General features: G+C 32.8%; 4 protein-coding genes across 4 annotated transcripts; 2 read left to right on the top strand and 2 right to left on the bottom strand.

The window, feature by feature from the left end:
• Nucleotides 1-22,125: 22,125 nt before the first annotated feature.
• LOC133321423 (glycoprotein-N-acetylgalactosamine 3-beta-galactosyltransferase 1-like) lies at nucleotides 22,126-26,891 on the top strand. The gene is made up of 5 exons (XM_061530513.1): nucleotides 22,126-22,361; nucleotides 22,839-22,935; nucleotides 26,365-26,637; nucleotides 26,697-26,699; nucleotides 26,832-26,891. The coding sequence occupies exons 1-5, from the start codon at nucleotides 22,126-22,128 to the stop codon at nucleotides 26,889-26,891; spliced, it is 669 nt and encodes a 222-aa protein (XP_061386497.1).
• Nucleotides 26,892-29,150: 2,259 nt separating this feature from the next.
• On the bottom strand, nucleotides 29,151-33,498 carry LOC133321412 (glycoprotein-N-acetylgalactosamine 3-beta-galactosyltransferase 1-like). The gene is made up of 4 exons (XM_061530502.1): nucleotides 33,089-33,498; nucleotides 29,662-29,758; nucleotides 29,330-29,602; nucleotides 29,151-29,264 (listed from the first exon to the last, which is right to left on the bottom strand). Exons 1-4 carry the CDS (start codon nucleotides 33,496-33,498, stop codon nucleotides 29,151-29,153), a joined length of 894 nt encoding a protein of 297 aa, XP_061386486.1.
• A 6,475-nt stretch (nucleotides 33,499-39,973) lies between these two features.
• Nucleotides 39,974-49,067, top strand: LOC133321401 (glycoprotein-N-acetylgalactosamine 3-beta-galactosyltransferase 1-like). Its single transcript, XM_061530492.1, has 4 exons — nucleotides 39,974-40,254; nucleotides 48,362-48,458; nucleotides 48,519-48,791; nucleotides 48,852-49,067. Exons 1-4 carry the CDS (start codon nucleotides 39,974-39,976, stop codon nucleotides 49,065-49,067), a joined length of 867 nt encoding a protein of 288 aa, XP_061386476.1.
• Nucleotides 49,068-65,212: 16,145 nt separating this feature from the next.
• On the bottom strand, nucleotides 65,213-71,848 carry LOC133321389 (ubiquitin carboxyl-terminal hydrolase 10-like). Its single transcript, XM_061530480.1, has 6 exons — nucleotides 70,601-71,848; nucleotides 69,864-70,107; nucleotides 69,713-69,796; nucleotides 69,481-69,648; nucleotides 66,191-66,419; nucleotides 65,213-65,548 (listed from the first exon to the last, which is right to left on the bottom strand). Exons 1-6 carry the CDS (start codon nucleotides 71,788-71,790, stop codon nucleotides 65,214-65,216), a joined length of 2,250 nt encoding a protein of 749 aa, XP_061386464.1. The 5' UTR covers nucleotides 71,791-71,848; the 3' UTR covers nucleotide 65,213.
• Nucleotides 71,849-72,089: the final 241 nt, after the last annotated feature.

The following is a 72,089-nucleotide window of genomic DNA, read 5'->3' as shown; positions in this document are numbered from 1 at the left end:
ACACTATATTCAAAGACCTGATGAACTAGAAGATTTATGTTTGGCAGACTTTGCAGCCAATTATAAATATTCCCGAACCCGCAGAAACAATGCCAGTGCAGGGGACTACGAAGAGCATGAAGACCACGAAGAAAATTCTGAGCAAACTTTACGCATTTTCCAATTGAAGGATAATAGTGGATTCATCCAAGAAAAAGTCAAGCCTCATGTTATTCGTTACAGACGATATAACGTTAACACTCACAGAAGTGAATATTTTAGAGAGCTCATGATGCTGTTCTATCCTTGGAGAAATGAGGATGTTGACTTACTTCAAAATGATAACGAAGCTTCTTGTAATGCTTTAAAAGAAAGTATTGAGTTTAACAGAAAAAAATACGATGTATTTGAGGATCGAGAACTTGAAAATGTTCTTCAGCGGCTAAGAGATGAAGAGAGAATAGAAGATATTACCGAGGAAGAAGAAATAGGAAATATTGATGACGAATTCAGAGTTCTTGGGGTGCCAGACATAGATCCGAATGTAAATATATTACATAAGGTGTTGGGAAAAGTAGATTAATATCGGCTATCTATCAAACCGTTAATAGAAGGCTCAATACTATCCCAGGTTCCGACCCAACTTCAATAAAAGTGTTATTGACAGCTCCTACAGGTAAAGCTGCATTTGGTATTGGTGGTGCAACATTGCATTCAATGTTTTCCCTTCCCGTTAATCAGTCAAATTCAGAACTGAGGCCGTTAAGTCCTGATGCTTTAAATTCAATTTACACCAAACTTATGAATTTGAGGTTACTGATTATAGACGAAGTATCAATGGTAGGGGCAAAAATGTTTTCCTACTTAGATGCTCGATTAAAGCAAATATTCAAAAGGACTTAATGCAACTTTCGCCTGTTGGTGATCGGTGGATATTTGCAGCACCAACGACTGATCCATACGGTACAATATATGGAACCAGTACGTGGGACAAATTCAAGTATTTTGAACTCACAGAAATAATGCGTCAAAGAGAAGATCGATCGTTTGCTATTGCTCTAAATAATATGGCTTCTGGACAAATGACAAATGATGACGTTTCCCTTTTGCGACAGCGCATTGTATCACCGGCTGCTGTTCCTGATGAAGCCATTCATCTGTTTTGCTCCAATGATGAAGTCAATATATTCAATACTTTGAAGTTGAGCTCTATTCCTACAGAAGAGGTCCTGTCTACTGCATCTGATTTTGTAAAATCCACTGGATTAACAGACGAAAATAGGAACCGAATCATGGAATCTGTTAAAACATTTAAGGTATCGGAAACGCAGGGTTTACCATATCAGTTGATATTAAAAACTACAGCCAAATATATGGTAACTGTTAATATTGACACCAGTGATGGTTTGGTGAATGGAGCTACTGGCCAACTAATGGAAATAGATTTCATCGGCACAACGAGAAAACCGTCTACTCTTTGGATGAAATTTCCTCAGGAAAATACAGGAGTTTTAGCCCGTTCCAAAAAAAGACATCCGAGTGAATCATTATGGACACCAATTGATGTTTGCGTAAAAACGTTTCAATATAAACGTAATGAACACGTAAATATTGATCGTAAGCAGTTTCCTATTGTACCGGCAGAGGGCATAACTATTCATAAAAGCCAAGGAGCGACATATGAAAAAGTTGCAGTCCATTTGAAGTCTCGCATGAGTAGATCAGCACTATATGTAGCTTGTAGTAGAGCGACTACTGCTGCTGGACTTTTTCTGTTGGGTTCATTTGTACCACCAAAGCCATTTAAGGAAAATGATCATGTACAGTTGGAAATGACAAACCTACGGACCAACAAGTACCTTAACAGTCATTACGATTTTATGCATGAGATTAATGCTTTGAAAATTGTATACCATAATGTTCAAAGCCTTCATGCTCATATTGAAGACATTCGCAATGATTCGTTAATGTTGAAAGCTGACATAATATGCTTGGTTGAAACGTGGACACTACATCATGAATCATATGATATTCCAGGGTTCACAGTATTGCCAAGAATGAGACTGGATTCCACTGATCAGAGCTGTCGTAGATGTAAGCGCGGCCTAATTGTTTTTGTAAAAAACGAAATATCTGAATTTACCCAATATAAATACCACAAGCAGGTCCATGTGCATAATAAAACATTGGAACTGTTAGTATTTCAAATAAGGGATATATGTGTAATGACCTTATATCGAAACAACAATTTCGGGGTGACTTCAGTACATGATGAGCTAAACTATGTTCTGAACAACTGCATAAGTACAAGCTCTCAAAAGGTTGTCATATTAGGAGATTTCAATATATGCCGACAACGAACATCATCGGAAACTGAAATACTCCTAAATAATAATAATCTTCATTATATTCTGAATACGCCAACAACGAAAGGTTTAACACAAATTGATTGGTGTTTCAGTAATATTGACAATAGCATAATAAATGCTGTAACATACGAAACGGTACATAGTTACCATGACGCGATATGTGTTAGCATATCAAATTAAATTGCCTTTCTCTTATTTTATTATTATATGCTTTTCTCTTATTTTATTATTTTATGTTTTTCTCTTATTTTATTATTATATGCCTTTCTCTTATTTTATTAATTATTATTTTAGTAATTATTATTATTTATTAATTATTATTAATTATTTTATTAATTATTTATTTAGTACCATAACGTGATATGTGTTAACATATTCAATTAACCTGCAACAAATTCTTATTTTATTTATTATTATTTTAACAAGAAATGAAATGCAATTGTACATTTGATATATTATTTGTATATCAAAATGAATACATATAAAGTGTCTTAAATTGTTAACTTATGTTAACAGTTTTAAGACGATCATATTTGCTTGAATTGATTGTTTTTCTTACAATTATATTACAAGTAATAATACAACCAAAACATGTCGAAGGATAAGCCATTCAGCGTAGTAGCTTTATATCATTCGACTGTTTACTCCTCCTTGGAATAAGCCTTGACGTGGCGGTGGAGCTAAGTACTTTCAAACTAGAAGGGAAACTAATTATTCCATGTGTTTGTCTCCAATTCTTAACACCTGTTAAAAATTTAGTCAGACAATGACGATATATTATTTCCACCATCATTACATGATGGCTATATTAACAATTGAAACATGTTGAATGGCCGCTACTTTAGTAGTGTTTTAGTATTCGACTGTTTTACTCCTCCAAGGAATAAGCCTTGACGTGGCGGTGGAGCTAAGTACTTTCATAAAAGAAAGGAAACCAATTATTCCGTGTTTAGTGTTGTAGTTTATAATATAGTCGGCAACGCCAGATATTCAAGTCATCTTTTTGCTTAAAGAGAGATTTACATATAGCTTTTATACATAATTTTGTTTTGAGTTTATACAAAGGTCCGATTTCATGTCCCCCAAAGATGATACATTTATTCTATCTTCTGGTTTTTTTCTTGAGAACTTAGATATATCTTATATCCTTTCAGATTCAAAAATCCACGATCCATTTTTGAATCAATTTTTATTAACCACCATTTTTATTTAACCACCATTCCCAAATGGTCGCCTGTGCCTCCATCAGCAATAGTCCTCTTTCCTGAAACTTCACGTATCGTTATCCATTAATTTTTCTCGAAGTTTTTAAACCAATTTTAATCCACTATTCAATAGTGCTGAAGTATTTTATTGTCTGACGAAACAACGAATAACGAACTAATTTTTTAATGCTACTTTGGAACAAAAACAACTAACTTATTTTTTTATACCCTTCACCACACCGTGGTACTGGGTATTATGTCTTTGTGCATATGTTTGTAACAGGCAAAAGGAAACGAGATAGACACATGGTTCCTTTTCAGAATATGCATAGAATCACTTTCCATGTTAAATTGTAAACAAAGTACAGGTCGCATTTATGATCCGAATTGGATGAAGTTTGGCATAGGTCACTTATTCGGCCCAATGACGAACCCTATTGAAATTGGGAAAAATCGGTTCAGATTTAGATATAGCTCCCATATATATATTTAACCGATTTAATGTAAACGGCCCCTAAATATCTTTCGATTTGCACGAAATTTGGTACAGCTTAATCATTTAGGTCTAGAATGATGTATGCCAAGTTTCGTGAAAATCGGTCCAGATATAGATATAGCTCCCAGATATAGATATAGCTCCCATATATACTTTCGTCCAATTTCATGTAAATGGTGCCCCAAATTCCCTATATATCTTTTGATTTGCACGATATTTGGCATAACGTACTGAATTGAGCCTAGAATGATGTCTGCCAAGTTTCGAGAAAATCGGTCCAGATTTAGATATAGCTCCAATATATAGTTTCGTCCGATTTAAGGTAAATGGGTCTCCAAAGTCCTTATATATCGTTCGATTTGCACGAAGTTTGGTATAATGTACTGAATTAGGTCAAGAATGACGTGTGCCAAGTTTCGAGGAAATTGGTTCAGATTTATATATAGCTCCCATCAGGGACGTACGCAGGGGGGCAGCCCTTGGGGCCCGGGCCCCCCCAGTCAGATTGACATCAAATTTTGCACAACGTACAAAATTGAGCATAGAATTACGTTGTTGCGTTTTCTAGAAGTACCGACATAGCCCAACGGATGACCTATTTATACTTGTTTTAAGTCGATTGACATACTTTATGGATAGATCTAGGTAGATTCACATTTAGATAAATATCACATATTTTTTATCCAATCTTATGTTAATAGTCCTGTTTAATATACCCATAGTGGTGAAGGGTATCATATAGTCGGCCCCGTCCGACTTTACTACTTTCCTTACTGGTTTCGTTTGATTTTATGTAAAGGAGCAACAAAGACCCTAGGTTTATTCGATTTACATTAAATTTTGAATAGCTTATTGAACTGAGTCTTGAATGACGAAATTTTGCAAAACGTGCCGTATTGAATCTAGAATGTAGTGTTACGTTTTGGTAAAATTGGTTAAGATTTAGATATATTTGTCATATATATTTTCGATCGATTTGTGATTAATGAGGAACCAAGCTTTCAATATTTTTCCGAAACATTGCATAGCATACTGATGTAAGTGTAAAATAACGTAGAATATGTTTTGTTGATTCAAATTGCTATATTATACACCCAAGTTAGGGTAGGTCTCCGGGACTGTCACGTTTGACTTTTGTCATAAATATGTTATGGAGCTATTTAAAACCTAGGATTGGTTGAAAATATTTACAATTATTTAAAGTATTTAGAAACGTGTAAAAATAATTACATAAATCGTTAAGTTCGTTTGGGAAAAAAAAGAGGAAAAAGTTATATCTTTCAAATCAGTAGGTTTATTCCGTAACTTATAACAACTATCAATATTGTTTTTTTTTTTTTTTTGTTATTGTAAAAAAAGGATTTTGAAATTTAATGCAAGTTCACGAATAAACGATTTCATTGCTTTATTGATATTATATACTTCTAAGGAATTAAATAGAGTATGCAAAATCCGCATTCGTACACCCATTAAAAGTTAAGAATTTACGAAGTATTCAATAATTAAGCAGATTTTTCTAAATTTCATATAATTTGTTTATACCCTCCACCATAGTATGGAGGGTATATTAGTTTTGTTTTCCGTTTGTAACCCAGCGAAATAATAATTTCCGACCCTATAAAGTATATATATTCTAGATCAGAGTAAAGTTCTATGACGATTTAAGCATGTTTTGAGTTCTTATTGGGTAGCAAATCTCCCCACCAAAAATTATAAATATAGGTTCATTTTTTCCGATAGCCCCCATATAAGAGTACCCCCCAATTTTTGGTATTTTGGAGTTCTTGAGCGCGATTTTCAACCGAATTCGCTGAAATTTGGTACTTTGTGTTCTTATTTGGTGCCAAATATCTAAACTAAAAATTATAAACATCGGTCCACTTTTTCTGATAGCCCCCCATATAAGAGTACCTTCCCAATTTTCGGTATTTTGGGGTTCTTGAGAGCGTTTTTCAAACGAATCTGCTGTAATTTGGTATTTTGTAGTCGTATATGGTAACAAATCTCCCTACTAAAAATTATTAATATTCACCCCATTTTAGGGGTAGTCCCTATATAACCCCCTTTTTTAAATTAAAATAGTTAGCAAATTTGTTCCGTGTGTTGGGGTTATCCCCATATAGCTGTATTTCACCATAGAATGGGGGATATTCTGTAGACGAAATTTTCAGTGCATACCCTGCAAAGCGATTTACTCGATTTGGCCATATGTTGTAATAATTTTTCTACGGGGTATATCGACATAAAAACTAGAACGTGAGGTTTGAGAATGATCTATATCGACCCGCATTTAGGCCCAGGTCCTATATATAACATCATACATATTTAATATTTAGCATGATGCACGGTATTGAGATTCAAAACTAAATTATTAGCTTGGAACTTTAGCTATATCGGTCCTTAATTAAGCATAACCTCTTATATAATGAAAAAAAAACCCAGCATTCGCTAATTCCTACACAATGTTATCAATATTGGTCCCGCCTTAGTATGCTTCATATAAATTTGCCCTCTAAATTTAAGTATTTTCAAGATTTTATACACTATTATGGATTTTATACAAATTTTTTCAGCATTTTATACACGCCCTACTATGTAAACATTTTGGGGTTTTGAGATTTTAGGGAAAACCCCCATTGAATTTGCTGAAATGTCTATTTGGTTTACAGCAATCGATTGGTAGAATTGTAGATTGGTATTATTTTGTTGAATATCATTTTCGTTTTATGACCGCACGCATGTATTCGAATTCTTTGGAGGTTAACGCTTGTAATATTTGATCCCATTCCGCTTTAAAGCTATTTTCAGGCCCTTCATATTTCTGATGCCTAAAATTTTACTTCAAAATTGACCACAAATTCCCAATAGGATAATTAATTTTGAGGGGGTGTTTTGAAGTATTTTGGACAGTTATAAAGGATACAAAGTCTGTATATTATGGAAAGAAAGTCTCGCGAGATTCCCTTCTGAATGCACCTGTTTCAAGTTTGGCTTGAAAATGTGTATATAATCCTTTGTCGATGTCCGTCCTAATCGACATAGAATTTTATTCTGATCAGGAATATATATACTTTATGGAGTCACCGGTGAATATTTCGAGGCGTTGCAAACATAATGACTGATTTAATATACACTCCACCTTATGGTGGTCTAGTCTTTAGTATTAAAAATCAAATGCCAATAATTAAAAATCAAATGCCTTTTGATAGTCTTAGAAAAATATTAAAAATAACTACGGTTGTAGTATTAGTAGAAAAGGATCCACCTTAGATTTTTTCCTAACGACTTAAATAAAAACTATGATGATAACAAAGATTACTTGTCTAATTTATATCGATGCAGTAGAGAAGTAATAAAGTAAGATATGATCCATTTTTTGCTGTCATTTCTCATTATTAAAGCAAAACTAAAACAAGAAACATAAAAGATAATTTAAAACAAAACACAAAGAACACAATAACCTAGGAGGCCAACAAAATGGGTTATATTCTCTTCAAACTTGAGCAGCTTAAACAAAGCAGAAGAATTTTCTAAATGACATGCAGAGTTTACAATAACAGTCAAAGGTTATTTGATATGATGTCTTCTTTAATGACATACACACACAGAGTCACTCACTCACATACACAAAGAAATGAGTCCTTCTATTGTTTTCGTAAATTTCTATCAAAAAAGAGCAAGATAATGCCAGAGATAGTGTTACGCATTTCGTTATGCTTTTTTGTGTCATGTGGCAACTTTGGAATGTCATTGTCCAGGCAGAAATTCTTAATTTATGCAGCAAAAGGACAAAGACAAATCATTTTATGAAGTAGACCAGTACACTAAGCACACACACACATTCTCACATTGTAAAAAAAATAAATTCAATTGAAATCTGATATATACGTATGTATGTGTTAGTATACAAGCCAAAAGCATTACTAACACTATTACGAATACGAATAAATAGCAAAGGCGCACACACATATCGCAGCGTCAAATTATGTTTGACATAATTTATCATTTGCAGAAGCAACCCCCAAAGGAGCCCTTGAATAATGCACACGTTCACATACACATGCATTCGAGACAAAGGACTCTATGAATCCTTACAATTTTCTGTTTTACTCAAAAACGAAAAAATAACTTGAACTCTGGGTTAGCTGTATTATTGTGATGTGATGAGATGGTTGGCCGCTTTGTTGGTTGGTTCGATGGATGGTTGTTCGCTTGCTTCGAGCTCTAATGAAATGAAATATTTGCCAAAAATTTATCACTGGCACTGATGGCACGCGTTCAATTTGCAGTACCGGTTTACTACTGGGGTGTGTTTTTTTTCGCTTGGCTTTTGTTTTCGATTTGGCCCAAGAGTAATGAGGACGACAAAACGCCATAAAATAGAAGCAGAGGCACGAAGGCAAAAATACACAGAATAAGAAGTAGAAAACATAACAACAACAAGAATAGCAATAAAATGAAATTTGCCTGAAACGTGTCATGCACGTGAAAAATACCAAGGGATCACAGCAGCAGCAGGATGAAAAGACGAAGGCGTAACGGACACAGCGTCGAACACACATAAACACACCCGTTTTAGAGTTCGACAATGATATATGAATTGTAGTTCCTGTTCGACGAGTTCGGGTTCATTATGATGAATTCAAAGTTAACAGCATGATTTGTGTATAAGTATGTGCATGGGATTTTCTATGTATGTGTAAGTATGAATAATATTACAGCTATCAAGGGTCACAGTAAAGCATTCGTGTTATCGTTGAATTAAATCTGTGAAGTTCGATTTTTTAGATGTTTGCTACAGAATGAACAAAAATTACTCACCCGAAAAAAAGTCGAAGACAAAACAAATTTTTAATTCACGACATAACGGCTAATTGGAAAGTTCTCAAACTATTATAACAAACCCTATTTTTGGACAAAATTCTGTTCTTGCATACAATACAAATTAAATTCATCGAACCGAGTCTCGGAGATCGCCTCATCTTTCGACAACGTCGCATTTTTTTGAACTGAAATATATGATCTTTACCATCCCATTCTGCAACCTACACAAAATTTTTAATTTGGACAGATATAGGAGCCGTTTGTTTACAGTAGGACAAAATTATGTAAAAACGCAATTACGTCATTCTATGATCAATTTTTTATGTTGTGGCAAATTTCGTGTCAATCTGTCAAAAATGAGAAGTTTGGTGCTCCATTTACTTTAAATCGGACGAAATTATATATAAAAACTATATCCAAATCTGAACCGATTTCAATATAACTTAACACGTTGTGCAAAATTTTGCGGCAATCGGCCCAAATTTGGGGTTTTGGTGCACCATCTACTTAAAATCGGACGAAACTATATATAAAAGCTTTATCTAAATCTAGACCGATTTCAACGAAACATGACACCCATTATGTTATAGCAACTTCAGTTCGTTGTGCAAAATTTGGTGTCAATCGACCTAAATTTGAGTCTTTGGTGCGCCATTTACTTAAAATCGGACGAAACTATATATTGGAGCTATATCTAAATCTGAACCGATTTCAACAAAACTTGACACACGTTATACTAGTAACATTATCAACTATCATCAATCCGGACCTACGCGAGTACTCTGTGCAAATGTTCGTATCAATCGGGAGTTTGGTGCACCATTTACATAAAATCGGACGAATCTATATATGGGAGCTATATCTAATTCTAAACCGATTTCAACAAAACTTGGCATACATAAATCTGGACTTAGTTCAGTACACTATGCAAAATTTTGCGTCAATCGGAAAATGTTGGGAGTTTGGTGCATCATTTACATAAAATCGGATGAATCTATATAGGGGAGCTATATCTAAATCTGAACCGATTTCAACAAATTTCGCATACATAAATCTGGACTTAGTTCAGTACGCTATGCAAAATGTTGCGTCAATCGGACAAATGTTGGGAGTTTGGTGCACCATTTACATAAAATCGGACTAATCTATATATGGGAGCTTAGTTCAGTACGCTATGCAAAATTTTGCGTCAATCGGAAAATGTTGGGAGTTTGGTGCACCATTTACAGAAAATCGGATGAATCTATATAGGGGAGCTATATCTAAATCTGGACAGATTTCAACAAAACTTGGCATACATAAATCCGGACCTATGCCAGTACTCTGTGCAAAATGTTGACTCAATCGGACCAATATTGGGAGTTTGGTGCACCATTTACATAAAATCGGACGAAACTATATATGGTAGCTATATCTAAATCTGAACCGATTCTCTCAAATTATAATAGCGTTCGTCCTTGGACCAAATAAGTGACATGTGCAAATTTCATCCAAATCGGATCATAAATGCGACCTGCACTTTGTACACAAAATACATGGACGGACGGACAGACGGACATGCATAAATCTACTCAGAAAGTGATTCTATGCATATTCTCAAAAGAAACCATGGGTCTATCTCAATTCGTTTTGCAAACATAGATATAATACCCTGTATAACAAGTCATAACAATTTTGAAGCGAGAATAGGGGGCCCCCTTAATTGAAAGATTTTTATCTTCGTTTTTTTTTTACTTTTCACCATATGGCGAAGGTGTATTAAATTTTCATTCCGTTTGTAATATTTCAAAATATTATTTTAGGAGACATCCGAATTCTTTGTAGGTTTCTTGGCGGATAACAAGTGATCTTCACAGAAAATTGTCAGTATTGGCCCATGTTGTTTATTTTCAGGGTCCTAGGCACATTCTCCAAACGAATAGGTTGTAATTTCTCATGTACGGTTCTTGGTGGGCGAAAAACTTCTTCCATAATTTGGCTTTATGCAATCTATAAGAAATTTTGACACGATAATAATAAACTACATATTGGTTCTGCCTTAGTTTACGTATTTTGTTCTTCCACACACTTCGGCATGTTTGCCATAGGTCCATATTTTTATATAGTCCTCACTTAAAGGTCCCGCCATGTTTTACGTATTTTTAGGGTCATAGGCGCATTTTTATACCCTCCACCATAAGGTGGACTGTAGTAAATTTGATAATCCGTTTGCAAAACATAGAAATATTCACCGGAGACCCCACAAAGTATATATCGCTCATTTGCTGCAAGATTGGCATATCTCAAAAAAAAAAGATTTTGCAGAAAATGCGTTTTAAGTTTTTAATTTACACGGACATTACATAGAAAAGTGGAAATTCTATAGCGTCTCAATCAGAGTGTGTAAGAGATATTCATATAAATTTTTACACAACATGAGATCTATTATAGCGAACAATCCTTGATCAGAATAAAATTCTACGTCGATGTATGCGTTGAAATCACGCAATATTTAAGATAGAGCTCTGAAATTTTGCACAGACTCCTAGGATGTTTGATATTGCATATGGAATATAACGGTCTGCGTATAGCGGTACCTCCCAATATTCGGTATTATGCGGATTTTGGTCAGGCCTTTCAGCCAAGTTGAGTGTAGTTTAGTATTATTGGTTCTCAGTGTATAGTACATGTCTGTACCAAAAGTTATTAAAATTGGCCCACGTTTCAGGGTAGCCCTCATATAAAGGCACACCCCAATATTCGGTATTTTTTGGATTGTGGACACGTTATCAATCAAAATGAGCAAATATTGTAATATTGGAGGGCTATAACCGTATCCCCACAGCTCACTACTAAAAATGGGAATTTTTTGACACATTTTTCAACCGAATTGGCTGTAATTTGTATTATCATTATCTGTCAAATTCCACTACCCAAAATGATCAATATTGATCGCCGTTTTGGTATAGCCCCCTATTAGGTGATCATATTTTTCTCACATATTTTTTGGTATATTCACAATCCTATCCTAACATGAGTTTTCTTCTAGCAGCCCTCCATTAATTTTGCATATTTTGAATGTAACCCTCATGGTGGAGAATATAAGAAGTTCGGCAGGGCTGGGAACTAAAATTCGTTTTAATTTATTTGATATTTTAAGTTTTCATATATTTAAGTTTTCCTATTAAAAATTACCTATATCAGTCCATGACCAGTTATAGTCCCATGTTTATTTATAGCCCTCATCCAAACATCACGAGTTAATTTGGGTATCTTAAACAAAATAATCCCAATTTCCCATCTGAGATCTGTAGCTTTCTATTTAATGCTCTCTTGACTGTAATTTACCGTCCATATGAATGTCGCGATGAATTGGTGTAATATATAAATTTTGAATACCACTATGATGAAATTTAGCTACATTAGACACATCTTGCAATCGAATTATTAGGACTACAATTGTGGATCTTTGGTTTCGAAATTGATTTAAAATTTAATTTATTATTGCCTTTTAACAGAATTGTCAAAGTGACGTTCTAGAATCTTATTGGGGTAGTTTTTCCGATTTTAACGCGTCGGAAAATATTTTCCATATTTTTATGGTAAACATTTTCCAACCGAATGACAGAAATTTAGCATTTTGAATTTTTTTCACAGAAAATTGCCAATATTATTCCATATTTTGACATAGTCCCAATATAAAGGCCTCATCCGCATATTAGCCGAATTTTCCAATTGGAACATGGTTCTATATTTATTTTTCCCAGAGGATATATTTTACACCTGCCAGTTTTGACGACAGATAGATCCTAGATCTTGACCTATAGATCTTAACCTTTTCATTTTTTGAAGTTGTGGCAGTTTGTGTTGAAAATTTAAGAAAGTTGCGACCCTACATTCGGATTTGGTAAAAATATTGCGATGTGCAATCAATGGATCAAATCGGATACTTTATACGCCCCGTATGAAATTTACAAGTTTATTTTCTAATTTCGACCCTCTGTTCGGAGAGATACCACAAGGAGTGGAACGATATTTTCCCATCTTCGAACATGATCTATGTTGTAAAGAAATATTACAATGTGTAAAAGTTACGCTTATCCTTGAGAATTATTATCCGCAAATTGTGTGAAACTGATTTTTTCCAAAGAATCATGGAATATAAAATCAATATTTTGATGACGGACATTTTTGTCGCAGCCACACCTCCATTAGCCATAATGTTGGTATTGCTATATGGGGGCTTTAGGAAACGGCGAACTTAAATTTATCTTTATACATTATTATTTTTATTATACCAAATATAATTAATCTTAATTGGAAATAATTATCAGGACTTTTCAAAAACTCTAAAATCAGAGCTTATCTTAAAATTACTCTGTCAGAATGAACTACATTTGCCAAATGTTAGTGTCAAATTGCTGTTTTATTTTCAAATTTCTAAATTATAACCACAGCTGTGGCCAAAATCGTCAGAACATCAATCCGATTTTACTGTCATGTGACCTATCAACATCAAATAAAATGTATAGATCTAGGATGCAAATTTTTACAAAAGCGGACATATTCCAGATGGGCCTCGTTAAATTGCTTAGAATTTTATTCGGATTACGAATGTTGGGCGGGATTAAACATAACCTCCATAATATGACGGCAGGTAAATAATTATTTGCCTACAAAAATATATTCTGTAAAGTATATGGAAAATATTACGAAAATCTATATAGACCCTAATCGAATACTTTTTTTAAATGCTATGATATGATAATGCAATGAACCAAAATAGTCCATGGTCTTATTTCCTTATTTGCAAAGGCCTAACACCCTGCTATATATACCACAGTGTGATGTAAACTACAACAACAAAACTAGAACAAATAACAACGAAATGCTGCTTTAATAAAAGACTATAAAAATTGAAAATATTTTTACAGCCACAACAACGAAACAAAACCAGAAATAAAAAAGGGAGTGGAATGTAAAAATAAAATCCAGCTGACATTACAGCTTTGGCAGAATGCCCAGATGTAATATTTTCTTGTTTGGGGTTTTTTTGTTTCATTCCCTTACAAAAGGTGGAATGTTGGAAATGTAAACCCATAAAGACACGGCGCTGATAATCCCTTTAGTAACCATGGCGCATGATCCTGCAGATAAAGCAGCCCCCTTTTTTTCTACACTAAAAGCAGGCAGGCAATAAAATAGTGAAACAAAGCGATAACAATAACACCCTAAGGGTATGGGGAGGAAGTTGTCACGAGCCGTGGAACGTGTCAAACGGGTCCTGTTATGTTTTTTTTTTATAATTTTATCACATTCCAAATTCTTATCACTGAGCATGCGTAGCGTGACACTTGGCTGGTAGGTAACCCAGGCTCTATCGGGGGGTTGGTTAGAACGTGACTTAATAAAGTGTCGACTAATGTTATGAACCTGATTTACATATATTTTTTCCAAAAACCTTTTTTTCACTAATGAATAGCTGATAATGCAGCACAATGTAAAGAAATTCTAATTTGAGTTTTTCTGAATTCGAATGAAACCAAAAAAATTTAAAGTTTTACGCTTGATCCTTTCGGAAATGGCTGTTGAAACAATACCAGCCACATGGACATTTCACGCACGTGTGCCAAGCTATATTGCATTAAGAAAAATACACATGCCAAAGTGGTAAGCTGTAGCTTTTCATTCCGGCATACGACCAAAAAATTGTATTAGCATATGAGCTGCACCCGAAAAAAATATTTTTACATCAGTATGGGGTTAAATTATTCAGCATGCAGTAATTTACATTAAATGGAAAGTTTTCTTAAAATGGAATTTTATGCGGAAACTGGAATAACCAGAAAAGTTCAGGATTTTTTGGCAACACAAAGATAAAATTCGTCTGGTGATGCCAACCTGACGTTTGGTAGGAAAGAAGAGGGGTTTAACCCACCACATGTCCATAGTAGAACATACACTTAAGTCAGTCAAGGTCTGTTATAAGCTGTATGAAGGGAGAGTTAGAAAAAATATCTTGATATTATGTCCCTATATTTCTAGGAATTCTGTGTTCTTAGTGAAGACCTTCAGTTTTTTTTATTCACCCCACTTCATCACATTTAGGTTGTAAATAGTACATTTTTTCTGAAAAGGGTTCGAAGTTTCGTGAAAGCTGGACAGTCCTAACGTTTCGTTATCTTCCCCTCATGCTCTACACCTGCTGATTCCGACTCATCTAATCTTATGTAAATGCGCCCGCTGGATGAGTAATTTTATATGGAGGCTATACCAAAACCTTGACCAAGATTCCCAATTTTCTACCTAAAACCAGAAATTTCACATTGACCATGAAAATACCTAAACATGAGCCTACATTAACTATTTTTTTCAAGGACACTTTACACCATAAAAGAACATGGAAAAGCAATTTCAAAATTGTCTTTAATTTCGTCTGGTCCAAACTTTTTATATCCATGAGCTTAATACCAAAAATACGGTCCGTATCCTCTAAGGTATGAACTCTAGAAAACGCTACTAGGACTATGAAACTCGTAACAAATGGGTGAAATCTTTATATGAATCTTTTCGAAAACAATGCCTTATACTGAACAATTTTCTGCGAAGGAGTGTTTGAATCCCAATTTACTGTTACTTCGTTTGGAATTACAAATTCTCAGGATAAAAAATTCTATTTATATGGAAACATTTTTTGCAAAACAAGTTTTTCCTCACCAAAAATCCAGAGTTTCAAACTACAGCCACTTCGGTTGAAAAGCGAGGCGTGGACAAAATCAAAAAAGATTATTCAATAAAGTTTTCACTCACCCTGAATCCGGTAACTTCGATGGAAAATGCGTTTCGGACTATCAAAATACTTTAAAGTGGTCGGGATCTGTATAAAGAGACTGTGTCAAAACATGGAACTACATTGAAAATGATCTGCCAAAGTATGAATCTCCCTGCAAAACCTGGAGAGGAAAATTACGCCCCTTCCGCTGGAAAAACCACTATCATTTTCAAAATACCGAAAATGGGCATCATTTTTATATAGAAGCTATGTCAATGAATGGGACTATACCTAACAAGTAATAATGACCAGTCGGTGTTGCCGACAGATATATACCCTCAGCCTATGATTTACGGAGATCTTTATACCTAATTTTATTTATACCTTATACAAGGTATATGATTACATCAAAGAGATTTCGGATATAATCCCATCATCGGACTTGATCTAGGCTTGATAATGATAATAGGTTGTGCCAAACCAAACTTTGTTCAAATCGAACATTTCATTCGCCTGCTACATATTAATTATAAATATTGAAATTTTTTACCATTTGTGGCGGAGGTACCAAAAGTGTCCTATCTTCTGACTTGATTCAGACTTTTTAAAGATAATATGTTGTGCATATTTTGGTTCAAACCGGACATTCCTTTCGCCTAACATTTAATTTATAAATATAAAAATGTGTGACCCATTCGCCTAATATATATCGTTTTGCCTATAATATCGTTTTGAAAATTCAGCTAAAAACATAAAAATATCTAAAATGGGTCTTGACCCTTATATAAGGCTTATGTCAAAACATGGACCTACTTAGAACATTTTCTGTAACTACATTTTTACTCTCCAAAATTGTAAATTACAGTCCTTCGGAATGATAAATTACAGTCTATTCGATTGAGATTGATGTTAAAACCTTCAAAATATCGAAAATGGAGCTGGCAAAGATGCTTTTCGGTAAAGATTACCTTCAAAACATATAATGTAGACCGATATATACCGAGCATTAGTAGCAATGTGTGTGTTATAAATATTGCGAGCTCTATCGTCTTTTCAACGGACATAATGTCAATGCAAACACATGTTTCGTTCTTCTTGTGCGCAAAACTTAAGAATTACTTCAAAATATTTCCACCAACACTAAGTAAAGTTATTTCAACTTAAATCTACTCCAAAAATACTGGAACTTATGTTTCGATTAAATGAAACTTATTTACAAATTACATTCCTATGATGTGTAATTCATTGCACAGGACTGTCATTATCCTTTATTAACACATACCGATAAGCCACTGTGTAAATACTCCCCGTTAACAAAACTTCATGTGACGTGACTAAAATATTTATCTGTCAATGGGCGAGCATCAATATTCTGTTCATTCACTTTTCGTTTTAATAGCAATTTATGGTATGTATAAAACTTCTATCTCTCTATAGCACTCTCTTCACTTTCCCATTATAACCTTTCATTTTATTATCTTCATGTTATTTGTTCTTAATATTGTTTTCTTTTTATTTAACACCCTGGTAATTAAGTTTACCCCCTCAAAATAATATCGAGTGTGACAATTGTCTTAACCGAAAAATTTCTTAATTTCAAATTCATGTAGAAAGAAAGCACACACATACAGTAGATGTCTCCTTATAATTATATATCGGCATTATATTACTGCCACCAGGATTGTAAAACGAACGCTACAGGTTGCTTGGTTAATTGCAATCGTAGTGAATTGCCTCCTGCCACCATGTCTTCGTCTTGACTTTATTGTTATTTCGTTCCAAAATGCCTTTCTTGGCTGAGTCACGAAAAACATCCCTCCCCGATTTTACGGTTTCGTGTATGTTTGACACCCTCCTTTCCTTTCCTTTCCGACAGAAATTGAAACACTATAATGAGTCACACTCCGAGGATTTTTATTACCTGTATAAAAAAAATGTGGTTCGTTTGGTATTGATGCCTCCTTTGTTCTTTGAATACTTGAAGGGACCCCTAACGTCTTATTAGAGTTTTATTAGACTAGATATTAGTGTGGAATGTTTATTTATTTATTGTATTTAATGTCGATAATATGAGATGCTTCCACAGACTATACATTCTACAGACCAATCATACATAATATATATTAGGGCGGACCAAATTTTTTGTCGATTAAATCCAGCCTCTAGGATGATTCTTTGGACAATTCTAAGCAACTATGGTGACTTTGGTCTTTCGCATAGCCCCATAAAAATCTAATATATAATCTCATAAATCTAAATATTGACCGATCTTCACCGAAACAGTCATTCTTTCATCAGACCCCTTCATTACTAGGGTCATAGAATTGTCTGGACTGTCGGCCAGATCATCGCCCAGACGAAACGACTAAAGCTAGAAGCTTAAAATTTTGAGTGTGGGTTATTGTTGGTGTGTAGGAGATACTGCTGGGTTTTTTGGAAATTCGAACTAGAAGGATACGAATAGTACTAATATGTACCAAATATAGTACTCTTTGTATTAGGCGAACGGGAAGAGCTAGAATTCTGAAGTTTGGAATGTGAGTCACTGATGGAAATTTAGAAAGATGTACAAAAGGGTTTTTGAAAATTCGATCCAAAAATGTACGAAAAGTACTACATTTTACTAAATTTAGTTCTAATTGTATATGTATTGTACATATATAGCTAGAAACTTGAAATTTTATATGGAATAAAGGTTGGGAAGTGGTATTGATTTATGGAAATGGTTTATGAAATTAGTACATATTTATATAAAATGTACAAAATGGTACTAAATTTAGTACTATTTGCGTTTAAATGAGTGTATAGAGATGAAAGGCTGAAAATCGGAATTAGGAATACTATTGTAGTACAGGATTGAGGTTGCTTAAAAAAATCGTACTTATGTGTACGAAAAGTATTAAATGGTACTAAATTTGGTGCAAGTTGGATTTAGGTGAACGGATAGAGCTGGAGTCTTCAAATTGAGAACTAAAATGACTGTTGGAGTGTAGGATTGAGGTAGTTGAAAGAAATTCGTACTTACGGATACGAAAAGTTCTATATGGTACTAAATCTAGTACAATTTGGATTTTGCTTGAAAGGATAGAGCTGAAAACCTGAAATTTGGAAGTAAGATTACTGTTGAAGATTGAGCTGTAGACACATCTTTGGAAATTAGTATTTATGTGTACGAAAAGTACTAAACGGAACTAAATTTGGTACAATTTGAATTTGGGTGAACGAAGAGATCTGGAAACCGAAAATTTGGAATAATAGTTGCTGTTGGAATATAGAATTGAGAAGCATAGTACTTATGTGTACTAAATGGTACTATATTTGGTATAACTTAATTATGTGTGAACGGATAGAGCTGGACTCCAGAATTTTCAAATTAAAATTACTGTTGGAGTGTAGGAAAAAGGTACTAACTGGTAACAAATGGTTTACAAATTGTTTTTGTGTGAATGGATAGGGCTGAGATCCTGAAATTTTGAATAAATATAACAGTTTGAGTGCAGGATTGAGATATGTCGGTAGTTTTGAAAATTCGTAATACGTGTACTAAATGGTATTAAATTTGGTAAAATAGGAAAACTTAAATTTGGAATGAAATATTACAGAATTACGGTAGTATTGGAATTACGTACTTATGGATACGAGAAGCACTAAATTGTACTAAATATGGTACAATTCGTTTTTTGTGAGCAGGAATCATAAAATTTTGAATTAAAATTAAGGATTGGATTGTAGGACGAGACATGGAGTTAGTTTTAAAAATGTGTAATTATGTGTGCTAAATGGTACTAAGTTTAGTACAATTTAGATTTGAGTAAAAGGATAGAGATGGAAAACGTATATTTAAAAATAAAATTACTGTTAGAGTACAGGATTGAGACAGTGTTGGAAATTCGAACTCGTAAGTACGAAAAGTACTAAATATGGTACAATTTGGATCTATGTGAACAGATAGGGCTGGTATCCTGAAATAGTTTTGAAGTGTGAAATTGAGAAGTTTTAGAAACTCGTACTAACCTCTACGAAAAGTAATAAATGATACTAAGTTCGATACAATTTGGATGTTGGTGAACGGATAGAGCTGGAATCCTTAAATGTGCACTTAAGGTTATTATTGGAGTGCATGACTGAGGTAGTTTTGGAAATTCGTACTTATGGGTACAAAAAGCACAAAATTTGGTGCAATGTGGACTTGAGTTAGAACTCGAATTCTGAAAGTTGCCATTTAGGTTACTGTGGGAGTGTAGGAAAAGTACAGAATGGTACCAAATATGGTGCAATTTGGAGAACAGACAGAAATTCTTAAATTTGAACTTACGATTGCTATTTGAAAGCAGGTTTGGAATATTGGGATAAGTTTGTAATATGGGTACGAAATGTACAGAATTGTTCCAAATCTGGTATAATTACTTTTTAATGAACAGACAGAGCTGGAATGATAAAATTACGATTACTATTTGAAAGCAGGATTGAGGTACATTTGGAAACTTGTACTTATTAGTACGAAAAGTACTAAATTTGGTACGGTTTGGACTTTGGTCGAATTAAGATTACTGTTTGAGTGTAGGATTGATGTAGTTTTTGAAATTCTTACATAGGAGTATGAAAAGTACTAAATGATACTAAATTTGGATTTGGTTGAACCCAGAGATTTGGAATTTAGATTATTTTTAAAGTGTAGTATTGAGTTATGGCGACAACTTTGGAAAATCTAATTTATGTGTACGAATTGTAAATAGAATAGAAAATTCACTAAAATTGGATTTGGGTAACTGAAAGAGCTGGAACCTAAAATTTGGAATGTCGGTCACTGACGAAGAGTTAGAGAGAAGTACCAAGTGGGTTTTGGAAGTAAAATGAAACTAAATTTGGAACCTACGTATTAGCTGAAATCTAAAAAAATGGATTTCGGAAAATAGTGCTTATGTGTGTGAAGAGTACTAAATGGTAATAAACTTGATATTAGATGTAGAAATACAGTATTCACGATGAAATATTTTGTTATTCCCTTTCCGAATGGAAGGATGGTATATTATATTTGCCACTCCATTTGTAACCCATTGAAATGTCCTTTTTTTGCCCTACCGAATATAACCCCTTTTTTCACTTGTTATACTATCCGATTTATGACTAATGAGGACCTTTGATATATCGAAATTAATATTAATCGAAATACCTTCGAACTAAATCCACATTTAATTCAAGTTTTTAACATGTTCTATATTAATGGAAATTGAATAAATCTGAACCGTTTTGTTGTTTGCTTTATTTAAGGAAACCTACAAAATTTCAACTAAAAATCTCAAGAACTCTTGAAGGTATAGCCGCTTTATTGTGTCAGCATCAAGTTCCTTTAAGGATTAATTTCAACAAATTTAATTTTGGGTCTTGATTTAATTCGAACCTACACTAATTCTACATAATGTCCCTAACAAATTTGAAGTGAAATTTCAAAAACTCTTGAAGATATAGACAATTTATTGTGTTAGTATCAAGTGACGGCTGAAGGGCTTCTCAAACTTTAAACGCGTTTTTCTCCAAACCGTATTTTTGCGAATGGCGGACACGATAACTCAAAAAATAACCCAATCGATTCCAAATTTTGGGACGTTTCTCTGTGAGTGTATAGCTATCGTATGAACTAGGATAAGACCAATCGGTGAAGATCTTCCTTATTTTTTAACTAGGTTTGTGGTCAAAAATAGGCGATTTTCCAAAAATATTTTTTCAAAAGTCCGCCATTTTGTTAATTTAAATACTAATATTTAAGCGAGGTCAATATTCCTAGTTCATACGAGAGCCGATGTTCCAGTGAGGAGTTATCATGCCCAAATAAGGACTTTTCTTTAATCACAAAAAACAACAACAACAAAACAATAACAAACAAATTTTGTAAATTATTTTTCTTCTTTTTTTAATCTTCAAATATATATGAGTACGTTAGTTGAATTATATATTGCGGTATTTCATATTTATAATGAAGAGTATAAACAATTCGACTCTACTGAACTATGTATGCATGGTACTACTCGTTTCCTCTCCAATGAATGATAAAAATCGAAACCTGCAAAAGATGCGATGACGCTGTTAAGCCATCACTGTATATTTTGGATTCAACGGCTTAGTTTGTGTTTATGAAGCAATAATAACAGAAGTACCCACAGAAGAATTACTGCGAAAAGGCGTATTCAAACCAAACCTAAAAAGAAAATGATAAAAGCCAATTCCACAAGAGCTTCCTTATCATCATTACGTGCCGTTTTCAAAAGTGCATTATATTTGATAGTTGGTCTATTTATTGGCATATCATTTACACTAATTTTCTTTAATGAAGTAAATGAATGTCCCAGAATAAGAAAAGAATTTAATTCAACAAAATATCTTCATTTTGCTAACCAAAGTAATGAGTCCAATAAAAAAGATATATATTCTAAGAGTAATGGACTATCCAATGACAACATTCATAAACAATTATTTAATAGTACCCGAGTCCTTTGTTGGATAATGACACATCCCGACAATCATTATAGCAGAGCCATACACATAAAGAATACGTGGGGACGCCGATGCAATTCTCTAATTTTTATGAGCACGCAAACGGATGCGACATTGCCAAGCATTGCATTACCTGTTGACGACGGTCCGAATAGCTTGTGGAATAAAACAAGACTTGCTCTGAAGCACATACACGATAATCATTTAAACAATGCCGACTGGTTTTTAAGAGCTGACGATGATACGTAAGTAAAAAAAATATTTTAGTATAAAAACACTGTGCTACACTAAATACACAAAAAATATTCAAATAAAAAGGAAGGGAATACAAGAAATCGAACGTTATATGAGAATACAAGCTTAAAAACTGTTATGTTCCGCAGTTCCAAATTTATATACCCCCAACGAAAATACCTAAAATCTTTTGGATCATTATACCAAAACGTAGACCTATACTTTTCATAGCTGTATCTTAAAAATAAAAACAACAAATGGTGGATCTATACTTAAAAAAGTTTTGAAAATGTTCTAAGAATAACAAGTGTCTAACCTCAGGTAATTCCAACTGACGGACGATTGTAGACGATTTCATAGAATAACAAAATCGTTACTGCAAAATAATTTAAGTCCAAACTAAATCGTCGAATCGTAATATGATACTTTATCGAATTATTGAATACAACTATTTTGTCTAAGTTCTCTATAAACCTTTTTTATTTCAGATATGTGATAATGGAAAATCTTCGCATGTTTCTTTATGACTATTCCGCTGACGACCCTCTGTATTTTGGATGCAAATTGAAGAGAAGTGGACAACCTGTAAGTAAAAGTCAAACATTGAAATATGTTAAAAGAAATATAAAAAAATCACACTGCAATGAAAAAATCCACTTCTTCAAAGATTGGAAAAACATTGGATTCGTGTAAAATTTTGACCATTTTGAAAGTGATGTACCAAAGCAGTGGACCGGCATTTCCCATCTTCGAAAATATACTGAATTTGGAGGTCATATTATGGGGTGCAAAGTTTGGATAAAATCGGTAACAGGGGGGCGTACTACGGACATTTATAAATCGACTTCAATTGTTTGAAAAATTTAGATGATAGCATAATGCTGAGGGTATAAAAATATACCCCAAATCCCTAAAATGCCGAATTATTGGAAGTATTGTTATATGGGATCTACCCCGAAACATAAGTTAATATTGATTGTTTTTGATAGGGACATTTTTCAACCTTATGAGAATCCTAAATACTAAATGACAGCAAATCTGTTTGAACTACCTAAATACCGAAATTTGGAAGGCATTGTGATATATCAGGCTACCTTAAAAATAATATAGATACTTTTGGTAGGAAGATTTGCATTAAAACCCAAAATTTCAAATTAAAGCAAATTCGGTAGGAAGACATGCCCTGCATCCCCAAATACCGAATATTTTAGGGTACAATTATATATGTGTGCTATATCAAAACGTGGAACGATTTATCCCACTTTTACTACTAACAATTCCGAGGAGTAGTATCAATGTTGCGAGTTACATCGGAATTTCACGGACGGAAAGTACTAAATGTGGTACAATTTGTATTTGGCGAACCGGCAGAACTCTTATATTTGAAATGAGGGTCACTAATGGAGTGTAGAATAGATGTAGATTAGGTTAGGGATGTACGGTTGTTGTAACAACTGTCCACTCGGAAACTATGTCCATTGTGATAATCCTTTATGTTTAAGTGTACCTATAAAGAAAAGAAAAAAGATAGTGGAAGAATAGAGAGAAAAATAGTGAGAAGAAGGGGGCGGAAGAGAGATTATTTTAGTCAAGTCAATTTTTTGACAAACACTAGAATTTGGTTAGGGTCTATTTTGGAGAAGAAGACTAGATTATCAATTTCATAACATCCAAACTGTTTATGTCTTCTGCTGATCAGCGATGGACATTTGCAGAGGATGTGCTCAATTGTTTCCAGTTCTTCTTCGTCCTCACATAGACGACAGTAATCCTCTCCACTGGAGTCCCACTTAAAGTGAGAGATCTAACTATGCAGTGGCCAGTAATAATCCCCACAACGATTTTGATCTCCCTCTTGCTGTGTTCCAGCAGCGAAGACGTTCTTTTACGAGAGAATTCTGGCCAGATAGATTTAGAGATTCTGCAAGCAGGTTCCCTTAGCCATCTGTTACCGACTACCTCGCAATGGAACGCACGGATTCTGCTTTTACTATCTCGGCCGCTTTCGTGATTGCGAGAATCTCTGCTTGAAAAACGCTACAGTCATTGTTGAGTTTATATGAGTTCTGTATACCTAATTCCCTACAGTAGACGCCTGCGCCAGTGCCTTCTTCCATCCATTCTTCCATTCCATGGCAGAGGTAGGGAGGCACTAGTCCAGGATTCCCTACTAGGAAATTCAACTTTGATGTCATTAAAGTCCCTTTGGGGGGGAATATAATAACTGATATGACTATCCCCCCTAAAGAGGTCATAACCTGGCGTTATGTTTAGGATGCTGGCATGACCATAGTTCAGCGATTTCAAGGCATCTGTTTCCCGTCTCAGAGTCTCAGGGCACACCTGGCCGCCTGGAATTTGATCAGAATATCAAATGGTTGGAGATTCAAGATTGCATTCAAGGCTGCCTGTGGTGCACTTCTTAATGCTCCGGTGATCAGAATTGAAGCCGATCGCTGTACTAAGCTCAGTTTTGTCAGCAGTTTATTTTTAATCACCCCCTGCCACCAGACAAGACAACCATAAGTAAGTATGGGTAAGACGATCGTAGTATACAGCCAGTGTATAATTCCGGGTCTCAATCCCCAACTCTTGCCTATGGAATTATTGCATGAATAGAGTGCCAGCAATCCCTTCTTGGAGCGTTCCTCAACATTCCTATTCCACAGTAACTTGCGGTCTAGGATAGTGCCAAGATATTTAGCTTCATCAGAAAGGGTTAAAGTCACTCCATCTAGCTTCACATTATTGAAAGCTCCTTCGATATCGAGGAATGCTGCCATCGTGTAGCCAGAGGACTCCATATTCTTCTCGATGTATCCAACCACCTCATGCAGAGCTGTATCCACTGATCTGCCTTTGATGTAGGCATGCTGGGATTTACTAAGGTTACTACGGTCAATGGTATTTCTAATTTATGAGTCTAGTAACCTTTCTAAAGTTTTTAGTAGAAAGGAAAAAAGGCTAATCTTTAGGTAGCGTATGACTCGGCTTTCGGGATGAAGGTCACGGTAACCTCTTTCCATAGACTTGGTATGTACGACAGAAGTAAACAAGCTCTAAAAATGTCCTGCAGAAATGATATTATACGTTCATCTGCGTGTTGCAGCATGGCCGGTAGAATAGATGCAACAAAGGGGTTTTTGAACATTCGAACTATAAGTATACGAAAAGTACTAAAATGTACTAAATTTGGTACAATTTCGTGAATGGATAGAACTAAATACTCGAAATTTGGAATGCGAGCTAAGGTTGAGAAGTGGGGTCAATATGAGAAGATGATTTTGAAAGCGTGTTCTCATGTATACGAAATTTGGTACAATTTGAATTTTTGGATGAACCAATAGAGATGGAATCCTGATATTTGGCGTTACGATCACTGTTTGGGGAGTAGGATTGGGTACTAAATTTGATACAATTTGGATTTAGGTGAACCGATAGAGCTGGAACACAGAAATTTGGATTAAGATTATTGTTGGAGTGTAGGATTGGGGATATGGACGTAGTTTTGGAAATTTTTACACGTGGGTACTAAATTTGATAAAATTTGGATCTAGTTGAACCAACAGACCTTGGAGCGTATAATTGTGGTGTTGTGTGTCGTACTTATGTGTACTAAATTTGGTACTATTTGAATTTTGGGTGAACCGATAGAGCTAGAATCCTAAAATTTGGAGTTAGTTGCACTGTTGAGGTCTTGAATTGGGATTTTTAAGAAGTTTTGGAGAAATATACTAAATGACAATAAATGTGGTACAATTTGTATTTAGAGTGAACCAATAGAGTTGGAATCGGGAATTTGGGTAATAAGTTTTCCATTCCATTGATGATGTTGATGAATGGGGTATGTGAGAAGTTTTGAAAATTCGTACTTATGATTGTTCAGGTAGGTAGTTGCGGATATTTATATTAATGTGTACTAACTGGTACTAAATTTGGATTTGGGTGAACATATATTTGAAATTTGTATCGCTTTAAAAATCAAAATCAATCAAATCTCCATACATTTTTTAGGAATTCATGGCCTCCGGTGCTGGTTATGTACTCAGCAAAAATGCTCTAATGAAATTCATCAACGAAGCTTATGATAACAGTGAAATTTGCAATGAATTGGAGGCGGATGAAAACATGGCCCTAAGTAATTGTCTAAGAAATATCAACGTTACATTTGGGGATACCAGAGATGAAAAACATCTGGAACGTTTTATAGCTGTATCGCCCTCACATGTTATTCCCGATTTCAAAATGGATTGGTATGGTACTGAAATTTACCATTCTGTCAATGAGGTGAGTTCCACACATTTATGTTTTTATATCATGTTTAATTAGTTTTGTTTGAATTTCAGAACGTAAGTTGTTGTTCTCCCCATGCAATCTCGTTTCATTATATAAATTGGCGGGAATTGTATACATTGGATTATTTATTATATACATTAAGACCTTTTGGTTTGTTTTCTAATATAACTTGGACATTGCCAAAGAGGTATACAAGTGAAGATCACAAAGCTCATGCGGAAATGAATGAAGTACTTACTACATAAGCCATAGATAACAATTAATACTTATAATATATATGTAGTTATATATTATTGTAATAAAGTGGAAAAACAAAATAAAAGCAACAAAATCAAATTTTTGTTTTTTCTCTTTGGGTTGAGCTAAATGATCCAAATGTTGCTATGAAATGAAAGACAGGGGATGAACCTACGTACTCACCATTATGTGATGCGTTTCGCTGTTGGTTAAGCGGCTCATTAAGCATATTGGGCTTTGTGACTTTACAAAGGTCCTTCGTTGATAAGTTGTATTTATATCAGATGTAATTAAAAATTACGTCTTCGAATTAAATTCAAATTCATCAAGGATCGACAATTTTTCTCAACTCCGGAAGCAGTCCTTTTCAAAGTAAATACACCTAAGTCTGTTTTTACACGGTCTTTTTGTACACGGTTTTGATATAACACGGTTTGAAAATTGAATATTTTAAATTTTTTTACACAATTTTATTCCATTTAGCACGATTTGAAATTTTATGTACTCAAATTTTTTTGTCAAATTTAATTTTTGCGAAGTACGTTCATATCACAAAAAAGTATTTATGAAAGAAAAAAGTCTGAAACCATCGATAGTTTGCGAACACTAGCTTAAAGATTTAAGTGAATTCCCCTTTAGCTCGTACAAACAATTTTACTGGTCAAAGCAAATGTGAATAGCACTAATTTAGGGGAATTCCCTTTTTTACACGGTTTTTTTATACGGCTTCTTCTGGAACCAATCTACCGTGTAAAAACAGACTTAGGTGTATTTCGAACATTTCCTAAAAAAGAATAGATTTTAAATCAAGGTTTTACTAAAGGAATTTCCCACAAAAAATCTTGACTACATCAGATATAAATTGACGAGAGTTTTTCTCTTAAATATTTTGGACAGTTTTTTTCTATATTCTTGTTTTAAAAACATAAATAAATTTAATATAATCCTAAATTATATAAATCCTAATTTTTATAAAAAATACTAAACAATTCGAATATATTCTCCGTTTATAGATTTGATTTGTACATAGCATTTCTGCACAAAATTCCCCAACGATGTTCATTCATTGTGTTTGTGTGTCACCCAGTGTTCTTTACATTGCGCCTGAATGTATGCAACAATAATATGAGTTCGATTTAACATCTACCAACTACATGATCGTTTTAGAGTTGCCAAGTTATATTGATATGTCTTGTTGGCAACGCAATAAAATATGGGTTCATTTGGAACCTTTTCAATAATAAATTCAGAGGTAAGTAAATCACATTAATATCCTCTACCATAAATTGCAGTGTATATTAAACCTCGAAATGTTCACCTGAGACCCCATAGAGTATTCCTCATAAAAATAAAATTCTATGTCGATATATATACCATAACGATATCCCCAAATATTCGGTATTTTGAAGTTTTTGGGAAGTTTGGGAGTTTGATAAATATTATAAATATGATAAATATTTAGGTTTCTTATTTGGTGGCCAATCTTGATACCAAAAATTATTAATATTGGCCCAAGATTCCGGGTAGCCCCTTTATAATGGTACCACCCGTTATTCGGTATTTTTGAAGGTTTCGTTTTTTTAACCGAATTGGCTGTAATTTGATTTTTCAGGTTATCGTGGGGTGTCAAATTCCTATAAAAAATTATCGGTTTACATTTCGGCTTAGCTCCCATTTCCGGTATTTTTCAATGTTTAAAAGTGGCCCGTTTAATTTACGTTATGTTGAAATTTCCCATCCCGAGTGTATGTAATATGTAAATTGGAGCATGAGCAATTGTTACCACATATACTGCAATAACGTAGTCCTTATATTAATTTCCCGATCGATTCAAGTAATCTTAAATGCACGTCACGTGGCTGAGTGTATAACATTTTCGTTACGGTTTTACTTAACAATGTTTTTACATGTAATATTCTACGTGTGTATATGTAATTTACCATGCCGTTTAAAACTTCTCGAAATAACCACCGCACACCCCATATCATCTTGTATATAATTTAATGTCGATTTTACAATGTCAATGTCTCAATCACAATAGAGTTTGCAATGTTTAAGATACTGTTTTTTCACATATATTTCTATTTTTTCCTAGTATGTATGTTATTGTAAGTATAACAAATATTTCTTTTAAAAAATATTTTTTTTCAGTCTTGGCGTGTCCTTAACTTTATAATTCATGTTCTTTGTTTATATCTTATGACAATTGTCTGTCTTTAGATTTTAAATTCTATGAAAAGGTTCCAAGTTTTACCTTGACTTAAATATTATCCCCTATCAATCAAAGGTTTCATTTTATAGAGAAAATATTCCATAACATAAAATTCTTCGGGAATAAGATAGTGAAACGATATTGCCGTCGCTGAACAACAGGTGACATTCTGAAATAAATATATAACGGAAAATAAAATAATTAAATAATTAATTAAATTATTTGCACTCTCACCTCATTTGAATCATGATATACTAATTTCGTATACCAATCCGATCTTATATTTGACATTACATCACGTGGTGCTAGCGGTATAAAACGCTCTTTACCCTCGACATCTCTTGAATCGCCTGCGATGACACCAATATTTTCCAAACACATACCCAATTGAAGATCTTCGGCTTGAAATTCACGATTACAAACGACATCGTTATCATAGGCTTCCTTGGCAAATTTCTCCAAAGATTTTTTGCTTAGGACATAGCCAGCACCGCCAGACATATAACCCTAGATTTTGGGAATATTATTATATAAAGAAAATTGAAGGTTTTACAAACTCTGTATACCTGCTGAATATGCTGCTGCAGCTTGCATCCGAAATATAAAGGGTCATCTGACGAATATGGACGGAGAAATGTGCGAAGATTTTCCATTATTATGTAACTGAAAATAATATGTAAATACTCATAAGTGATAAATGTATTCGCAAAAAGATTTACATGGAATGGAAACCCCATGGCGTCCAATTTAAATAATAAAAGTTTATGTAACACCGTATCAAACGCTTTACTAAAATCAGTGTAAACTACATCTGTTTGTTGCTTTGTAGCAAATCCATGGTGTGCATGGCAAGTTAATTCCATTAGATTTGTTAAAGTCGATCTCCCTTTTATGAAACCATGTTGACAAGGTGAAATTATTGGCGAAACGAAATGAATTATTCTACGTGATACTAGAAGTTCGAAAAGTTTTGGAATGGCGCTTAATTTTGCAATACCCCTATAATTCTCAATAACATTTCCGCTACCAGACTTATGTAAGGGGATAATGAAGCTAGATCTCCAGAACAGAGGAAAATATCATGTAGATAGCGAAAGATTAAAAATAGATGTGAGGGCTTATATAGTTCATAAGCACAAGTTTTCAATATATTCGCAGGTACTCCATCAGGACCTGGGGAGCAACAATACTTTATTGACACTAAACGATTCAACACTTCATCTTCTGTTAGAAGAAAAGTAGGAAAATTGTTTATCTTATCGATATTAAAAGCATAATTAGAGTTTAATGTGAATGTAGAGTATGTACTTTGAAAGAAATCTGCAAACATGTCTGCTATTTCAGCGGTATCACCAGAATCTTTGCTACCATACTTCATACTACTGGGAAATTCTCTAACTTTTCTTTTAGAATTAACAAATGTATATGAACTATAAAACTTTATTTAACATGCTTCGGAATGTCCGATTTGGGTAAAATATGCAACGTTTTGTTGTGTGATTTGTTGTCATTTTAAAGGTAAGTTCATGATGACTCTCTCATAGAAGTCCTGCTCTCTATTTGCAAAAAACTCTAGTAGCCGATGTTTACAATCCTCCCTAGATACCAATTTTTAATCATTAAAGACATTTTGGATTGCAAGAAAAATATGATAATCGCTTGATGCCAAGTCCGGACTTTATGTCGGATGCAATAAAACTTCCCAACCAAGCTCCCGAAGTTTCTGGCGAATCACTGTAGATGTGTGTGGCCTAGCGTCGTCCTGGTGGAACACGACACCTCTCCAGTTGGCCAATTCAGGTTGTTTCTGGTCAGTTGCTATCTTCAAACGGTCCAGTGATTAAAAGTAAAGCTTAGAATTTTGCGTTTGGTCATATAGAATAGCAGAACTTTCCTGGCCGTTTGTTCTAGTTTGACCACCGTTTAAGGTGCTTCACCGCTCTTTAACCAAGATCGCTTTGGCAAAGGTTTATCGTTTGTGATCCATTTCTCATCTCCAGTCACCATTCGTTTAAGAAATGAGTCTATCTCATTCCGTTTGGCCAAGGTTTCGCAGATTCGCGAAATTCGATTCATTCTATTTTTTTTTTTTTTTTTTTGTTAATTGGTATGGAACCCAAACATCGAGCTTCTTTTTGAATCCAGCTTTGTTTAAAAGGTTTAAAACAGTTTTATGGTCGGTTTTTAGCTCATGGGCGATGTTACGATTGCTAACATGCTGCTCAACTTCGACCATTTCTCCGATTTTATCGACATTTTCGATTTCTGGATTTCTTTTTTCCCAACCTAATATATGTAGTTAATCAACCTACATACCAATATCGACCATTTTAATACCATTCAGTACCTTTGTTCTCCTATATAAGTAACTACCTCCATATCTCAAAACTACACACCAATTCTCTATCAAGCTCTATACTATTACTATTATTATTAATACTATTATATTAGTATTACTTTTTTCCAAAACGAATTAAAACTTTCATGGTTCGAGCTCTATAGGTTCAACCAAATCCAAACTTTACCAAAATTTAGTATCATTCAGTACATATAAGTACGAATTTCTAGAACTACCTACATAACTCTATTCTACACTCCAACAGTAATCTTTATTACAAATTTAAGGATTCCAGATCTATCGGTTTACCAAATTTTTATTAAATTTAGTACCATTTAGTGCACACAAGTACGAATTTGCAAAACTTTATTCATACACCCTAACAGTGATCCTAACTCTAAATTTCGGCATTTCAGTTCTGTTCCAAAATTCAAATTTTACCATTTACTTATGTGTACGTACGAATTTCCAAAACGTCATTCAAAATTCATACAATCAATAGAAATCTTATTTCCCGTTTCGGAATTTCACGCACTTTCAAAGCTTCCCTTATACCCAATCCTTCACTCCAATAGTGATTCTAACAAAAATTTCAGTGTTCCAGCTCTATCTGTTCACCCAAATTGTACCAAATATAGTGCAATTTAGTACTTTTCGTACAACTACGTACATATCCCAATACTACACTCCGACGTTTCTCAAAATTAACCAATAAGGAAAGTAGTAAAGTCGGACGGGGCCGACTATATGATACCCTTCACCACATTCGGTATATTCAACAGATGAATCCTAACAGACGTCGCATTTTAAAAGGACCATCAAAATAAAATTGGATCCATAAACATGTCATTCTGCAACCTATACTAATTTTTTCATTTGGTCAGATATAGAAGGTATATCTAAATCTGAACCGATTTCAACGATTTCAGGAAATTTAACACATATCATTCTAGACCTAATTCATTACGCTGTGCCAAATTTCGTGCAAACCGAAAGATATTAAGGGACTTTGGTACACCATTTACCTTAAATTGGACAAAAATATATATGGGAGCTATATTTAAATCTGAACCGATTTTCACGAAACTTAGCACACATCATTCTAGGCCTAATTCATTACGCTGTGCCAAATTTCGTGCAAATCGAAAGATATAAAGGGACTTTGGTGCACCATTTACATTAAATCGGACAAAAACATATATGGGAGCTATATCTAAATCTGAACCGATTTTTCCCAATTTCAATAGGGTTCGTCTTTGGACCAAATAAGTGACCTATGCCAAATTTCATCCAAGTCGGATCATAAATGCGACCTGTACTTTGTTCACAAAAATACATGGACGGACGGACAGACGGACATGCGTAAATCGACTAAGAAAGTGATTCTATACATATTCTCAAAAGGTTCCATGTGTCTATCTCGTTTCCTTTTGCCTGTTACAAACATATGCACAAAGACATAATACCCTATACCACAGTGTGGTGAAGGGTATAAAAATGTATAAAATGGTACCATATAGTTTCGTGCCGTTCTTGTACGAATTTATGAAACCCCAGTCAATATGACACCTTCGGACTAAGAGTGACCCCGACCCAAAAGCCTTTTCCGTTTATAGATACAATTTTGACAAAGTTTCAAATTCACACTAACTTACGTATCATCATCCGCTTTCAGGAACCAATCAGCATCATTTATATGATTATCGTAAATATATTTCAGGGCCATCTTTGTTTTATTCCACAAATGTTGACGACCTTCACCCACTGGTAAGGCAATCGTTTGCAACACCTCATCTTCCTGCGAACTGATGAATAGCAATTTATTGCATCTGCGACCCCATGTCTCACGTACATGTATTGCCTTGGTCAAATGATTTGCTGGTTGGGTCATAATCCAACAGAGGATTCGTGTAGTGTTATACGATGTATAACCATGGCCGCTTTTAACATCGATTTCGGTAGTTCTGAATCCAGCATTTTGTTGGTCATTATTAAACCAAACAAATGTCGAATACAGACCAATGGTAAATCCAATTATTAGACAAAGTAAATTTTTCCAAATCATATCAATTTTCTTTACTTTTGAACTTATTTTTAACATATTGGTTTACACACACACACACACCTTCAAATACCATTCTTTTTTAATTTTTATTATTAACTAGAAATCATTTATTTACTGTTTGTTTTTAATTGTTTTTTGATTTGTTATTACCGAAAAACAAGTTTTGTTTTCATTGAAATTGTTTTGCGAAATCGTCTCGTTTTAATGTTCCTCTTTGTAATGCTTTCAAATAAATGACTAACCGAACGCCGTGATGAACAAGTGTTACTTCGGCGTATGAACGCGTACATTAACATTTCTTTTTTTGACAAAATCTCCACATCTTGTTTTTTGATTATGTTCAAATTTTGTTATTTTTTGTCGGTATTTTATTTGGATTTTATTGCATTTTACTATTGCGCCAAGTTAATTGTACTCTTCATCATCATCATCATCATCATAACCTTTGTATTTACGAGGAGAGAAAAATAATTCCGTTAATTTTTTAATATCGGTTCACACCTTCTTGTTCCTCTCATCCAAATGATACAATCGTGGAACGTAATATGAAACCATATAGACCTTGGTATCATTTAGCGTGGTTCTAAAAAATCGATGTCGAAGTTTTTTGGCAGTAACCTCAATAATGTTTCATTTTCATTGATTTTAAAATCCCAAAGATTTGAAAATCTAGAAATCTTGGTAGGTATGACCATTTCCAAAATCCCAAATAATTCGCATATTCTTACACCCACTAAAATGAAGAATTGAATTAAATAAGCAGATTTTTCAAATATTCATATAGATTTATTATTTTTATGAAAAAACTAACTTATGCATAAATCAGCCGCTAGATGGCGTAGTTTTCATATTATGGATGACAAAAACCGCATTCGTACAGAGTACCAAGATCAAAAAAATTAATGATAATACGCATTCTAATAAAAGTTAATATTTTTTGGAAATAATTTTTGTTATGACTGCACTTAGACGTCTAGACTAGTTTGGAGTTTAATGCGTTTTTCTCTCGCGTTTCTTTTTTGAATACGTTGGACCGGATTTTGATATATGTTGATAACACAGACCTGAACTATAAACAGGGGAAGCACAGAAATAAAATGTTCTTCACATTTCCTGTTAATTACAACATAGCATTGCACAAATACCGTTTTGATAGTAATATAATGCAAACAGCGTCATCTAACTTTTAACTCACGAAACAGGATGCCCCATTTTTGTGTCGATTTTGTTTTTCATAGACAAAAAAAATGTCATACATACTTGGACTTTATCAAATTTTAAATATCAATCATCAATAAAAAAATAAAATGAATTTTCTAAAGCTGCACATTGCTGTCAAGATTAAACTAAACTTATTTATATATTTATAAGTTTTAGAGACGGGGAACTTCGAAATATTTGTAAATATGAATGATTTAGCAATTTTTGCCACTGATCACATGATATGCGTATATTTAGAAGCAAGATATTTTCACACACGAAATATCAATAAATTTGATTTATTTTCAAAATATAATTGGATATCATAAAGGAAAATTCGTGCGTGTTTTTATTTTTATCACATTAAATGTTGTAGCTCTGAGAATAATTATTTTTCATATTTTTTGCTAATGGGTTAAACACCCACACTTCTGAAGCATCTAATAAATATTATTTCATTTGTTTACTTCTTAATTAGTAATAAATGAAATATTTAATGATAACAAATGAGAAATTATAAACTCAAAAAAAAAAACAAGTGAAAAAGCGTTAAGTTCGGCCGGGCCGAACTTTGGATACCCTCCACAATAGATATACTGGCAGGTACTTGAAATGAAAATAAAGCGAACATACCAAAAAGTGACCTTTCTACAAACTGATTATGTAAACCATAATGTACACCAAATACAAATTTCAGCAATTTTTAATGAATATTTTTACCCTCAGCCTTATGGCTAATGAGGGTGTATACACTTTGATACAGTGAAAATGTGCCTCATCAAAATATTGATTCTAGACCCCACGTTTTTCTTTTTTTCATGACCAAATCCATTTCAGAAAATTTTGATTTCATCCAAACTTTGCCTAATTTATTATTAATTCCAAACTTTGTTCAAGTTCGAAAAAGGGAAATATCTTCTGGTACGTCCTACACAGGGCTAGGCCTAGGCCTAAATCCGGGCTATAGTTACATTATCGAACCTTACGAACCTACGAATCCTCCGCAGGTGAAATGATTACAACAGAGTCTTAGAACCAACCCCAAAACGCAGAACAAATCAGATAACTATTTTAATATAAAAAGGGGGGTTATATGGGGGCTACGCCAAAAAGGGGGCGAATATTAATAATTTTTAGTACGGAGGATTTTTACCATATACGACTACAAAATACCAAATTGCAGCGAATTCGGTTGAAAAACGCGGTCAAGAACCCCAAAATTCCGAAAATTGGGGGTACCCTGATATGGGGGCTTCCCGAAAAAATGGACCTATATTCATAATTTTTTTGTGGAGACATTTGTTACCTATTAAGAACTCAAAATACTAAAAAAATGCGACCAAAACCCCCAAAATAATGAAAATTAGGAGGTACCGTTTTATGGGGGCTACCAGAAAAAGTGGGCCTATACTTATAACTTTTGTGGAAACATTTAGTACCCAATAAGAACCCAATGTACCAAATTTCAGCGAATTCGGCTGAAAAACGCGCTTAAGAACCCCAAAATACCGAAAAATGGGGGATACCCTTATATGGGGGCTACCGGAAATAATTGAACTATATTCATAATTTTTTGTGGAAAGATTTGGTACCTATTAAGAACTCAAAATACTAAATTACAGCCAATTCGGTGGGAAAATACGACGAAAACCCTCAAAATACTAAAAATTAGGAGGTATCGTTATATGGGGGCTACCAGAAAAAGTGCACCTAACTTATAATTTTTTGTGGAGACATTTAGTATCCAATAAGAACCCAATGTACCAAATTTCTGCGAATTCGGCTGAAAAACGCGCTCAAGAACCCCAAACTATCGAAATTTGGCGGGTACCCTTATATGAGAGCTATGCCTAAACGTGGACCGATATATTCCATCTTCGAACTTGACATGCCTGCAGACAAAAGACAACCCTATGCAAAATTTCAGCACCCTATCTCAATTCCTTCAGAAGATACCGTGATTACAACAGACGGACTGACAGAAGGACGGACGGACATAGCTAGATAGTCTTAGAATTTTACCCTGATCAAGAATATATATACTTTATAGGGTCGAAAACGAATATTTCGAAGAGTTACAAACGGAACGACAAAATTAATATACCCTCCATACTATGGTGGAGCGTATAAAAAAACAAGTTCATTAAAAATTAATTGTAATTTATATCCACTTAGAAATTGAATTTCTTCACAAAGATTTTAAATAAATAAGGCAATTTTCTAATTGAGTAGCTAATAAACATGTATGGCCATTTATGGTCTATCTTAACGTTTTGTGAACAATGTCCGAAGTAGAAGCATGAGTAATGATAGGAGATTGACATTAACTAAAATATTTCACATACATTAAAAATAATTTGTCACTAAGACAGCGCCACATTGGAGAAATATTTAAAGAAGGCGTCTAGAAATTTAGAAATTTAACGGCTCTTAAGATTCTTTGTATTAAATTTGTCATTCCGTTTGCAACACTTCGCAATTTTCACCGGATACTCTATAAAGTATATATTATCTTGCTTTTATTTGTTATGTTCTAAAGAGATAACAAAGCAATACTAAACAGCTAAAAAGTAAATAACAGACTCATACACGTTTTTATACAAGGTTCTCTTAAAAATAGTCAGATCTGGGTCTGATAGGGATATAGCCCCATTATAGGTATTTTAATAGTCCTAGAAGCATTTTTCAATTGAGGGACATTCCGGAACCGGAATTCTTCAAAGAAAATGTTCAATATAAACCTTTTTCTACATAGCCCCTATACAAGGGTCACGCGTCATGTTTGCGGATATTTAGATAAGGCCGGATGATGATGGGACCTGATTGGATTGTACAGTATTATCGAAATACCAAAACAAAAGCAGTAATGCAAAATTCATAAAGTTAGCTGAGACAAAACTAAAGCAACTCGACAATACAAACAGATTAGCCTCAAAATTTTAGTTATTTACCGTAATAATTACAATGTTTTGATTTCTACACCTATTTCGATTTATATAGATAATTATACCCTCAGCCTTATGGCTAATGAAGGTATATACACTTTGATACGGTGAAAATGTGCCTTATCGAAATATTGGTTTTAGACCCAATGTTTCTTTGGACCACATCCGTTTCAGAGAATTTGAAGTCGACTTAGCCATGTCCATCCGTCCGTCCGTTGTCCGTCTGTCTGGCTGGCTGGTGCGCACGAAAACTCTCGAAGGCAGCAACCGATTTCATTCAAACTTTACACATATTAATATTACTTCCAAACTTGGTGTATGTTCGAAGATGGGGAATATCGGTCCACTACTTCTAGTACCTCCCCACAAAAAGGTCAAAATTGTGCTAAAAAAGTAATTTTATAATAACATGCCAACGGACTATCCGATTTTAACGAAACTTTGTACAACCTATTATCTTTACCATGCCTAGATCAAATTTTAATATGAGACCCGTTGATCCACTTTTTCTGGTACCTCCCCCACAGAGGGTCAAAATTTTCAATATTTATAATACCAATATCAGGCGAATGAAATGTCCAATTTGAACCAAACTTTGCAAAAGCTATTAACTTTACGAAGCCTAGATCAAGTCCGAAGTTTTGACCTGGTACCTACCCCAAAAAAGGTAAATATTATATAATCTTGTAAATTTATTTAAATAACCGAATTGATCAAATTAAATGTGAAATACATTTGATAAAAACGACTTTTTTACGACGATATCTTTAGAAGGCGTAATGATTACAACAGATGGCTAAATCGTCTTAGAATTCCACACTTTGTGGGGTAAAAACTGACTATACCGAGTAACTATGACAGAATACGCCTACATTGGTACAACCCCAACACACGGAACAAATCAGCTAACTATTCTAATATATAAAGGGGGGGGGGGGGGAGGGGATATGAGAAAATTAATAATTTTTGGTAGGGAGATTTGTTACCATATACGACTACAAAATACCAAATTATATCGGATTCGGTTGAAAACACCGAAAATTGAGGGTCCCCTTATATGAGAGCTGCCAGAAAAACTTTACCTATATTTATACTTTTTAGTGGAGGGATTTGCTACCAAATAAGTACTCAAAGTGCTGAATTACAGCCAATTCGGTCGAAACATGCGATCAAAACCCCTAAAATACTGAAAATTAAGGGGTGCCGTTATATGGGGGCTACCAGAAAAAGTGGACCGATATTTATAATTTTTAGTGAAGATATTAGGTACCCAATAAGAGCCCAATGTACCAAATTTCAGCGAATTCGTTTGAAAACGCGCTAAGAACTCCAAAATATCATATATTGGGGGGTACCTCTATATGGGGACTACCTGAAAAAGTGGACATATATTTAAACATTTTAGAGGAGAAATTTGGTACTCAATATAAACCCAATGTATCAAATTCCGGCGAAATCGGGTGAAAAACTCGCCCAAGATCCGCAAAATACCGAAAATTGGGAAGTACCCTTATATGGGAGCTATGCATAAACATGGACCGTTATATCCCATCATCGTACTTGACCTGCCTGCAGACAAATGACAACCCTATACTAAATTTCAGCACCCTATCTCACTTCCTTCAGAAGACAGCGGACGGACACACATACTTAGATTTTACGCTGATCAAGAATATATATACTTTATAGGGCCGCAAATGAATAATTCGATGAGTTACAAACGGAATGACATACTATGGTGGAGGGTATAAAAATCAAAAAGTTGCTTTAGTTTTGACCAAGCTAAAATTGGATAATTTAGCTTTCAAGCTAAATTATCCAATTATCCTGCACCTCACCTGAAAATTGTTGTCTAGTGTAAATAGAAAAAATTGTAACTGTTTTATTTTTGTCAAAATATTTCCGGTTTATGTAGAAAGCAGTCCCATTAAATTATTTATTGTATACAAAAAATCTTGAAATTAACTGCCTTAGTAGTACCATTCTATTTTTGGCAGTCAAAGATAACGGAAAGAAATTGAGATCGCAAAAAAAGTAAAAAAGTAAAAGTGCTTAAAACACAAAACATGGATAGAAATTAATATTTAGATTTCATTAAAACAATGCTAAAATTATCAATAATCCAAACAAAATGTATCTCAACAACAACCCTATGTCGGAATGTAACATTAATAATAATCGGGTTTATAATTGGCATCTACTATACACTTTTGTGGTTAAATACTCGTGCAACACTAAGTGAACCCTGTTTCGGAAAAGATGACCATATTCCTGAGGAAAATAATAACACCAATATATTTGAACAAATGTCGACCACGATTCAGACAAACATGGTCGAATATTTATTCAACACAACCCGAGTATTATGTTGGATCGTTACCAACCCTGCCAACCATTTGACCAAGGCCATACACATTCGTCACACTTGGGGACGTAGATGTAATAAATTGCTGTTCATTAGTTCCGAAGCTGATGATATTTTGCAAACAATTCAGCTACCGGTTGCCGAAGGTCGTGACTATTTATGGTTCAAAACGAAACTGGGACTAAAATATATTTATGATAATCATATCGATGATGCCGATTGGTTTCTGAAAGCCGATGATGATACGTAAGTAAACTAGAATTTAATCTCATCGTTTGACTTCTGGTTTAAAGATGTTGAATTAGTTTTTTTTAATAATTAAATCAGAACATTTTGAAACCAGTTTTTATTAAATGCTAATTACACTTTGAAAGAACATGAAGAAGTAGTCAATAAATGTGAACTGGCATTCATAATGACTAATGACGATTTTATAGAGACTAGTTGCAATTTTTAATGCACTCCACAAAGACTGGTCGGTACATTAACATCGTCATTCCGTTTATAACTAATGAGAATAATAGTTTTATAACTTGCACCATATGATGGGGTGTATATTATTAATAGTATTCCAAATTAATTGATGGTATCGAAATAAAATTTCCCTAAAAATCTGCAGATACAAAACAAAAAAAAAAATAATCCCCATTTTCAAAGAAAATCCCCAATATAGGGGTACATTCATTCCGTCGAACTATTGAACGGAGATCCCATAATCTATATATATAAAAGAGTTGCGTTATAAGTGACTGACTGATCATCAACGCCCAGACGAAACGGCTAAAGCTAGAAGCTTGAAATTTGGCATGTAGGTGGGGTTTGGTGAGTAGGCGTGTGATAAGGCGGGGTTTTTGGAAATTCGTACTACGCGTACTACGCGGGAACGGTTAGATGTAGAACTTTGAAATTTGGCATGTAGCTTTGTCTATGGCGAGCGGACTAGAATTTGTGAAAAAAATTGGAATTTAGTACTTAGATGTACTAAAAAGTACTAAATATTGTATTTGAATGGAATTGGTGAAGATTCATAACTGAAACTTGGTATGGAGCTTAAGCCATTACAAAGAGAATACTGTGCAAAAATATTTTTTGGACATTAGTACTAAAAGGTACTATAAAGTACTAAAACTGTATTACTCCGGAACGGTTAGAAGTAGAACTCTGAAATTTGGTATGCAGCTTTGTCAGTGATTAGCAAATCAGAATTTGTGAACAAGTTATGGAAATTAGTACTAAAGGTACTAAAATGTACTAAATATTATACTACGATGGAAAATGTAGAGATAGATGTCTGAAATTTGGTATGTAGCTTAAGTCATTAAAAATAAAATGATGTACAAAAAATATTTTTTGGAAATTAGAACAAATATGGTACTAAATAGTACTAAAAACTGTATTACGCCAGAACGGTTGGAACTACAACTCTAAAATTTGGTATGCAGCTTTATCATTTATAAACAAATCAGAATGTGTGAACAAATTTTGCAAATTAGTACTAAATATTATACTACGATGAAACAGGTAGGGATAGATATCTGAAATTTGGTATGTAACTTAAGCTATTACAAGTAGAATGATGGGCAAACATATATTTTTTTTTTTTAAATTAGTACTAGAATATATTAAAAAGTTCTGAAATTTCACATATAGCTTTAACTATTACAAATAAGCCATTTTTTTTTTTTTTTTTTTTTTTTTGAATTCAGCACTAAAGTTGCGATAAAAAGTACTAAATATGTAAATACAATGTAACTGGTAGAAATAGAAATCTGTAATTTTGTATGTATCTTACTCTAAGCATAACTTTTTGGAATTAGTACTAAATACTGTAGTATAATGGAACCGGTAGGAATAGAAATCTGAAACACGGCACATAGATTTAATTATTACAAATACTATGCTATATATTAATATATTTTTGAAATTTGTACTAAAATGGTACAAAATATTAACTTATAATGGAAAAGTCATAGATTGAGATCTGAAATTTAGTATGTAGCTTAACTATTACAAATAGACCGATATGCACAAAATTGTACTAAATATTGTACCATAGTGAATGATAAAAAATATAAATGTAAATTTAGAGTACAAAAATGTCCAACTATAATTAACAGGCTGGGTTTATTGAAAATTCGTACTAAATGGCATCATTAATACAAAATATTGCACAGTATGGGAACATTTTTTGTATATTATAAACAAATAGAATACGAATCGAATACAAGTACTAAATATTGTATATGGTAGAATGGATGAAGATAGGAACCTGTTATTAAATAATTATCTGGAACTATGACAATAACAATTTATACATAAAAATTTTGCATTAATAACTTCTAAAATGTACTAAAAAGTACAACACATTGTATACGGCGGTACGGGTGGATATAAAAACAATGCTTTTGGCAATATTGTTTGACATTTGTACTTAAAGTACTAAATATTTTATACGACAGAACGAGTAGAGGTAGAGTCCTGAAATTTTGTATGTATATTTTGTTTAAACAAATTAAAAAAAGGATTTTTTTTTAATTTTTAGTAAAAAGTACTAAATAGAAAATGTTAGAGAAAGATATCCGAATTTTAGTATTACTCTTTGACTATGGTAAGTAAAATGTCTAATGGAAATATATACGGTTTTATGAAATATAGTTTCGAATCCCACATGAATCTATACTACAGCGAATGATTATGTGAATTTTGGTTAAAATTTCTAGTGTAGTGAAAAACAGGCGAGACTTCAAATACAAATAAGTGAAACTATGCAATAAGCCGCTGAACATCACAAGTACTAAAGTGTAGTCAATATTAAATGCTAAAGTTCCAAATTTTCTAAAATAACAATACTGATATTTCCAATGATGTTTCCAACCACATTGGATCGATCTTTTGATGTAATGAATAATGGGCTGGATCATTATTATGAGGATATACTAAAAATACCGACAATACCATTGAGTATTTTGTAATACGTAACGCACCAGAAATACTAAATTTCTGCAATTTTAATGAAAATCTTCACTATAAAGGCAAGTCTCTGAATAAAAAATGATGCGCTGTGCAAAATTGTAATTTGTACTATAAGGGTACTACTATCAGTACTAACACGAACTAGATATTTTACTATTAGTATTAAATTACCGGAAGGAACAAAAAAGGTTAACACAGTATTATAGAACTTTTTACATCAGTCCATCGGGACGATCGAGAAAATAGTAAACTTACAGAACTTGTACTCGATTTAGTAGGATAGAAGCATTAACGTTTCTGTACGAAAGAAATACGGAGTAAAATCTGAGATTAAAACAAACATATTAAGATATAAAACCTATAATAAAAATGTTTCAAATTTGTACATAATCCAAAAGTATATTGCGTAGCTAAAATAATGTTTATTTATTTAACTATAAAAAGTTTCGCTAACAACGTAGCGGGCCTATGCTAGTGTATATATATTTGTGATCAGAATAAAATGACGATTCTTTAATTTAAGTTATAGCTTTGGAACTTTGCACATACGTTGCTACTACTCCTAGGATATTTAGTATTGAATAGAAATTATAGAAATTTGTCAACGCAGATCCATGTTTTGACATTGTCCTACTATTAAGATTTAGATACATTTTAAAGTATTTTGATGATCCTTGGCTCATTTGCCAATCGATAACGATCATTTAAAGATCCCTGAAAATAGCAGGCAGATTATGGTCCTAGGCGTATTTTCCAAACTAAGTGGTTCAAATTTGTAATTCCGTTTCCAGTTGGTTGTAAACTAAACCATGCAATTTGCTTCTAATTTTCGGTATCCTGAAGATGTTATACAAATTATCCTGGGTTTCTGTAATGTTTTAATTAGTTTTCTTAGAGGATAATATATCATTATGTCAACTGGTCAAACATAGAATTTTTCGTTCGTGAAATCGGTGGAAAATATATACTAGGTTGGAGAAAAATAAATCCATTTTTATATGAACTATAGGACTTTATTTCACATGCTTCGGAATGCCCGATATGGGCTCAATATACACCGTTTTGTTGTATGATTTGTTGCCATTTTAATGGTAACTTCATAACGCCTCTCTCACAAAAGTCCTGCTCTCTATTTGCAAAAAAAAACTCTAGTAGCCGATTTTCACAATTCTCCCAATTTATAATTAAATAAATTTTGCAATGCAAGAAAAAGATGATAATTGTTTGGTGCCAATTCTGGACTGTATGGCGGATGCATTAAAACTTCCGAACCAAGGTCCCGAAGTTTCTGGCGAGTCACTGTATGTGTGTAGCCTAGCGTTGTCCTGGTGGAACACGACACCTCTCCTGAATAGATTTACACATTGATGGAAAATCTTTACGGGAGATTGCAGTGTTTCTACTATACAATATGTCGTATCTAATCCATATCGACGTCGTAAAATCTACATTAATACTTCTTTAAGCGGCTTAGAACTGGCTGTATGTTTGGAACACGCTTAAATCAGTGCTAAACTACATCAGATTTAAAGTCGAAATGCTGTCAGAAATCCCTATATTAGCAGATTGTTTTTTTTCAAAAAGCACCAAAATAAGTAATACATACAAATTCTATCCGTTTTATGACGGCTACCCTAAAAAGCGGACCAATATCGATAGTTTTAGTAGGTACCCAATGAGAACTAAACGTAGCATATTACAGCCAATTCGGTTGAAAAACGTGTCAAAATTCCCCATAATACCGAATATTTGGGGGTATCGTTATATGGGGTATATACCAAAACGTGGACCAATATACCCCATTTGGAATACCGACCATTTTAGGAGTAAAAGCAATACCAGTGCAAAATTTCAAAGCTCTATCTCAAATATTGCAATCTTCATCGACATAGAATTTTATTCTGATCAACAAGTTACACTCCACATTATGGTGGAGGGTATAATATCAGATGGACGCGTAAAAATTTGACGCATTCAAGAATGGTGGCGGGGTGTTTTTCTGCAGCTGGGGTTGAAAAACTCAATTTTGTTGATGTTGTCATGACAGCAAAGGACTATATAAACATTTTCAAGCAAAACTTGATGCAAATTTCAGTCGCGGGAAATTATAATTCAACAGGATAATTATCCCAGACATACTGCGCTAGATTTCAGATTTTGGATCCTGTCCCAAATATCCGAAAGCCTAGATATTAATCAATTGAATATTTGTGGTTAATTTCGAAGGAAAAGTTATGGCATTATAGTATCAGAAACGTGAAAGCCTTTAAAATAGCTTAAAAACGGAATGGGATCAAATATCACCCGAATTAAACTCCAAACTAGTTAAACCATGCCTAAAGATATATGTGTGGTCTTACTTACTTAGCTAGCTTGTGGCAGAAAGTTTGTTCCATAAGCCGAGCTTCAAAAAGATCTACAGGTCGGTCCTGTGCGCATCTAATCCAATTTGAAAGACCATGTTCGAGATGTTGCCTTCCACATGATCTTTTCATCGAATTCGTGGCCTTCTCCATCTGCGTGAACCATCAGTTGGCTCGCTTTTATATGCTTTTTGAGCTGGGGTATCTTCATGCACTCTCACAACATGATCTAGCCAACGTAGTCGCTGCAGCTCGATAGGTCGATGTACGAGAATAGATGGTACAACTCATTGTTCATTCGGCGGCGATATTCACCGTCGACGCAGATCGGCCCATATATGGGCCGAAAATGTCTCTCTCAAAAACACTCCAAGAGCTGCCTGATCTCCGGTTAAAGTTATCTTCCATAGCCGTATTGAAATGTTGAACGCAGCAGAACTGAGGGGATTGGGCTGTCAAATTCTGTTTTAAAGACGACGAATAGGCGGGATGTGTCGATGTATTTTCGTGGGTCTTTTCCAGGATTTGACGCAATGTGAAAATCTGGTATATAGTGGATTTTCCAGGTCTGAAGCCGCATTTGTATGATCCAATAATATCATTGACCATTGGCTTCAGTCGTTCACACAGCACGCTGGATAGCACTTTATATGCGATAGGAAGGAAAGTAAGTTATCTATAGTTGGCACATATCGTCATGTGCACGGGACACAGGTGGTCATAAAATAAAATAATATCCAACAAAATATTAACTTTTATTAGAATGCATAATATCATCATTATTTTTTATCTTGTACATCTGTACAAATATGATTTTTGTCATCCATAATATGAAATCTAGCGGCTGAATAATGAATGATGAGAGCGGGGTGTATTCATGTTTTTCTATATAAAAGAACATTATTTTTGAAACAAAAAAATGCGCATGATGATAGACTAATATGTTATTAATGCGAATAATTTGTTTAAAATCTCAATATTAAGATGAAACGCCATAAAAAACGAATTTTCAATAGATACTACGGTTTGTGTTGCATTTTTCCCGAATGAATCTCTGGATTGACACAAACAGCTGATTTGGAATAAGATCGTACAAGATAGGGTTACCAAAGTTCGAAATTTTTAATTCACATAGGAGGTAACTTCTGAAGTGAAGTGTAAAGAACACGACGCACTATGTCGCGAGTTCATATAACCAGCGGCCAAAAATAGAAGGAGTTATCGTAAGTTAATGAAATTTGGTACACGTGCTTATTATTGGCCTAAAGAGCAACTGACAAAACATTGGATAGATCGCACCAAGATTTGGTATACCTCCCATATAATGGGTCTTGAGAATGTCACCCTTTTTGGCCTATAAAATCGTTTATATTTAAACAAATTCTATGAAAATTGGCAATTTACATTTAATTAGGCCTATAAAGCAACTGACCAAAAATTGGCAATTTACATTTACTTATGCCTATAAAGCAACGGAACAAAAACTGGGTAGACCGGACCAATATTTGATATACCTCCCATACACAGGGTCTTGAAAAATCCGATTTTTTGACCTATAAATTGTTTATATTCATCCAAATTCCACGAAAATGTTCATGTCTTCGTTATATGCTAAATTAAGTATAGTAGTTTTACTTTTGTTATTTTTATTATAATATAAAGAATAAACTAAAATAAACTAATAAATTACTATAAATATTTTTATCATTCACAACATTTTCGAAACACACATCATATATATGTATATGTATATATATATAATATTGTCTTCCCAAATGTACGATTTAGTATCATCCACATTATAATCTCGGGCCTTTACTTTATGGCTGTTTAAGGATATTACAAGGTCGGATTGTAATATAAAATACTACAAATAAAATCCTTATTTAACTCGGCTTTAACAAAAGTTCGAGCTGCTACTAATTATTTGTTGTCATGACTTGTTAGCATCTTGTGAAAGTTGCTCAAAAGGTATTGTACTGCACTTTGCGTATCCCATGCCATGAACTAATATTTTTCTGTATGAACCTTCCACAAAGGTAATTCTTGTGCGACCACTAAATTAAGATTATAAGATTATGTCTCAAATGATCTGATAAATAAGTATAATCTTCAAACTGACTGAAAATTTATTTAAAAGCTATATTTTAAAACCAATTCTCCCATATCTCCGCTTCGAATAACTTAATTGCATATTTTATGTAAAATATTGTATTATTACTATGTTCTGAATCCATTTTCTCCTTCCTATTTGACCCTCATTAACTTATTAATTTGTATACATAACATATTTGACCATTCGCTTCCAACCATTTCATGAATATGTCATATTTTTTCATAAGGTGGTCACCAAAAAAGTTAAATAACTCTTAGGACCGCAGGACTCCCCAGCTATTAGAGCTAACCTTTTTTAAACTTTTTTTCTGCTCCACTAATTTCAAAATTTGATGAACTAAGTACTACAAGTATGGACGACTGTATACACCATATGATATCTATATACAAACAAACTAAAGCGAATCCTAGTTTTTACATCCACAGCAACCAGACTAAAAACTTTTATAATAACCGTTAATTTGAATATTCAAATATTTGAGCATCAGAAAAACACACCCATTTTTCGAAAATATGGTAAAAAAATCAGTTTATAAATAATTATCAGATTTGAACCTTTGTAGAGACAAAATTACTCGACATATCGATGTAAAATTTCATATTTATTCTAATTGGAGTATTTTCTATCAATCCTCATCAAAAAATTTGTCCTCCGTGGTACTTGGTTTTGACCATTTTTGGCCACGGTCGTGACACTGTGTGACGTGTGTTCCCGAACATACCCGAATGTATATGAAATTTTAAAAAATCTGCTTATTGGATCGAATACATTGTAAATTCTTTATTTTTAGAGGGTGTACGAATACGTATTTCAATTACTGTATATATTTTACGCTCATACCAATGCATGCGTTATTTGTCACCCGTGACGATTTAATCCTCGTCTCGCATTCTATTTTCAGATATGTAATAATGGAAAATCTTCGATATTTCTTACATCAGTATTCCTCGGATATACCAATATATTTTGGTTGTAAATTCGATAGGTATATAAAGCAGGTAAGATGATGGAACACTGTGTACTATTTTTGAGTTTATTTAAAAAATTCTTCCTCACAGGGTTACATGTCCGGTGGGGCAGGTTATGTCATGAGTAAAAAAGCATTGATTAAATTCGCCACCGAGGCCTATGACAACAGCCGTCTCTGTAAATACAAAACAATTGCTGAGGATCAACAATTGGGTATTTGTATGGAAAATATTGGGGTCATAGCTGCTGATTCAAGAGATGAAAATGGGTTGGAACGATTTATACCATTGCCGCCAGTTGATGTCCAACCTGAGCCACATGTCGAATGGTATATAAAATGGGTTTATCATGAACCAGAAAAGGTAAGGCTTTGATATGCCATGCTGTTAATACTTGTTTTTTCATTTACTTTATTATTTCAGAATGTCTCCTGTTGTTCACCACATGCTATATCATTTCACTATATAACACCCGACGAGTTTTATGTTCTAGAATATTTAATATATACTTTGAGGCCATTTGGTGCTCCTGTTTATGAAAGTTTGCCTACGAAAATAAATGTTTCAGAGATTTATGCTGCCGGTATGCCAGATGCTGAACCTTTAATGGTTCCACAAACTGTCGATAGTAACGGATAGTATATTTTATAGTTGATTAATATTAAAAATAATTTCAATAGTCTGGTTTCCGTGTATCTGTTTGATTTAGAATAAACAAAAACAGCTTTTTGGTATGGTCTAGACTATGAATAACTGTCGAATTCGTCTGAAAATTTAATATATATATATATATATATTTTTTTGGAAAATCTACCCGTTTTCTAGATTGTTAAACTAGATAAATAATTTTAAAAAATGTTTAAGTGAGTTGGAAAAATACATAAAATAAAAAAGGGGGATAGAAAAGAAAATAAGCTAACAAGAAGTATTAGGAGGTAGATGGGAAATAGTTTCGAAGGCTATAGAAAATGGACAGAAAACATATTACGTGCTAAGGTTGCACTTTCCCAACCACTTTAGGTTACTAATGATGCTATAGTTGAAAGGAAGCTTAGGCTGACGTGCGAGAAGCGATGCTATGATATGCCGCTAGAAGACGCTATAAACCTCTGCGTGTGTTTTCTTATGGCATAGCGAAAAAGCTGTCAGAGTGGATGCTACGCTACAAGCAAGACAAAGCGAGTGCAAGCGATAAAGCGTGTTGTGCAATGGTTTATAGCAAGAGGTGGCTTTGGCTCTGTTTGAGTTTCTTTGTTTATTATTTTTATTTACCGTTATTGATCGGTTTTTGGCATCGTTCTTTTGCATATTATCGAATTTTAATGGCATGGACCAATCTGTCGGTATTTTTGTGGACTCAAGTTCAAATTTAATTAAATAATAATAAAATAGTTTGGGAAATTTTCATTTCATAAATATTCTTTTAAAAATTATTTTGAAAATATTTTGGGATATGAAAAATTCTTCGTCTGAATCCTTCTTGAGTCAATAAACACCAGTTTACAACCGAAATAGTCAACAACACGCTTTGCTCTCTATAACACTCACTCTGACATACTATAGCATTGAAGTAGCATGAACTATTATAGCATGTAGTATCGCATCGCTTCTCGCTTGCACTTATGGCCTTAGACATTATGGAAAGTGAGCACCCACAAGTCTGTGCCGTATGTAGGCCAGCACTGGACAGCGACACAGGAGATGCTCAATTGTGTCCGTCTCCTCCTCGTCAACACAGAGTCTGCAGCAGGGACGTACGCAGGGGGGCGGCCCGGGGGGCCCGGGCCCCCCCCGAAATTAAATTTTTTCACAGTAAATTTATGTTTGCAACAGCGAATTTTTTCATTTTGTACTACCGGGCCCCCCCCCCCCGAAATGAAATCCTGTGTACGTTGCTGGTCTGCAGTAATCAGTAAAATCATGGTCCCATTTACTGGTAAAGGCCTGGTATTGCAATGACCAGTAATGACTCCTGTCATTACTCTAATTTCAGCTTTGCTCAGGTTCAACAGTGAGTTTGTTCTCTTGATTGACAGAGTCGGCCAGATAGTTCTTGAAACATTGCTCCTAGGTTCGTTGTGCCAGAGTTCATTGGCTCGTTCATCGAAGAACGCCTCAAAGTTTCGAAAAAGATGACAGACGGGTTGTTTGATTGAGCCATCGATTGGTAGATCTTTAGATTGAGATCCTTGTCTAGCTAATTCGTCTGCTTTTTCATTACCCATGATGTCACGGTCTCCTGGTACGCAACAGCCGATAGCTTTTTTTTTCAAAACTGCTCTACACTCGAGGACGACGACAAGTTTGATATTACAGGATTTGAAGGCTCAAATCTCAGGACTGGTGATATATAGTTATACGCGTTGGTCCAATGTCAAACCTAGTTCGTTCAGGATACATCCATGCCCGTAGGACAATTTCGCCACAGATTTTGTTAATGCAGCCTTAGGACACTACGCGCTGTCGGACACTTAATGCTGAGACCAAGAGGCCTTAAGATCAGCATTGCTACATGTGGGGTGCTCCTCGCGGCTCCAGTTATTATTGATCCGTCCTCAAAAGATGTGTAATTCGTAACAATTGTTTATAGTGAGGTCCTGTGTACACACCTTTATATAAAAAATAATAAGCGCTCATATTTTTTTAAAGTATTTTTATTTATTTGATGCATTTGTCATTTTATGGGATTAATTTTCTCTTTTTGTTGTTGATGTTATTGTGATTATTAATTAACAAATAATTTGAAGATTTCTAATTGATGTTATAATAACTAACTAAAATATCTGATTAACAATTTTAACGTAAGAAGCTTTAGTATTTTTATTTTATTTTTTTTTCACTTTTTAGTATCCTTTTACTAAAGTTTTGTTTAACAAAACCTACAGAGAAAAGGAGGTAATAAGGAGGAAAGTTCAATGGTTTTTGGTGTATATATTTGAAATTATGAAAATATGATTTTTTACATTCTGAATAGAATAGTGTTCTTAATAAAGTATTTCTTTTGTTAATAATTGATTGAATATTACATAAAAATTATAATAATTATGTTGTTTTTAGCTACATATTTATTTTTTATAGCTTAGTGGATTATTTAATAAATTTTCATTAAAAATAAATTATGGTTTAGTTTAATTTGTTTGCTTAAAGATTTAAAAATTGTAGTCAGGGTTTTATAGGTTGTTGGTGTATTAGATTTAATTTTTTTGTTGGAGGTCCCAAAGAAAAGGAAGAAAAATATCATGAAAATATAAATATATGATTTACGTTTATATAATATAATTCATTACTATATAGCAGTTGACACATTCTCTTTTTTAATTTCTTTTAATGATTAGCAAAACAAAAGGAAACTAAATGATTTTTTCTGAAACATTATCGCTAGATTTTGAATTACAATTTTGAATATATAATTTTTAATCACATTAAAAAATGCTTTAAGTAAGCCCTAACATTACTTTCCATCATTAGTAGACCTCGGATTTTGCATATTTGCATATTTTTTAATAAAGAAGATATCGAAATTCTGATTGGACACAAATTCATTTCAAAGGATTTAGAATTATTTGAAGGGTTCATATTTTTTAATTTTTTGCATATTTGCATATTTTGCATATGCACGAGATATGCAAAAAATATGGAAAATATGCAAAAAATATGCAAAATATGCAAAAAATATGCAAAATATGCAAAAAATATGCAAAATATGCAAAAAATATGCAAAATATGCAAAAAATATGCAAAATATGCAAAATATATGCAAAATATGCAAAAAATATGCAAAATATGCTAGGTCGATATGCAATAAATATGCAAAATATATGCATAAAATATGCAAAATATATGCAAACATATGCAAGATATGGAAAATATATGCAAAATATGCAAAATATGCAAAAATATGCAAAAATATGCAAAATATGCAAAAATATGCAAAATATGCAAAAATATGCAAAATATGCAAAAATATGCAAAATATGCAAAAATATGCAAAATATGCAAACATATGCAAAATATGCAAACATATTCAAAATATGCAAAAATATGCAAAATATATGCAAAATATATGCAAAATATGCAAAAATATGCAAAATATATGCAAAATATGCAAAAATATGCAAAATATGCAAAAATATGCAATATATGCAATATATGCAAAATATATGCAAAATATATGCAAACATATGCAAAATATGCAAAAATATGCAAAATATGCAAAAATATGCAAAATATGCAAAAATATGCAAAATATGCAAAAAATATGCAAAATATATGCAAAATATGCAAAAAATATGCAAAATATATGCAAAATATGCAAAAAATATGCAAAATATGCTAGGTCGATATGCAATAAATATGCAAAATATATGCATAAAATATGCAAAATATATGCAAACATATGCAAGATATGGAAAATATATGCAAAATATGCAAAATATGCAAAAATATGCAAAATATGCAAAATATGCAAAATATGCAAAAATATGCAAAATATGCAAAAATATGCAAAATATGCAAAAATATGCAAAATATGCAAAAATATGCAAAATATGCAAACATATGCAAAATATGCAAACATATTCAAAATATGCAAAAATATTCAAAATATTCAAAAATATGCAAAATATGCAAACATATGCAAAATATGCAAAAATATGCAATATATGCAAAATATATGCAATATATGCAATATATGCAAAATATATGCAAAATATGCAAACATATGCAAAATATGCAAAAATATGCAAAATATGCAAAAATATGCAAAATATGCCAAAATATGCAAAATATGCAAAATATATGCAAAATATATGCAAACATATGCAAACATATGCAAACATATGCAAAATATGCAAAATATGCAAAAATATGCAAAATATGCAAAATATATGCAAAATATATGCAAACATATGCAAATATATGCAAACATATGCAAAATATGCAAAAATATGCAAAATATACAAAAAAATATGCACGGTATGCTAGGTCGATATGCGAGAAATATGCAAAAAATATGAAAAATATAGGCAAAAAGATGCAAAATATGTGCAAATATGAGCAGCATATTTCACATATGCAATCATTTTAATCAACAAAAAAAATTCAGGGTAGTTTTCGAATTTGTGTGCTTTCTTTATTTTTAACCTATAGAAATCTAATTGTGTATGTATGCGTTTCATGGTTCAACTGTTAGATTTTTGGGGCATTATGAAAAATTTGCTAAATATATGTATAAAACATGCAAACATATATAACCGTTATATGGCGATATACTAAAACGTGTACCGATATATCCCATTTCCAATACCAAACATCCTAGGAGTAATAATATATGTGCAAAATTTCAAAGTTCTATCTTTAATATTGCGACCTAGCATACCGTGCATATTTTTTGCATATTTTTTGCATATTTTGCATATATTTTGCATATTTTTGCATATTTTGCATATTTTTGCATATTTTTGCATATTTTGCATATATTTTGCATATTTTTGCATATTTTGCATATTTTTGCATATTTTGCATATGTTTGCATATTTTGCATATATTTTGCATATTTCGCATATTTTTGCATATTTTGCATATGTTTGCATATTTTGCATATATTTTGCATATTTTTGCATATTTTGCATATTTTTGCATATTTTTGAATATTTTGCATATGTTTGCGTATTTTGCAAATTTTTGCATATTTTTGTATATTTTGCATATTTTGCATATGTTTGCATATTTTGCATATATTTTGCATATTTTTGCATATTTTGCATATTTTTGCATATTTTGCATATTTTTGCATATTTTGCATATTTTTGCATATTTTGCATATATTTTGCATATTTTTGCATATTTTGCATATTTTTGCATATTTTGCATATGTTTGCATATTTTGCATATTCTGCATATATTTTGCATATTTTTGCATATTTTTGCATATTTTGCATATTTTTGCATATTTTGCATATGTTTGCATATATTTTGCATATTTTTGCATATTTTGCATATTTTGCATATTTTTGCATATATTTTGCATATTTTTGCATATTTTGCATATTTTTGCATATTTTTGCATATGTTTGCATATTTTTGCATATTTTGCATATTTTGCATTTTGCATATTTTGCATATTCTGCATATATTTTGCATATTTTTGCATATTTTTGCATATTTTGCATATTTTTGCATATTTTTGAATATTTTGCATATGTTTGCATATATTTTGCATATTTTTGCATATTTTGCATATTTTGCATATTTTTGCATATTTTTGCATATTTTGCATATGTTTGCATATTTTGCATATATTTTGCATATTTTGCATATTTTTGCATATTTTGCATATTTTTGCATATTTTTGTATATTTTGCATATTTTGCATATATTTTGCATATTTTGCATATTTTTGCATATATTTGCATATATTGCATATTTTGCATATTTTTGCATATTTTGCATATTTTTGCATATTTTGCATATCGACAATGCATATTTTGTATATTTTTTGCATATATTTATCGCATATCGACCTAGCATACCGTGCATATTTTTTGCATATTTTGCATATTTTTTGCATATTTTGCATATTTTTTGCATATTTTGCATATTTTTTGCATATTTTGCATATTTTTTGCATATTTTGCATATTTTTTGCATATATTTTGCATATTTTTTGCATATTTTTTGCATATATTTTGCATATTTTTTGCATATTTTTGACATGACCCCAAATATCAATCAATTAAAGCATGAAACGCCTAAATGCAAAATTTGAGTCCAATCGGATAAAGCATAAAAAATATGCAAAAATCCGAGGTCTAATCATTAGTACCTGAAGAATAGACATTTAGGAAAAAAAATCTCCAAAAAAAAGTACAAATTGACAAGAACAAATTATTGAAAATATATTTTTTTATAAAGGCAGTTGTTCGTTCTTACAGTTTGATTTTTAAAATATGAATTTGGAGAAATGCATACAAAGGAACTATAAATATATCTGGAATTATTATTGAGGAAAAAAAATAGGCATCCAAATTTGAAATTGTATATTTCAAAAATAATTTGAAAACCTCAATCACAGGGGTCTATCAGATTTCCAACATTCGTTATAAGCCCAAAAATTAATAATCGATAGTTAGAACTCGAATTTGAAATCTACTAAGGAAATAACAAAAGCGAGCGAGGAGATAACAGAGGACACTCATAAATCTAAATTCGGCATTTTATACGCATGTAAAATTGCGAAATTATATATTGAAAATATAACTATATCACAACACCTGATATTCGACATTGAAATCAATTGTATACACCGAATTTCGTATCCATCAGGCAGATTTTACGTTCGTGGCCCAGATTCAAACTTCAAATTGGACAAAACTCAATTTCGGAACTGTAACTAATTGTGAAGGTATTTAGCACAAAGTAGTCGTGGAGACAAGACCTAATATTCTGGGCTATACAACTATGTTTATTTGGTGGTCCGGATTAATGGCATTCAGCCTGAACCATAAAATCCCCTTATGAGTAAAGGAATTTATTTGGAAAATAAAATTCTGAATAGTTTGAACAATTTTTTTAATGAATTAGAAAAACGTGACCGGCCAAAAACAGGATACGTTATTCTAGACCCGATTCAATACGTTATGCAAAATTTCGTGTAAATAAAAAAGAAAAATCACCGCCTATTCCGTATGTCGTCGTCGACACAAAACGACGTCGTAGAAAGTCGTCTTTTGCAAATTGGTATTCCCGATTTCGTTGTCGACATTTTGCGATAACTTCTGGCACATTTTTGGTATTCCGTAACAAAATTTAACGACGACGACGATCTCGAAGTTTTCATCGCCATCATTTTAGTTGACGACTGAAGTGTTTAAACAAATATATGGGATCTATATATAAATCTGAACCGATTTTGATCAATATCAATAGGGCTCGTCAATGTACCAAATAAAGTTTCATCCCAATTGGATGGAATTTTGTTTTATTGATATTATCGATAAATAGTCGACATCGTCGCATGAGTGCTACAGAATACGAAATCAATGTCGAAGTGATGTCGACAAAAAAACGTCGTCGACATCGACGACGACATACGGAATAGGGGTGATTGTATCTCGTTTAGATGAATTAATCTAGCTATGTGTGTGTCCCTACGGTTGTTCCTGCCCATGCCTTCTTGCCAATTTTCCTTGACACTCTGGAGGTAGGGAATACGAATTAATGTTTTAGGGACTATAGACTATTATATAAACGACGATCTCGAAGTTTTCTTCGCCATCATTTTAGTTAACGACTGAAGTGTTTAAACAAATATATGGGATCTATATATAAATCTGAACCGATTTTGACCAATATCAATAGGGCTCGTCAATGTACCAAATAAAGTTTCATCCCAATTGGATGGAATTTTGTTTTATTGATATTATCGATAAATAGTCGACATCGTCGCATGAGTGTTACAGAATACCAAACGTCGTCGACATCGACGACGACATACGGAATAGGGGTGATTGTATCTCGTTTAGATGAATTAACCTAGCTATGTGTGTGTCCCTACGGTTGTTCCAGCCCATGCCTTCTTGCCAATTTTCCTTGACACTCTGGAGGTAGCCTCGGAAGGGAATGCGAATTAATGTTTTAGGGACTATAGACTATTATATAAAAGGTCGAAAGTTCGTATATTGAAGATGTTATTTTGCTCCCTATCACATCAAATTCGGCCTAGTTAACCAACGAATGAAGTGAATGAATTAATTTTTAAAAATAATTATTTAAAAAAAAGATTTTGAAAAATAACCATCCAGATTGTACCGAATAAAAAAACAGTTCTTCTTACTTTTAAATTACATATATCTAAATAATTATGCCACCATTAAAGGTCCGATGACATTGAAAATTGTTTGTCTAAAACGCCATATTCGTTTTGGACAAACAATTTTCAAACAATTTCCATTTCTTAGAGTATGATAACAATTGATTTTTTTATATAAGATATATAGCCAGATGAGATCCTATATTGTTCCTCTCAAACTTCCCACTGAAATAATACTAGCAAAAGTCTGGAAAATATCAATGGAAATATATCAAAATATTTACATAGCGCCTATATATTCTAATATTGCTCAGCTTTGCGATTATCTCCCTTGCGTTATTTTATACAAAATGAAATGGTTTCGGATCATACCATCCAACGTTTTATAAACTATCCAACTACATAGATAGTTGTTTAGGGTCTACTGAAGACGATTCATTGTCCAAAAATGGGAATTTCATATTTTTGTTATAGTTATTATTCGTTCTTAACACTAGAAAGACGGGAATTTTGTATATACCTATATTGCCTAAAATCGGTCAAAATGACTTCATTCTGATTGTGTAAAGAAATTTTTTAAACTATTTGTTATTATTTACAATCATACAAAACGTTGTTATTATTTGTTTTCGGTGGTAGGGCTCTCGGGTTTCCCCTTTTGAAAAATCGCGGACAAAACGTACATTTGAAATCGACTGGAAATATAAAATTAATTTTTCCCGATTTGTGTGTTCGTATGTGTTTCTAGAGTAGCAAACGGGTTTTGATGTTGTTGTACCGATCTGGTCATATAAGAAATTTACTTTATACAGTAATAAAAGTAGTTTGATTATTTAATATTTCAAAAAGGTCAAAATGACCGCTTTTAGGCTATTTAGGTATAGCACATGTGAATACGTGGAATTAAAGAGGGGAGGAAGCAGCTACTATGATTAATAAACGTAGTTCTATGTGGTAGAAAAAGTCACCAAATTTTAAAAAGCTGAGTCATAATATACACAATTGTTTTTGTACTTGAAATTTAAAAACCGTCAAAATGACTGCTCTCGGCAATCTAGTGTTAAATGACAAATCACTAGTAGATAGTTTGGTATATACAATCAGATATACCAAATCAACTACATTTGTTTGAAAATGTAGTTGACATTTGAAAATGTAGTTGACTAGACATCATATATCCCAAGTCACAGGGGAACATTAAGAAAATCAGACAACTTTACTTTCATTTGAAGAACATAAAATTTATCTTATTTGTTCTCCTAACATTCAATTTATAGAAAATCGTCCCTCTTCAGAAAAAAAATCATTGAGTTTTCTTTTGAATGCATTATTAATATAACTGTTTTGTGTAATGAATATTTAATTATACTTGTGAATAAATATAATAAAATTATGATGATTATAAAAGAAATAATTGTAATTTTTTTCTAGCAGTGTGTGGCTATGTGTTTATATATCTCTTAGTGCCCTTTTTTGATTTATTCTCATTTCATATAAAAAAATATTTATTTTTGTTTTCTTTTCTTTCTTTCGTTTTATTTATTTATTATATTGTTTTCACTAGATATTAATATAAATGTTATTGCTTGTGGTAATTTAATTTGTTTGTTTTTTACATTTTCATTTTTTTTCATTAGTTTATGTGTGTTTTTTTTTTTTTTAATTTTGACACGTATTTATATTTCTTTATAATTTATTGCATTCGTGTTTTTAGTAATAGTTTTAGTTTTACAAAAAAATTGACATATTTTTAAATATGATTAAGCAAGTTTGTTAGTTATTTGAGGAATTTTTGTTTTTCATTGATATATTAATTTAATTTGTTATATTATAGTATTTTTTTTTATATTTGTTGTTCCTATTGTGACATTTTAAGTTCTAGGTTTTATTTTTATTTACTTTTGTTATATATCTATTATTATTATTTACTTTAACATTTTCATTGTATTTAGTGTATATTTGTTGTTTTTATTATTATTTTTTTTTTAATTTTTATTTTACCAATTCCTTAGTAAATACTAATTTTATTTTTGCCATTTCATTTCTTTCTTTGATTTCTATTACTATTATTAGCATCGTAAATGTATAACTTACATCTATATTTGTTGTTGCTTGCAATTGTTATTTATATAAATAACAATAGAATTTGGCATTAATATATATAAAAAAAGATAATATATTTTTGTTTTTAGTTGTTAGATTATTTTAAGGAATATTTCATTTCAATTCGTTGCCCAAGAAGCAATTGATAATTTGAAGAAAAAAAGATGTTTTTATTTAAAAGAGAAAAGAGGAAATGAATACATAATTAACATAATGTGATTTTAAGTAACTCCAACTTCAGGTTCCTGCTCCCGATGGCCTAGAGAACTTTGTTATGGAGATATTATAATTTTGTGTGTCTTGGTATATCGGCCATCTCGATGAGCTGAGAATCAAAGTAGCTATGTGTGCCCTTTCTATCGTTGTTGTTGTAACACTCCTTCCATTTTTACACAAATGAATCAATCTATCGCCCTATCGTTGTTGTTGTACTATTCCTACTATTTTTACACCATGCACCAATTGGTGCTCTTTTTTGCCATTTTTTACAAGGGCAAGAAATACGAATTTACATTTTGAGGATTATAAACCAATATGGGAGGTCAAATAGGCCGAAACCTAGGTATGAAACAAATGCTAACAAGATGTTCGGAAATGTACAAAACATACTAATTTCTTTCATATCGATAATTTGGTACCTTTAATGTTACACCTGTTAAAAGCAAACTATTTCGTAATTATTTCCACCAAAACAGACAATTCAACCAAGAATATATTTTATAAATTCTATAAAGAAATTTTCATAGTCGATTTCAATAACAAACAACGGATACATTGACGACAGAAGAGAAATGGTGGAATTGAATTTCGTATAGTATATGTACCAATTTCTTTTTGGAGTCGACTGTAGAATTGGTTTTAAAATAATGGGATCTAACCTTTATTAAATTTCATATAGAATATATAATTTATTTTCGGAGTCGTCTCTGGATTTTTTTTTTACAAAATGGGATCGAACTAAGAACGAATTTGTAACTCTGAATAAATATTTTTCAACCGAAAATAAGGGAATTATAATTACATTCCTCCTACAAATTATTCGGTAATGGAAGGTATTATAAAATGGTACCAAGCATAAACATTTTCTACAGAAAAACTAGAAAAATAAATTCTATATTTTAATATCTTGGTATTGCGGACTAGGACACAAGAGAAAATCTTTTCACAAAGGTCACATCTTTTGAAAATTTGTGTTCTTTAAGATCTTTAAGTTCTTTAGATCTCTACATCCTTCGTAAAGGTTATATTCGGCTTTTATACCTTTAATACGGCAATACTTTACTAACAGTTGGAGCAGAACGAGATGATATGGGGATAGAAACATTCGTAGTTAGGATGATTTGACGTAAAAATCTGCGATTCACATTTGGGTATATATTCAAATGTATTTCTTTAAAAACATCCTAGGGGACATGTTTTTTTACAGAAGATAATAAAATTATGATATGAAATGAAATCTATAGAAAAAATAGAGGAAAATCAAGCAATAATTATTACAACAACTACTGAAACAAATTAACATGAAATATTTAAAAATAAATATGTATATTTCATTAAATTACTTCGAAGCCAGACTTTTTCGATAACATGAAAGAAATCTAGGCTTATTGTTAAGATAAAGATCGAGAAATTTCTCTACAAGCCTCACATTCTTCTTTCAAATAGTCTGACTTCAAAATTGTATAAAACATGAAATGTATTTTATAAATATATTATTGTTCTTTGTTGAAGTTTTTTTTTCTTTTATTATTTCACAGCAATTTCATGGTAATTTCAACAATATTTAATTATTTATTTTACTTTGTTTTGTAGCAAAAGAACAAATTTTTTTCTTGGCCAAATTAACGTAAATTACTTTCCTAATATTGGAATTATATTGGTTTTCATGTTGTTTAGTTTTGTTTCGGGTTTCTTTCATACATTTGAACTTTACTGTTTCAATGTTTGATTTTTCACAACTATGTTAATTATTATTATTATTTTAATTTGTTTTTAACTACTGCTTCTTAAACATTAACTATATCTAGACAAATAAACTCTAGTTAAACTAGCAATGCAATAACTTACAATTAAACACTTATAAAACAATCAAAAAAAAAAAAAAGATTATGTATATATATTGTGTGTAAAAATATTGAAGAGAAAAATGAAGAAGAAAAAATAATCAAATTGGATTCACAATAAAACACAACAAAACATTAATAAAAATAATGACAAAAAAATTTGATATTTGTGTGGCATGTTTCGTTAAAATTAATTCAAAACGAGTGAGATAGACCAAAACTATGTTAATGTAGAAGAAAAACGTTTTGATTAATTGAAAATAAGTTTAAATGAAATATTTTCCAAAAACCATTAGCATAGACTAAATAACAAGCATACTTTTCTCAATTGGAAAAATGCTACATCCTCAGATAAAAACATTAACCAATTTCTTGTCATTTTTCCCAATTCCTGTTTTAAATTTTAAATCACTTCACTTTTAACTTTGTTTGTACATTTCTTAGTCTATGTGTTATTTAGTCTATACCATAGGTTTGATAGTAACTCACTCAATTTTCTTTTTAATATTAATGAAACAAACTTAAAATATTTGTCTTTGTGTTTTTTTTAATATTTCATTTAATAACACTGTGCAACAAAAAGAAGATAGGTTTGATAGTAACTCACTCAATTTTCTTTTTAATATTAATGAAACAAACTTAAAATTTTTGTCTTTGTGTTTTTTTTTAATATTTCATAACACTGTGCAACAAAAAGAAGATATTTATATTTTTCGCACTGTTTCACAAAACTAAAACAGTGTTCCTAGAATTCGTTGACGGCAAAATTCGGACAAGCAAAGGGGCTCTTTTATACTAGAAAATAAAAACACATCATCTCTTGAGGAATATCGAGATTAAATATATTTTAATCATAGACATACTTAATATCAATAACAATTCGACTGCATAGTGTATGGGGGACATTTATCAATACATAATATTTAATGTTAATTACTACAACTGATATAATTCGAATAGATATTTGAACTCTGACCAAAGACTATTATTTTGGGTAATTTATAATGGGCATTATATTATTAGACAATAAATTAAGGAATGACTACAGATGGGAAATTATTTAATTTAAAGGAGTTTCCCTCGGCGTTGTCTTAACAACCCATATTCGAATATTGCAAATAGAAACAAAAAGAATATCTTTTAATTCTATTTGATTATATCTCATGATTCATAATTAAGTATTAAGAAACGACAATTATTTTATTTTGTAAATATAGGGTGGGGTGGATCTATATTTTAACTAACATTTCATCTCATGATGATATCCACTTTTTAATTGCCCATAGCAACAATTGTCTCGTCACTGAATGATATATGTGAATGACATATCTGAAACTTAAAGCAATTATATATACAGCACAACAAAAAACTCGAAGCATTTCGGGTGTATAAAGTATGAGCGAAAATCTTCTCAGAATATTTCATAACAGATTTTCAACAGAATTCTTCATTGTTGGGCCCGTGTTCTGGTAGTATTATAAAATATTACAAATCATAAGTATCAAATATGGAATAATAAATCCACATGTTTTCAAATAACATCTTACAACAACAACAAATTTCGAGCAATACTTTTGTAATGTCTCACATTAGACATTACAAAAGTCTTCAAATATATTTTATAGCTGTCGTATAGTTATGAGACCTACCAAAAAACTTCCGGATAACCTCGATTTTCTTTTAATTTTGGTAGTGGATTGAAACATTTGTTAGGGATATATCTCAGACGCCTATTTCTCTATATGAGTTTTTAAAAAAATCTTAATCAAATGAATGAATCGTTACAAAAAATAATTTTTTTGAAATAACAAAATAAAGTTATCAAATATAACCATGAATATCGATATGCTATATGCCTTATAAATTGTTTTGTGTCATATTTCGGTGACTGGTTTTTTACTTGCCCCACTGGTATATTGATAAGATACAAATTTCGGTCGACCATTATCCATTGAGGGTATATTTCGCGTTATTTCTTCATATGCAATTTTGGTCGATATTATGTCTTTAAAAAGCTCTCTTATTACTGAATCATATGGAACAATTTTACGAGGGTTACAAATACTCAGAATGACCAATATTGGCTGATTATGAATTTAAAATGACGATTTAATGTACCAAATATGTTTACAACCCTCTCGAATATATTTAAAATATTCATCAGGTTTAACAAGTGGTCTACAATCCCTTCCAAAACAGTACGATTTATGTGACTAATAATACATTTTTTACTTGATATGAAGATTTAGATTATTGAATTTCAAATATTTTACATTTAAAACTAGACTTTTTAATGTAATTATTCCAAGAAAGTATTCAATATATTTACGAAGGTTTAGAAATAACCAATGTAATTTGTAAAAGTAAGCTATAAATAAAACATAAAACAAAGACCATAGCACGGTCCAATACAGGTGGGTACAATCTACCTGACTCTTTAATTGTAAAGTACGTATTTATTCTTTTCCAAGCTACAAAATGCGCCATGTGGCTCAAAACTAATTTTCTAAATGATATTTTATTGGAATTCTTATTTAAAAGGGATTTGCCACAACATAAAATTGTGCCAGGAAGGAAAGAAAAATCATAGCTATTTGTCCATGAGTTTATATTTAAATGTCACAAATGTTCGATTTTTAAATAAATTATTTATTTAAAGTAATATAATTATAAAAATGGAGAAGATCATTCTCGGTTGTTGTAGCAGCCCTATTGCTTTTACACAATGGGCTGAGGTGACAGACTTGGCCAAGTAAGACTCGGGTCGTTTCGGATTATAGACCCCCTTGCCTTGTTCTATTTTCTTAATTGTTTTCAAAATTATTTTTATTCTGCTTGTTGCACAGTGTTATCGTTATTTCATTGCTATTTTTAATAGAATCACAAAAAAAGTTGAAAAAATAAAAATCTATTATTTATAGGATGAAATTTATATGTATGATTTTCTTTTATCATTCTTTTTGTTGTTGTATATAATAGTTTTTTGTTTGTGGTTTTTCTTCGTTTCTTTTTCGAACTTACAGTCTGAGATTTAAATATATTTGTTTAATTTTTTTTTTAGTTTTTGCTTTTTTGTTAATTATATTATTATTAATTAATAAACTACCTACTTACATAGATACATACATACACATTCATTGAATTACACGTCAGTCATCCATCATCTTCATCATCATTACTATTATTGTTGTGGTTGTGATTATTTTATTTATAAATTTTTAATTTTTGTATCACCTGATTTGCAAAATATGAGATGTTATATTTTTCGCATTAATAATTTTGTGAGTGAGTGTGTTTGTTTGTGTATTTGAAAGGTGGAAGAGATGCTGGTTGGCCGTTTTAAACTCTGTGTGGCTGGGTGTGTTTCTTAAAAATATTAACATTAGAACTGCATTCATTTGCATACATACATCAATTCATCGTTCATTTCATAGCTAAAACACCCACACCACCACAATACCCAACCATATAGCTAATGTTGTTGCATGCAGTTCTGTCCTCGATTTTTGTTGGTGTTGTAGTAACGTCTTCCATTGCACACATGCCTTTACACATTTGTGGCTTTCTTCCTTCCTCCGCCCTGACTAAGTTCGAGTTCGTTTCCAACTCTTGGTGTAGTTGATGTACTTTGTTTGCTTTCATGCTCTGGATGGCTGGCTTATGCATTATCTCTCACAGTTTTTCAGTTTTGTTGTTGCTGTTCTCCTTCTAACATCATATTGCTGTTGCTTTAATATCTCATTACTGTCATTTTCCATTTTCTTTGTTGTGTTCCTGCTAAAGTCTGCTGTTGTCCTCGTAATTTCACATTTATTTTGGTGTATTATGACCACCGGATGCATTATTTCCGCCCGATGATGAATTACCACCACCGCTATTGTTGCTGTTGTTGTTCTGTTGGGGTATTGTATCACAGCGTCGATAGTAAAGCAAATAAGGCACACGTGGTGTCCTTGGCAAAAGAACATGATTTTCACTGACCGACTTGACAGAGCTGTCATCGTAACGCAACCAACTACCATAGCCGGTGTGATAAACATCCGTAATGTAATGACCCTTGGAAGCTTCTTTGCCATCGTGATAGACGACAGCAAACAGACGATAAGCTCGTTGTTTTTGTGAGTACTTCTTGGATGCCAAGATTTCTGTAAGTGACAAAAGAAACAAAAAGGAATTATAAATTGAGGAAAAGAGTAAAGAGAACGTTTATTGACACTGAGTAGATTTTCAAACAGGTGGGAACATTACATCCTAATCTTGGGTTTTCTTATATGGAATCTACGGAAAAGATGGGATCAAATAACAAATGACCACCGTGTGTACTAAAAATTGTGGGCAGTTTATATGTTTATATGGATATTTCCTGACATTCCTTCATGGGAAAATGTTGTCCCTCTACCGTAGATTTATGGTGTACATTTTAGGTCTGGTTACACAGTTGACCACGTACCAATCGGGTTTGCACACATATAACCTGGATGTGCACCCCAATGAGTTTTTCAGGATTAGCTGCTGAGGCTTTGTCATGGATAATAATTACCAAACACCCTTGATTTTTTATTTGAAAGCAACTTTGAAAACCAATTGAAACTAAAACTAGTTAAAAACTATTATTCTAATTTCGCATCAAGCTAATGCGTTTCAGATATCACTATGAAAATGTCTAAACGTAAGCAAAATACTTTTGCACCTGATTTTTTTTTTACTTTCTGTAAGAACATTCCATTGGAAATTATAAAAATCAGTAAATTAGATGTGTATATTCATTTTCCATAATCATTACTTACTGGCATCAATTTTCAAATCGACAGGAAATTCGACCTTCTTCAATATCTTTGTGCAACCATCTGAACGATAATCGAACCATTTCAAATGTAAAATTAAAATTGGTGGTAATTTTTCAACATTCATTTGCTGCCAGGCCAGAACTTCTTGTTTGCTTTTACTTCCGGTAACACCTTCCAATTGATCGCGGCCAACTAAAATTTCTAAGGCTTCTTTGACCGAGGCAGCTTTCTGTAAATAGTAAAAAAGAAAAACATTGATATTAAATTTAAAAAGAACAGGAATTTAAAGAGAATTTTTTAAATGCACAATTTAATACAAAAAAAAATTGTACCGCAGACTACAGAAAAAAATGACCCCCAAATAGGACTGGAAAATATCTAAAATCATGTGGTACCATTATATTTTTAACTTAAGTTTAATTAATTCGTTAAAGCAATAACGCCAAATAAATTATATGGGAGCTACGTGGACTTATGTTGTGTTTTGTAATCTTTATGATCAAAATACTATTCTGAAGCTGGAATCTTGAAATTTGGGGTGAGGGTCTTAATCCGAAAGTGTCAGATAAGAGGTTCGTTCATTTACTCAATAATTTGTACAAATTATTACAAAATTTTGTTCGTTTACAAAAAAGTCCAGTAAAAGAGAGTGAATTGGAGAGCAGCTTTGAGAGTTGTGTTTCTGAGTAATTGCAAAATCTTACAGGGAAAATTTAATCAGTAAGAATTTTTTTTGTACCATCAGCTTATATTTAATCAGCTGTTTTGTTATGTTTAGTAAAAAAAAACAACGAAATGGTTTGCAAGCAAATTGATTGTTTTGTGAATTTTATATTGATTTTCTGTCATTAAACGTTAAAATGAAGAAAACGCAAGAATTAATAGAAATTCTACTTTTTTGTTTGCGCCAAATTGTTCGTTTTTCAGCTACAAACTTTTTACTGGATGTTGTTCGTTTCCTGAGAACGAAAATTTCGTATTTACTCTCTGCAAATTCTTACTGAGTAAATGTTACTGGGAAAGTGAACGAACGAACTTAAGGCTTTTCGAAATTCGTACTAGAACGGTGCGAAAAATACATTTGTATTTGTCGAACTGGTAGAGCTAGAACTCTTAAATTTAAACTGAGAGCCACTGAGTATAGGAAAGTGTACGTAAGTGTAAGAGTTTTTTGTTTTTTTATTTTATTTTATTTTTTATTTAATTTATTTTTTTATTTCTATTTCTTTTTTTTAAATTCGAAGTATATATATCCGAAAAGTACTAAAATGTACTAAATTTGGTACAATTTGGTAGCATGTGAGCGGATAGAGCTAAAAACTCGAAATTCGGAATGCGAATCAAGATTTTTGGAAATGTGTACTCATGTATACGAAAAGTACTAAACAATACCAAATTTGGCACATTCTTAATTTGGAGAAACGGCTGGAGCTGGAATCCTGAAATTTGATTATGTGTACGAAAAAGTATTAAATGGTACTAATTTTGGTACAATTTGGATTTAGGGTAAACCGATAGATTTGCAACCCGATAGATAGAATCCTGAAAATTGATTATGTGTACGAACAAGTATTAAATGGTACTAAATTTGGTACAATTTGGATTTAGGGTAAACCGATAGATTTGCAAGATTAATGTTTGAGTGAAGAATTGAGGTATGTAGGTAGTTTTGCAATCTTGTACTTATGTTTACTAAATAATACTAAAATTGGTACAACTTGAATTTAGGGTAAACCGACAAGACTGGAATCCTGAAAATTATGTGTGCTAAATGGTACTAAACTTGATTCAATATTGATTTAAGTGATCCAAAAGAGCTGGAATCCTAAAATTTGGAATTAAAATTACTGTTGGAGTTAAGGATTGGGGTATGTGAGATTTTTGGAAATTCGTACTTTTGTGTACTAAATAGTACCAAATTTGGGTGAACCGATCGGAATGGAATCCTGGGAAATATGATTTTTATTGGATTGTTAAGTTGTGTACTTATGGAAATGTATATTAATGTGTACTAAAGCGTACTAAATTTGGTAAAATTTATATTCGGGCGAACCAAGAGACCTCGAAACATGAAACATGCAATTAGTTTTGGAAACAAGTAGAGTAGACTGGGGAACATTCGGCACTTTTTAGAGCTTTATATCTCGGTATTTATTCAACAGAAATAAAAACTTTATGGCTGGTCTGAGGACAATGAATACTTAATTATAAAAACTAGTACGAAAAACATATGATAAATTAGTATTAGTTAAAATTTTTTACAATTGTATAAAAAAGTCAAATTCAACGAATGTGCCCCAACCCGGGGTAGCTTCGACATTTGATGGCGCACATGCACCCATAGGCAAAGCTTGGTAATTATCATTGTTATCAGACTGGTCGGAGTTCAGATCCTCTAAAGGTTTTTTATTATGCGATTCAATGTTTGGCTTTTAAGCCTATATTTTCTAGCGGTAGTCGTTAACGTCTCAAGGCTACACATACTATCAGAAATAGTTTTTTTTATCGCATTTTCGTCAATAGAAGTACATTCGGTATTATATATGTAATTTCGAACCATATTAAAGGATTATTTTTATAGACAAACCCAGAAACATTTTAAAGAAATAATGTAACAATGTCTGTATATGACCGAATGTAACCCACTTTAAAAATGCCGAATCTAAACCAAAGGTATGTTCTATAGTTTTTTGTTTTTCATTTGTTTTTTCTATAAATCTTCTAAAAACATATTTTTAATTATTTTTATAAGAACATTATTTGTAATTAACGACTTTTTAATAATAATGCCTTAAAATTTGCAAAGTTTTTATACACGAAATTCTTACGAAATGGAATGAAAATATTACAAAAACATCTGTAAAAATAAAAGAAAAAGTGCATCCAAATAAGCTTATTATCTAGAGGTTTCCAACTTTGCGAGAGTTATTTATTTTAATATCCGATACCTATGGATCAAGACTAGTAATGCACAATGAGAGCTTCATATAGAAAACGCCATTGCCGAATGTGCCCCGATGCCTCGAATTAATAAAAATCGAGTGTCGATTGGGGGGAAAATTTGGAAAAAAAATAGAAAATATCACTGTGCTTCAAAAAACGATTACAATATCGTTCCAGGTTACGAAGCCTGAAGCTAAAACTGTAATTATCATATTTGAATGGGATAGTATGTGTAATCACGAAAATTTGCTTAGGTCTGGAATTTAGCTTTGGATAGCGTCCCGTAGCACTTGTGTATGATGATATCACATGTATGAATGTATTGTTGTAGTTTCAAATTAACATACCTCAATATTCAAAGGCAACGTAAGGAAAGGCTGGATAACATCAGTTGGATGTTCACCTTCACGTTGTAGACGTGATCTAAGTTCACCACGGAATATATCACTCAATGGTGTACAGCCAAAATCGGTTTGACGTGTTACACTGCCCTTGTTGCGATTATTGCATATCATCTGTAAAATAAATAATAAAAAAATGATTTAATTTCCATCTAAAAAATATATTTTCTTTACTTACCTGCCAAACGTCACCGTCTTCACCTTCCGATTGATCATTTTGTCCATTTTGTTCGGCATTTGGTTTGGCAATTAGTTTTACAACCTGTATAGAAAGGAAAATCATGTTAAGTATGGGAAAATATCAATTCAAATTCGAATGAATACTTTACCTCTAACATTTCATCATTGAGTTTATTCAAAATATAACTGAGAAATTCTTCAGCATCTTCTTGCCGTCCTTCGACATGTTCTTCGCGACTGTCATTCCATAACTTGTAGATTTCGGTTGGTTCGAAGGCAGGATCACATTGTAGTTCTTGTGCTAAATCATCTTTGTTGTTGCCTTTACCACCCTTGGCGGTACGTAGGCGAAGGCCACTTGGCAAATTGGAGAAATTCGACATGAATGACATCCTAAAAGAAAGTAAATATAAAATGTTTATATTTTATAAATACGAAGAGTTATGAGAGAATCTTTCAATTTTCAATTATAGGTCGAATTACTTTATCAAATTTACAAAACAATTATGAAATTTACACAAAATCTGTGATACTTTGTGGACAATTAGTATATATACTTCATGTTATTATTGGATTGAATGTGTTATAACCTAAGTCTGTCCACATGATATTGTCCATTTCAATAGCCTCGGAACACATCATCAAACCTTTAGAAACATTCCAAAATTTGGCTATAGAAAATGCAAAATCAATAGTTTCTCCCATAAATCCCCTAAAGAGTCTACCAAAACGGTAGTACCCTCGAAGATGGGCGAAAATATTTCTTCATTTTTACTCTGCCACAAATGTAACGCAAACAAAAAGTGGATGAAAATCTTTAGGTTGCTGACTTAATTGTGGCCTCTGGAAACATCATGATCCCTCTCAACATGACTTGTGTACTTACATGGCATTAACAGTTGGCGTCTTCACTTCACACAAATTAGCCGCCTGTTTCGGTATGGATCGCATCAAATTGTATAGCGGCGAACAGCCAAGCAATGCTTGCAATATCGAATTAATGTAGCAATAATTCGAACGATTTGTAAGGCCTCTGGGTCTCAGACTGATTGTGGTCCAATCACTTTTATATTTGGTTAGGAACTCGGCAAATTTCAATGAATATTCATCGAGATTGGCCAAATTTGTGATCTTCCGGGATCCGCCAGCTGCACCAGCAGCCATGGCAGATGAATTGCTGTTGTTATTGTTGTTGGTGGTCGAGGACGGTGGTGTTGGTAAATTTTGAGCTGAAGCAGCTGAATATGACAAGGCACCTGGAGTTACGACCGGTGTGGCCGTAGAAGCTACACTCTCAAAGGGAGCAACTTTTGCAATGGGTTTCTGTGCATAATTGGCAGTGGTGTTGGTGGATGCTGAACTGGTGGTGTTGCTGAGTGTGTTGTTGTTGGGTGTAGAGTTTTGATTTGCTGCAGCTGTGGATGGACTGGCCGAGGCAGCCGGAGAGGCACTTGCTGTAAAAAGACTAGCCCATGATGGTGTTGAGGGTGCAGCCTGGGCAGATGATGATGCCGGTGGTGCCAAATTTATGGGTGGTGTACTGGTGTCATTTGTTGTGGCTGAGGGGGTAGTATTGGTGCCAGTCGTTGTGTTGGGGCTGGCGGCAGCTACTTGTTGCTGTTGCTGCTGCACAAGACTTTGTTTCCTTTGTTGTTTGCTGGCAGCCGCATTGCCACCCTCATTTGTTGCCGATGATTGTTGAAATTGATGTGGCGTTGCTGTTGTCGAAGCGGTGGCCTGATGTGGCTTATTGCCGCCGGCATGATCACTGGACTGGCTATGTTTACGTTCTGTGTTGGAGGAATTTGTTGCTCCCGGGCCCGTGGCCACAGGAGAAGAAGGCATTTTCATGGCTCCATAATTACGGGTCTGAGTGGTTTGTTGTTGTTGCTGATAACTATGATGCTGTTGATTGGTATAGGTTCGGGTGCCATGACTATGGGTAGAGGTAGACGACGAATTGATCGAGGAGTTTGATTGTTTGTTGTATCCTGGATTGTGAGACGTTGAGGGTGTTGCTGTGACAGCCACAGTGTTGGTGGATTTCTTGTGTTGTGAAGAATTGGTCCAGGACATGGTTTTCGTTGTTGGTTGTTGCTGCTGCTGATGTTGCTGCTGATCATTGTGATGATCGTATTTGTTGCGTCTTGATTGTTGTTGTTGCTGTTGATTGCCGCCATACGACGACTGTGAGGATTTGCGATTATCATAGTTATGATAATGTGATTGTTGTTGTTGTGAATGATGATGTTGCTGCTGCTGCTGGTGGTGCTGATTTGACTGTGATTGTGTCTGCTGTTGAGGTTGTTGGGTTTGTAATTGTTGATGTTGATATTGTTGTTGGTGTTGTTGTTTATAATTTTGTGTTTGTTGTT

The sequence above is a fragment of the Musca vetustissima genome, unplaced genomic scaffold (genome assembly GCF_032173495.1).
Source record: "Musca vetustissima isolate MV318-11 ecotype Yass unplaced genomic scaffold, APGP_CSIRO_Mvet_v1 utg29272, whole genome shotgun sequence".
NCBI classification, from domain to species: Eukaryota; Metazoa; Arthropoda; class Insecta; order Diptera; family Muscidae; genus Musca; species Musca vetustissima.
Note: the sequence above shows the minus strand (reverse complement) of the source record. Positions and strands in the feature narration are given on the sequence as shown.

Bases quoted from the DNA above. Each gene is read 5' to 3' on its own strand.
- LOC133321423 (XM_061530513.1), top strand. From the start codon at position 22,126: ATGACACATCCCGACAATCATTATAGCAGAGCCATACACATAAAGAAT. The intron at 22,362-22,838 runs GTAAGTAAAAAA...TTTTTATTTCAG, and splicing joins TTAAGAGCTGACGATGATAC to ATATGTGATAATGGAAAATC. The intron at 22,936-26,364 runs GTAAGTAAAAGT...TACATTTTTTAG, and splicing joins TGAAGAGAAGTGGACAACCT to GAATTCATGGCCTCCGGTGC.
- LOC133321412 (XM_061530502.1), bottom strand. From the start codon at position 33,498: ATGATTTGGAAAAATTTACTTTGTCTAATAATTGGATTTACCATTGGT. The intron at 29,603-29,661 runs GTATACAGAGTT...CCCAAAATCTAG, and splicing joins TGCAGCAGCATATTCAGCAG to GGTTATATGTCTGGCGGTGC. The intron at 29,265-29,329 runs GTGAGAGTGCAA...TATTTATTTCAG, and splicing joins TATATCATGATTCAAATGAG to AATGTCACCTGTTGTTCAGC.
- LOC133321401 (XM_061530492.1), top strand. From the start codon at position 39,974: ATGGTCGAATATTTATTCAACACAACCCGAGTATTATGTTGGATCGTT. The intron at 40,255-48,361 runs GTAAGTAAACTA...TTCTATTTTCAG, and splicing joins CTGAAAGCCGATGATGATAC to ATATGTAATAATGGAAAATC. The intron at 48,792-48,851 runs GTAAGGCTTTGA...TTATTATTTCAG, and splicing joins TTTATCATGAACCAGAAAAG to AATGTCTCCTGTTGTTCACC.
- LOC133321389 (XM_061530480.1), bottom strand. From the start codon at position 71,790: ATGTCCTGGACCAATTCTTCACAACACAAGAAATCCACCAACACTGTG. The intron at 69,649-69,712 runs GTAAGTAAAGAA...TTTATTTTACAG, and splicing joins AAGACGGTGACGTTTGGCAG to ATGATATGCAATAATCGCAA. The intron at 65,549-66,190 runs GTAAGTAATGAT...TGTCACTTACAG, and splicing joins CGATTTGAAAATTGATGCCA to AAATCTTGGCATCCAAGAAG.